Genomic DNA, 72089 nt, shown 5'->3' on the forward strand with positions numbered 1-72089 from the left:
TTTCACAAAACTCACTACCACTACAATATACGGTACATAAAATGTTTATTCACAAGTACACACATAGGTATAATAATTACTATATTTCAAACAGTTACATACACATAGTCATTCAAATATTTTTTTTATCCATCAGTCGGTTCATTATAAAAAAAACTCACTCTCACAATACAAATGAATACAATCTCAAAAACAATCATTGAAACACTCAGTCTTGCATAAATGTACTCCAATTAAACAACCTCACGGATTGTCATAAACCACTCTTACTCAGACAAGCAATCAGGAATAAAATGAACACACCCATATATCCCTTTTCTCACGCTGGTGCGCACATACATTCTCAGGGACACATTCACCGTCTACACACTGCTGTGCACCACTGCACACAGTTACCCATCACCTTTACCCTGGAAAGTACACACTAACATGGACCACACTCACCCAAACACAACACAGTAAACACATTCACACCTTTTAGAAAAATAACACTGCTCACTTCCCTCACAAACACACGCCCCTCCCTCACACACACACTCCCAGTCATACCGCCACATCTGCTTTCACCCTTAGAAACTAGCTACCACTCTAATCACAGCTAGGATGCTTTTGCCCTTGATCCTGCACAGCACATGCTGCCTTTTGGCTAGCATGTGCTATATAAATATCGCAAGTATACATATATACATTCATTTACTCGCTCCACGTGACTACGTACACTTACGAATGTTGAACAGAGTAGTATTGTCTCGCGTTTCACAGTACAATATTCATGTTTATAACAGACAGCACACAAATAACACACTTTGAACAAAATCTTGCATGTGTTTTTGAAAATTATCCAAATGATACAAAGTCAGAGATGCGACAGAAATGCGATTGACCACACAAACAGATGAATCACAACAGAAACAAATCAGAAGTGATGAGAAGCAACTCTCAGAGAATTGTGCTGCTGAGGGCTCAGGCTGGAAGTTTGTGCCCATTGGATGCGACTCTAATAGCAGTAGCGATGAAGATACGCCAAATGAACAAGAGCACATGTATGATATGTCTCCGGAGAGCCAGTCTGTGTTCATCACATCTTGCAACGTGTTCAGTGGGTCCGAGGAATACACAGAATTGTAAGCTTTGTTCCATGATAGCCAGGCTTTGCCCCAGGACATCCACCCTAAGTCTTTTTCATCTTGCAATATGACTGCCTGTCCTCACATCCTCCCAGAGCATTAGAGGGCTACTCCAAACATTTATAAGCCCATCGTTCCACTGTTCACTGCAGCTACTAGACTAGTGTTCCAGATACACCATTTCTCACCAATCCATTGAAGTAGATTTCATTGACACTGTTGTTGAGCAGAGTAACCCAGACAAATCTAAATGTATTACAGTGTTTTCCAAAATCGTCTGGATTTGTCTTTCTGTGCAATGTCACAGTCATGAGTGCCCACTAATATTGTTGAAACAAAAACCAAAGTAGCCCTCACACAAGTGACAGGACTTGTCAGAAAACCCAACCCTGAGTCACCCTTGGACAAGGCATCCTGTCTTTTCACTTCTTTGTTTCCTTCTTTAATGACTGGGAATCACAATTAAATTGTCCCCCGATTTAATTTCAGTGACAACAAGAGCATATGCAACATGACAGGCTACACAAAATGAGGTGTCTACTTGTCCACCTTCCACTCGCTTCCCTACCAAGAACATCTCAGTGGAAGAGGCTCTCGTGCGCTACAAGGATAGGCTTCTGTTCAAGCAATCTATTTCCCTAAACACTCCTTGTATGGCATGAAGAAATATAAACTATGTGAAAGCTCAACTGGTTACAAGCAATACTTTAGACTATAGGACAGCCTGTTGGTCCCTACATAATGCCCACCATCATTGAATGTGCTGGAGAAAATTGTACTTTGCTTGGTGCAGTCAATAGTACATTGTGGCTACCAATTATATGTAGATAATTTTTATACTCGACTGTCATTGTTCAAAACCCTATATACAAAAAGCACTCTGACATGAGGCACAACATGCCTTATTAGAAAGGGCTTTCCAGTTCAGTTGTCAGCAGGAAAACAAGACACTATGGACGTCTACATGTTGAAACTATATAGTTGTGGTATGTTTCCTTACAGCACTGGGATTGTTTTCCAAACAAACAGGAGCAGGATCCTACAAGGCTTCCAAGAGGCCACTGGGGTCGAGGATCCATTTCTGTGTAAGTGAGACCATAACTTATATGCACAACTACGCAGTTAAGGTATGCTGACAGTTGGGAGACTCAGTGGAAAGAAGATGTGCAGACACTAGATCAACATACATTTTCTAGGGAGAAGCAGACCATAGAGAAAAGCTTGCTTTATTTAAGTTCTTAGAACAGGAATGCCCCCCCTGCATGATGTACGCTTGTGCCCCTTGCCCTGCATGCTCGAACTGCATGTGCCTATGATCCTGGTTTTTAATTTCTGGTCATGCCACACACTACTCCCATGTATGCATGTTGGCCTAGGCCTGGTTTTAATGGTGATAGATTCTGGACCTTGCCCTGACCCAGGATGGGTACAGCAGGTGCACCCTCATAGTAGCAGAAGACTACTATCCCAGTCCTAGAATACACGTCCTCCATCTGCAAAATCAATATAAAGATGAGAACCCAAGAGCCATTGGTGCTTATTGTTGTGGTCTCTTCTACAGAGAAGGGGTTACACCACAGAGTACGCGGGGAATACTAAGCTGCAACAGGATGGTGTTGCACTGACAGCCAACTCACCAGAGGCAAGGAAACACTGTGTGGAGCCCAATCTGAATGGGGATCACTGGACTGTCCTGGATGCCAAGACATCCTGCCTGTGAGAGAAGCAAGGAAGCGTCAACCCTGCAACAGTAGCTGATCGTGAAAGGAAGAATGGTATTTGACCTTGGCGTAGGGTCAGTCTGACAAGAGATTCTGTAAGCAGCTGCCCTGGAGGGATCGCAGTACAACTGGACCAGGCAGTGCATTCTTTGTCATTTATCTCCGTCGTAGCTACCACAACACTTGGAGCTGTCTGCCCAAGTGGTAGGATTTAAACTGGGGTAAGCGGCTGTTGGTGGCCTGTTTACCAACAAGTGGACTGAGTGATCACAGCGCTGTCAAAGTTTGCCATTGGGTCGGGACCAGTCCTGAAGACCAAGTGATCTGAGAGGTGCACCTGGGATTACTTGAGAAGAATACAGGTCATCGTCTCAAGGCAGTGCATGCCAAACGAACAATCACCTGTACTCACCGGTGTGGGGGAGTAAGCCTCACAGTAAGCAGAGATCTACCACCCGCGCTCAGAAGAGGACTGCTGGCTTTCCTGCAGCGAACCTTGGAGCACAGCGTATACAGCTGCCTGCAGTGTAACTCCATTGAAAGCTACCATGTGCCGCTTGGAAGCTCCTAACTACTGATGAGGTCCAGCTAATGTGGGATGGCCAAATGCAGTCCGGTGTTGCTATGCTGAACTGAATGAGATACTAAACGGGCCTAAGAGATTGAGTGCTATAAACAAAATTGGGGGGAGCATGAACTGCACCCATAGGCATTACCTTCAACTCTAGACCTGGTGGAAGGGACCAATAGAAAGGGAGAGACCCACAAAGGACAGTTGAAGGGGTAGTTAGGCTAGCCACAAAAGGCCCCTGCATAATTGTATATGTAGTGGAATGTTATGTTTTCTGTGTAATAAAGTAATTGTCTTTTATACAAAGAGAAGCCCTGTGCTTGGCATTTATCTTTTTATGCTGCTGGGGGTGGTGTTGATTTCGGAGCTTGGGTTTCCCCACACTAACTTCCCTGAGAGGCCCATGACTATTTGCCCTCACTACCATTGACAGTCAAGTGTGGAAACAGTTGTACCTGGCCCAGTTTGCAGAGCCATAGTAAGGCAGGCCCCAGGACAGCAGTGGTAAAAGGCATCAACCCCGCAGTTGTGGCCCAGCAGCCTGTGGCTGAGCAAATTGTGTATGAGTGGATTAAGAAAACTCTGATTAGGTCTGGGCTGAAGCCAGCTCATTCCTGCAGAAGTTAAAAAACAGCAGTGGATGGTGTTCCATTTGGAACTTGGAATCAAAGAGTGTTGTGTGACTGAAATGAGTGGGTGACAGGAGTGGAGGCTACAGTTTTGATGCCCTGAACCAGATGGAGGTTAGAGTGTGACTCTTGGAGGAGGAGTCAACACACTTGGAGAAAACCTGTCAAATCTGACAGAGAAGGATCCAGGGACATATGCAGTCTTGGATAACAAAGGGCTATCCAACAGGATTAACAAAGGCTATAGCAGCATGTCTCTAAGTGTCAGAGACTCTGGCAAGGACTGGTAGCGCTGAGGGCAAATTAAAAGACTATTGGGTAAAAAGTTGCCCAAGATCACACAGGGAGTCAGCAGAGGAAAAAAGATCCGATAGGGAAGCCCTGCACAAGGAAACAAGAAGTGAAATCTCAGAACGAACAGGCACTCAAGAGGCTATCCAGCCTTTAGAATAACCAGCAACCAGAACCCGAGTGACATTCATATAATAACATTAACAATAAAGGAACGTGGTGTGAAGCACTCTGGGGCTCCACATGGTAAGACTGAAGCTCAATAAGTTCCTCACCCACAATTGCTGTTGGAGGCTGACTGCAAATACCTATATATAGAATAGATATGCAAAGGCAGGGTCTGTGGAGCCAATAACTTTGCTGATGTTATAAAAGTGACATAAAGCTAATGCTCACAGTGGGCAGGAAGAACCACCTAGGTTCTCAGCTGTGCCCACGAATCTTGGCTATCTTACAGGAACACACAAGAAGGTAAAAGCAAGGGTGGAGGATTAAAAAATACCAGCAGGAAAGGCAATTAAAAAATACAGCCATGAAAGTCAAGGAGCTGAAGAGGAATAGCGCCTTTGTCAGAACACAAGTCTCCGGTGGCAATCACCTGTAGAGTTCGAACAACGCAGAAGCTATGATTAGACCTCAATGCCCAACTGCGCTCTGCGGTGGGAATAACGAAATGCCCAACACCAAGGAGACAAGGGTGACAGGGATATAAAGAGAGAGAACTGTCCGTCTGCTGACACCGCGTGACCACTGCCCACCTCTGCTTATGCACCTTACCAGTCTCCAACACGCGGCGCTTCCTTCAGGGTCCGCGGCGCTCTGCAACTGCGTAGTGTACAAAAATAGATACAATGCTTTTATGTATTTTGGAGAACATGAATAACTATCTCTTCACACAAGTTACTTGATCCTGTTTCTAATCTCTGTTATCACGTTACGTCTTGTGCCGTGTTCTTAGCTCGTGTGCCTGGGGCCCTATTCGTTCACCCAATATATCCTTTAGATTAGCAGGGGTTAGAATTTCAATTTAAGGCCTCACTTTCGCTCTTAACATGCATTGTGCTTTCTCTCACTTGAAGCCGAGGTTTGCGTAAACATTACATTCCTCACTTATCATTCTTTTCTCTTTCAGATTCGTTGGACCCGGACTGCCACGGTGGAGGAATTATGGGGATCGGACTTAGTTCTCCTCAGGGATCCAACAACCGAGGACTTCAGGTAAGTGTTTCTGGGACCAGCCGTCCTCTTTATCAGTGGCAGCTCAGTTGAGCAAGACGTGGCTTGAGTGTGGCCTGAACTGGCTGCAGAGATCTTCAGATCTTGTGCAGTCTGAAAAGAAGGTTCTACGCCTTCCAGCACTCGAGTTTTTTTTTTTAATGATCTCACTAATCCTATAATCCCTAAGGTTCACGATGTGTATATGATAGTTCTCATGACATTGATGCAGTTTAACGTGACTCATAATATATAATGAAGTATGTTAGTTACGTGCATTTTCTGCACTCTTCCCTACATGGTGACCTACCCACCTACCCTATGCTTCCTCCAAACTTGTACTGAGGAGACCCAGATGTCACCTGGACAGGAAGGGGGTGACGAGAACTTGATTGACTTGCTGAGGGTAGTTACAGTACCTTCCCCGAGATCTGCCGTCTTGGTGGTGGTTTTGTTTTTGTTGGGTGTACCCCATGTAAATGCCTGACTAACTGATGGGCATGGAGAAGATGTTCAGATGGGTCTCAAGGTCGGTCTTCTAGACCGTATACTTTCCAGTTTGTTAGGTAGAACAGTCGTTCGTGCTTTCTTTTGGAGTCTAGAATCTGTTCAACTTCACAGTCCTGTTCACTGTCGACTATCACTGGGGGTTGGAGGTGAATGTGTTCTTGTCCTTGGACTGCAGAATTTGAGTACGGATACATAGAACACCAGGTGTATGCAGTAGCAGCTGCTTCCTGTGTGAAGCAGTGGGACGATCAGGAATGTCCTTAGGCCCAACCCCAAGACTCTCAAACGTTGTCCATTTTAAACAGTGTTTATAACGGGTTCTGATTAAGAACTCTGGAGTTAGGGCTGAAGACAGTGCGAATTTCTCCCACTACCTGGCACAGTAAATTAAAAAAGAAAATGTACTTACCTACTCTGGTCCTCTCCTACTCTGGTCCTCTCCGTCCTGCAGTCTGGCAGCAAACTGGTCCCCTCTACCATTCCTGGTGCTGCATTTATGCTGCTCAGGGAGCATAAGAGAAGCACCAGGATGGAGCGTACTAGTTAGACACCCCTTTAGGTCCTGGGGCCGGTTTCTGCTCTCCACCTAGCCTTTTAAGTCAGCTCAAGTGGAGAGGTTCAAAATACGCATGTCAGGCTTGGTGTTGCAAGACTGCTGGCCAAAGTGACATGTGCTCTTTAAACTGAAGTGCCCACTACTCCTACTCCCCTGCTGCCGGTCAGCACTGCTGGCCCCATCCCCAAACATGGCTCGGGTTTGTTGGCTGCACTGAAAAATAAAACGCTACTAAAATGGTTTTATTACTGTTTTATTTTTCGTTTTTGCTGCACTGGCAGCATGGGGTGACACTCCCCTGCCCTAAAGGAGGTACTGCCACTGGGTGTATGTCCTTAGTGGAAGGAAATTTTAACTGTGATTGGATTTAGTACATCACAAACAAGGAAAGGTCTTAAGAAACAGGGTTTTGTCTTATGACTTCTGTGAATTTTTAGATGTTTGTTTGTCAACCACACTCGATCGTCTACTTGATACAGGGGTTCTTTAGATATTTTTTATATACATATTTCTTTTGATAAATGCAAGATATTAATTTCTTATGATGGTCCTACACTGCAGATACTGAGGATTTTTCTGGCAACTCAAAGGTAGAATGTTGCGATGGAACCCGCTCAGACAATAAAAGGTGTAATATTCCAGCATGGAATGTTCAGTTTTATTCCATACAATTTCGGCCATCCAAAGATTTGTTGACCAATCATGCCCATATTTTATTCTGAGGAATTGTAAATATTGTCCCAAGGTTTGATCGCTCCATCGTCCCATCAGTCTTTGGATGATAACTAGTGGAAAGTGTAGTGTCAGTCTGAAGGCTTTTGCATAGATGTTGCCAAAAATGTGAGTTGAATTGCGGGCGTGAGGCCTCCTCAGGGATCCAGCAACTGAGGAACTCAGGGAAGTATTTTCTCCAGGAGAAGCATACGTCATCATCTGTGGCGGTTCAGTTGCTGAGCAAGGCGTGGCCTTTGTGCTTTGTCAAACAAAATGCCCACCAAGATCTCCAGTTCTTGTGTGGTCTAAAGGAAAGATTCTAGGCCTTTTAAAGCACTCAAGTTTTGTTAATGGATCTTACTAATCCTACTGTTTCCAAGGTTCATGATGTGTATGTGATAATTCTTATAGTATTGGTGTAGTTTTACTTGACCTTTACATCTCCCTTGGGACAGTGCTAAGCCTGCTGAAGTATGTTTTTTATATATATTTGCTGCACTTTTCCCTATATGGTGTCCTACCCACCTACACTATGGTTCCTTCAAAAGCGTACTGAGGAGACCCAGATGTCACCTAGACAGGAGTGGGGCAAAGAGAGTTGTGACAGTACCTCCCTCATGATCCGCCTTCTCAGTGGTGGTTTTGTTGGGTGTACCCAGTGGAAATGCCTGACTAACTGAGGTGCATGGAGAAGATGTTTAGCTCATTCCCAAGACCAGTCTTCTAGACCGTATTCATTCCAATCCATTATGTTTCCTTTTCAAGTCTAGAATATTGTTTAACTTTGTATTCCTGTTCGCCCTTGACTATCTCTGGGGTTGGAGGTGAATGTATTCTTGTCTTTGGATAGCAGAATGTGAGTAAAGATACATAGAACACTGGGTATATGTACATAGTGGAAGGACGTTTTAGTTTAACTGTGACTGAATTTAGGATGTCACAGACAAGGAAGGGTCCTAAGAAACAGGATTTTAGCTTATAACTCCTGTGAATTTTTAGATATTTGGTTGTCAACCATACTGCATCTCCTACTTGATACACGAGTTCTTTAGATGTTTTTTAATGGCATACTTCTTTATAATCTTTTGGGCTTCTTACATGCATTCTTTTGTTAAACGCAAGATGTTAGTTAATTTCTTATGATATTCCTCCACTGAAGGTACTGAGGATTCTTCTGGCAACTCAAAGGGTAGAATGTTGAGATGGAACCCGTTCAGACAATAAAAAGGGGAATATCTAAGTATGGTATGTTCAGTATTATTGTATAACAATTCGACCATACAAAGATTTTGTTGACCAATCATGACCATATTTTAGTGCAAGGCATTGTAAATACTGCCCAAGTTCTGTCATCCCATCTGTGTCTAGGTGATAACTAGTGGAAAGCCTAGCATCAATCTGAAGGTTTTTGCATAGATGTTTCCTGAAATGTGAGGTGAATTGCAAACTTGGGTCCTCCTCGGGTATCCAGCAACTGAGGACTAGAGGTAGGTATTTTCTCCAGGATGTGCATGTGTCTTTATCAGTGGCTATTCATTTGCCAAGCAAGTTGTGGCTCATGCGTGGCCTTTTATGTTTCATCAAACAAAATGGCCGCTGAGGTCTCCAGATCTCACACAGTCTGAACAGAAGGTTCTAGGCCTTTGAAAGCACTCATGTTTGTTAAATGGATCTTACTAATCCTACAATTCCCAAGGCTCATAATGTGTATGCGATAATTCTCATGGTATTGGTGCAGTATACTTTGACCCATAATATCTTCCTTGGGACTGTGCTAAGCTTGCTGAGGTATGCTTGTTACATGTATTTGATGCACTCTTCCCTATATAATGTCCTACCTAACTACCCTTTGCTTCCTCCAAACTCGTACTGAAGGAGACTGAGATGTCACTTAGAAAGGAGGGGGGTAAAGAGAACTTGATTGACTTGCTGAGGGTCATAACATCTTTGCAGGAAAGAAGGGAAACAAAGGAAACACTTGGCAGAAAGCAAGTAAAAAACATACAATGACATTGGAAGCTAAGACACCAGGGATAGTAAGATAGCGAATTAGAAACTGGAACTAAGATAAAGAGAAAGAAACGCTGGAACTGGAACAGGGTACCCACAGGAGGAGTGAATTCACACACAGTTCAAGGATGCACTGAAGCAGTGGTAGCCTAGGAATCGGAAATCAAGGAAGGACTGCAGCCAGTGCTAGTTCAAGGGACAAGGGTAAGCTGAGTCTTAGGAATCTCCCAGAAACAAGAATAACAAAAACTCAGGAACTCGGGAAACAAAAGCTCGGTCAAACAGGAACAATGTCATAATGACCAATAATGGAATGAAGGAAACTGGGGCTTAAAAAGGCTCAATGTGATCACATGCCTCAAATGTGAGCAGACTAACACTTGCCAGCCAGAGGTATGCTGAATTCCTCCACCCATTATTGGCCTGCAGGGGTGGAGATAAAGCGGTAAGAAGGGAATTCTAGGTATTAGGTTTTTAGCAAAAAAACAGGCTCGCTTCCACAAAACTTGGCATTGACCAGGAATTAATTTAAATTTCAAAATAGTTTCCTAGTGGCTGCAGTAGGTATCTAGATATAGTGGAAGATCCAGACGCTTATTCAGACATTGGAAAACCCCATGGGTTGGCCCCCTTTCGGTGAGCACGAGAATGCAGGAAGTGAATCACAACACTAAGTCAAAGGTCCAGACACTGGTTTCAGTCTGAAGGGTAAGGGCCTGAGCAATTCCCAGTTTTCCAGCGTGGGAACTGAAGGAAAAATGTATTGAATTGGATTTTTAGTCAGGAACAAAGGAGGGAAAATAGGGGACAAGAAGGATATCTCAGGGCACAAGTGATAGCTTGCTTCAAGTGTCACAAGAAGGAGCATTTTAAGAGAGAGTGTCATGTAAAAGATCCTGTCCTACTAGTACTAGTACTAGGATGCTATCAATGGGAGAAGGGGCACACATGGTCCTTTTGCTGTTTACCTAGTTTCTATGGGCATTTGGGAAAGAGACCCTGATGCTCTGAAGCACATTCTCCCAAAGACCATGGGGTTATGTTGATGGCTGGTATCAAAGGAAGGTAGGTGTCTGCCCTAAGTGATATAGGAGCCCATAGAATTATGTTAGAAAGGGAGTATCTTAAACCTGAAAAGATTCTCCTCCTAGGTGCTAATGGCAGAGGCTTAGTAGCCAGTGGACAGGACATGGAGTATCCGATTGCCTGAGTTCAGTTGGAGCTCAATGATAGATACGCCATGGAAGAGAAGCAAGGTACTGGATGGTTCTTAGCCAATGATTTGATTGCCCCTGGTTTCGTACCAAGACCCAAAGCCTATATGGCTTGGACAACACCAAATTGCATGTCAGCTTCAGCAAGAGACTGGGACCAGTCCCGATTTGCTGAAACTGTAACAAGTAGACATCAGATTAGGGCAGACTTTGAGAGGTCAATGGCTCTGGCATTCACTTCCCTTACTTCAGATGGAAAGGAGATTCAGGTACCCAAATCGGACCTGGTGTGGAGTCTGGGTCATTGCCAGAGCTGCAGGGATTATTAGATGATGGAGGACCTACCCAGGAGGTAATCCGCAACTTAAATTCCATATGCTTGTGGGACTACCGAAGGAAGGCTGCAACAGGTTAGCAAAAGAGTGGTCAGAAGACTCTATGGCCCTGGATATGAGTTAGGCACAGTGGTATTTACTGCATATCAGTGTAAATGGCATATGAATTTACTTACTTCTCTGGTCACAAGTTAAAACCATGTGATATTTATCACATACTAATTTAAGCATGTCTGTCGTCTATGTGTGCTCTTTATAAACATGCTGCTTACCACAGGTTATATTTCCCATATGCAAAAAATAACACACATGGTAAACAACTCCCAATTACATGTATGAGAAGTCATTGAAAGCTAGTGGAATATACCACTTTAAAATACCTCTAATCAAAAGCGGATGATAAAAATTCCTGAAAATGTAGGGAATGAAAGAAAACTTCTAAACCAATACAACACAACTAATACAAATACAACAATGCAAAAACAAAACATAGTACATGCTCTGAAAAAATAAAACCACACTTACACCTGCACACAGGACCTAACCTACATATACAGACATTGACAGGGGAATTTCTCAAAGGCTGATTACATCAGTTCACCCTTCCATTTCGCAGGTCACCATAGTGGATGCTACCAATAACCATGTAGCATGAGGATGAAAACCAGGCCTCAATGACCTCAAATGGCACAGCAACACAGGATGAGACACAGAATTGACAGAGTAAGTTTGGAACCCATAACCAAGAGTCAGCCTTAAACCTAGAGGGTATGCAGGCTTGATATTGGCACTATACAAAACAAAATTTCATCATTATAAATATCATGGATCCCAACGCAAGAACCCGATTCCATCCCGCCTTCCTGAAAATGCTAGCAATGCTATAATTCTTTGCTCCAGGCACGACATAGCAGACAGGAGGATTGGTGCATGGCATTTCTCAGTTAACCTTTGCAAAATGCTCTGCTAAGTGGTGGATGCTTTACAAAGAGTGAGTGGGCAGAATATATAGTTCTCCTTTGAATCCCATGCAGCCAATGCCAGCAAAGCAAACATCTATGCTACAGCAGGATTTCCTGACATCCTATGGTCGGTTGATTGCACTCATGTACACCGGGTGGCCTCACATAGACAGGAAACAACTGTGTATCAGTTGTAAAATTAATCAGACTATTAAATTGCAAATGCTGTGTGATGTGGACCTGTGTATAATGATCTGCTATGATAGAAGCCCAGGATCAGATCACAATGCTGTGATCCTGTGGAAAAGCAACATTAGTCATAATGTGGCGGCACATTGCCCTCGATGTACTGGGCAGGTAAATCAGTCCTTCATCATCAAGATTACAATGCATTCTGATTGTTGTAGTCCAATCTCACTACATGTCAGCAGTACTAGAGAGTTGTTAGCCCCTAATGCATCAAATACATGAATCAATGTGAATATGTGTAACTGTTTACATAGGTCACGCTTCACAATAGTGATGATTCTCAAACAATTCAACTTTTTAACAAGTACATGTACTTCCATTACAACTTCCATGTCTCTTACCATGGATTCCTCTGCTCTTGTGACCTTCGTTCATGTCTTCCATTCCAGACGTTTTGAGGACGGTCATAAATATTTTTCCCACTGTTTGAGGTAGAGCTGAAGTGGAGAACGTAAGCTCTACCTCAAACAGTTGCTATGCGTTAGTGCTTGTGTTCGTTCATTCCCTTAAGTATCTAGCATCTCAAGGTGTGGAAACTGTTTTTAATGTTCATCTTGTGGATTTGTTGATGCAATACAGATTTTCTTTTGTTATCTCCTTCCACAGGCTTGTTTGTGTTTGATTTTGGTGGCATCTTCAGCATGAGATGGCATATTCGATCGACGTGGTGTTTTACCACCTCCTTGCCCAGGGCTTCCAGCCCAGTAGCCATAAACGGGTACTTCTTTTCACTGCTGGTTTCTAGGATGGAAGTGTTTGGCAGGTTTCTGCTTCTGATGACTTAGTGATATCAGGTGATAGCAATTAATTCTATTTGTCTTGTTTAAGGTGGTTTGTTCACACAAATTGAATGCCTGCAATCTCTCAGGAGGAGTTGTTGTTGCACTTAGTCGGTCTCCTAGTTTTTTTCTGTGTGTTGCACTGACTGTTCTAGCTCTTTAGGGATTATTTTCTCACTCCAGGAACTTTCAATGACTGAAAATGTGATGTTTTGCACATGTACTATTTTTCTTCAACACAAAGGCCCTCATTACAACCCTGGCGGTAAATCCCGCTGACCGTCGTGCCGACGGCTGCCAACATACCGTGTCTGCGAGAATTCCGCCACTATACAGACACCCACACAAGTCCGCCACAACAAAGGTCAGTGATAAACTGGCAATACCAAAACCCACACCGTTACACCAACAGAAATACGCCCACAGTATCACGACTCACAAATCAATGCAGCGGTCATTCAACCGCGGTAATCCATTGGCGGTACACACCGCTGTGCTGAAAATACACACCCACTTACAAAACACAACCACATTGGACAATTCAAATTACACACACCTGACACACATACACACATCACACCCACACACTCACACCACTATAAAACACACACCCACATTACCCACAGCCACTTACACTGAAAAATTTGGAAGAAGCAGAGAGACAGAAAAGCAAAGACCACACCAGCATCCAGAGGCACACAACACCATCATTCATACACCATCCACGCACATCACACCACACACCCCAACACATCACCCGACACATCACATCAACCATCACCTCACACATCACTCACACCACATCATTGCACCTCAAAGACACCCCAGGTTTTCTGAGGCGGAGCTCAGGGTCATGGTGGAGGAAATCATCCGGGTAGAGCCACAGCTATTCGGATCACAGGTGCAGCAGACATCCATTGCAAGGAAGATGGAGCTATGGTGGAGAATTGTCGACAGGGTCAAAGAAGTGGGACAGCATCCAAGAACAAGGGATGACGTCAGGAAGAGGTGGAACGACCTATGGGGGAAGGTGCGTTCTGTGGTATCCAGACACCAGATTGCTGTACAGAGGACTGGCGGTGGACCCCCCACCTCCTCCCCCACAACTAACAACATGGGAGGAGCAAGTCTTGGCAATAATGCATCCTGAGGGCCTCGTAGGAGTAGCAGGAGGACTGGACTCTGGTAAGTCAAATCTTTACTATTATATCCCCCCCACCCTACCTGCATGCCATCACATACTCCCACCCTCACTCTCACTTCCTTGACTCCACCATCTCCCACACACCGCACCATCACGCCCCACCACTCCCACAACCAAGCCCTGCATGCAACAACAATGCATGGACACCCATCACAGACATGCATGGACACCCATCACCAAAGCATGTCCAATAGAGAGACTCACCCAGGGCACACAATCACCACTCACACAAGGGCCAAGGCGATAGTGCAAGCACAGTAATAGAGGGAAACACACCCATTGCACAAGTTGGCACACACAGATAAAATAACAATGCATTTACACCCCAACAGGACCCCTACCCAACGTCACCAGGTAGGAGGTGCCAGCCATATCCACCCCCACAGTAGAGGCCCACAGTGACAACAGCATCTCTGCACGCCTGGATCAAGATGACCAGCCTGGCCTATCAGGGACCTCTGGACAGTCCGGTTCCCCTGCCACAGTCCCAAGCCACCACAGAACCTCGCCCCTCAGGAAACACCACCACAGCACCCACCCAGTGGGCCCATGCCACTGTCCCAAGGACACGTTAATCAGCAGTGTGTCCACCACTACAGGGACCCCAGGCAAACCTATTAAACCAGGACAATCAGGGACCTGGGGTCAATGGCAGTGGGCACACGGTTCAGGGAACGGAGGCACAGGACAACAGGGAAGCTGGGAGGACTGCTGTGCAACAGGGGGAGGACAGGCCCAGGGAACCGACCCTCTACAAGGCACTACCAAACATCATGGGAGCATACCACCATTCCCAGGAGACCATGGGCACGGTACTGGGCAAGTTTCAGAAGATCCAGTGGCTGCAGGAGGGACAATACATGGGGATCAGGCAGGACCTCACCAACCTCTACACTATCCTGGTCACCATAGCAGGGGTGCTGGCTGACATAGGCAAGACCATGAGGGAGGCAGTGGCACAACAAAGGGCCCCTGACACTAGCCAAATTGAGGAACAACCCTCCACCTCCGCCGGCACTAGTGGACAGGAGGCCCCGCCACAGGAACAACAGCCCACCAGCACCCCACCCCCTGCAGAAGGAGAACCATCCCGCAAATGGTCCCTGCGATCCAGGCAGAAGACAGAGAACATTGCCAAGAACCCCGCCAGGAAATAGGACCCTCCTGATTGTCACCCTTCTGTCCCACTATGTCACCTTGTTCACCTTGAACTGCCATTACTCCCCTTCCTATGCCCCATTGGTCAATGCACCTGTGATACCAAGAGAGTGGACTCTACTATGGACCTTCCTCCACTATCACCCCAGCCCCTTCCACATACCCCCATACACCTTAGCACCTAAATAAAAACCCTTGAATCACAAACCAATCTGGACTCAGTCTGATCTTTCACAAATGTATTATTACAACATCACCAGCAAATATCAATGTAAATGTTCATTTGCTCATACCAATGTATGACAGTTGTTGGGCAGCAGTACATATAGCAGAAGGCAGAATGAGGTACCCAGATCTGAAAAATTGAAAGCCAAAGTGAACAATGTCCTACAGTATTTAGAAATGTGAGGAGCAGTTACAGTCTCTTACCTGTGTGTCACTGGAAGTACTGCATGATGATGTTCGTTCGGTTGTCAATATCTTTTTCCTCTGCCTCCTCTTCCTCCTCTTCCTCACTGTCCACAGGCTCCACCGCTGCCACAAGACCATCATCAGGCCCATCCTCCTGCAGAAAAGGCACCTGGCGTCGCAATGCTAGGTTGTGCAACATGCAGCATGCCACAATTATCTGGCACACCTTCTTCGGTGAGTAGTATAGGGAGCCACCTGTTAGATGGAGGCACCGGAATCTGGCCTTCAGGAGGCCGAACGTCCTCTCAATAATACGCCTAGTTCACCCATGTGCCTCATTGTAGCGTATCTCTGCCCTTGTCCTGGCATTACTCACTGGGGTCAGTAGCCATGAGAGGTTGGGGTAACCAGAGTCACCTGCAAATGTCGAGGGATAACTGTTAGACACACACTAACCCTTAGGGACTACCCCATACCCAGACACCTACTCCTACTGTGTGGGGACCTTGGGCTCACCTATTAGCCACACCCGGTGCCTCTGGAGTTGGCCCATCACATAAGGGATACTGCTATTCCTCAAAATGTAAGCGTCATGCACAGAGCCAGGATACTTGGCACTCACATGTGAGATGTGCTGGTCCGCCAAACACACCATCTGCACATTCATTGAATGGTAGCCTTTTCTATTTCTATACACTTGTTCATTTCTACGAGGGGGGGCAAATGCCACATGTGTACTATCAATGGCACCAATGATGTTGGGGATATGTCCCAGGGCATAAAAGTCAGCTTTTACTGTGGGCAAATCCTCCACCTGGGGAAACATGATGTAGCATGTTTCAACAGGGCAGACAGCACTCTGCTCAACACGTTAGAAAACATTGGCTGAGACATCCCTGATGTAATGGCCATTGTTGTTTGAAAGGAGCCACTTGCCAGGAAATGGAGCACTGACAGGACCTGCACTAGAGGGAGGATTCCTGTGGGATGGCGGATAGCTGACTTCAGGTCTGGCTCCAATTGGGCACACAGGTCTTGGACTGTGGCACGATCAAGTCTGTAGGTGATAATGATGTGTGTGTCTTCCATTGTCGACAGGTCCACCAGGGGTCTGTACACCGGAGGATGACGCCATCTCATCATCTGCCCCAGCGGATGTGGCCTATGGAGGAGAATGGTGAGCAGAGGGTCATGTACCACATAGGTTGCACAAGTGTGTTTGCAGTAATGTGAGTAAATCTGTGTGTGGCATAGTTAGTCCGTATATGTGCCAAATTGTGCTGTGATGCAGTTAGGTGCCATGCCATGTGCCCCCCTGAAATGGCAGCTGCCTGACTTGTGAGGAGGGACAAGGGGAAATGAGGTAACTGCACTGGCGTTGTGCAGCGTCTCAGTAGGCGGTCGAAGACCGCAGCGCAATTCAGCATTGGTTATTATTGGGCCCTATGGGTTCCACGAGCCAGTGGCGATGTACACCGGCGGTGACAGTACGCACCGCCGCGGACGTGATCACCATTTTCTATCTGTTCACTCACTAGATACCTGACCTTCAACAGGAGAGGACCTACACTGCAAGTGCTGCTGTGATCTCAGTCTGGTAGCGACAATGGCTCGAGTTTCTGGGGAAAGGGCCCCTCCCTTCACCGCGGAGGAGTTGGACAAACTGGTGGATTGGGTCCTTCCCCAGTACACGTTACTCTACGGCCCTCCAGACAAACAGGTGAGTACACTGTGAGCATGATGTGTGGGCAATGCCTGTTTGGAGTGGTGTGGATGGGAGATACATGTGGGGGGGGGGCTGAGGGCTGCATGTGAGGATGGTGAGTGTATGTGTGTCAGGGCATGGGTGGGAACTGGTAGGCAATGAGTCTGACAGTCCAGACGGGTGAGTAATGTCCTTTCATCCTGTACCTTTCCTCTAGGTCAGCGCCGACCAGAAGAAGGGTATTTGGCGTGCCATCGCCAAGGAAGTGCGGACCCTGGGGATCTATCATAGACGGAGCACCCACTGCCACAAGAGATGGGAGGACCTGCGCCGCTGGAGCAAGAAGACGGCGGAGGCCCAGCTGGGGCTGGCCTCCCAATGAGGAAGAGGTGTCCTTCCCACCATGACCCCCCTGATGTTCCGGATCCTGGCGGTGGCATATCGGGAGTTGGATGGGCACTTGAGGGCATCACAGCAGCCACAAGATGGTGAGAACAGAGTCATTAAGATGACTCTGCACGCTTTACGAAGTGTCCGGGTGGGGGATGTGGGCTGTGGGTTCCCCTAGGCCAGGGCGAACTTGGCAGGGTAGGTCCCTTGTTGGGCAGGATCTGAGGCACTCGAATCCTAATATTTTTAGTGGGCATCTACAACTGGCCAGGCTCCTGAGGGTTCCAGGTGTGCAGCAAATGGTATTAGGCATTGTACCCCATGGCCTGGTGAATTTCCCTCTAACTGCTAGCGCATGGCCTAGTGCATAGGGCTGCTCCTTGTGTGTTATGTCCGTCAACGGTAGTGGTGTTTGCTGGCATTGACCATGTGTATTTTCTGTCTTCCCCCCTTCTTGTTTTGTCACCCTGTCTTTGTGTGCATTAGCATCATCTGGCGGAGGAGCAGAGGCACCGGTGATGGAGGGAGCTGCATCCCACCTGGCCCTGGAGAGTGAATCCACGGAGGGTGAAGGCACCAGTGGGACGGAGGGCGAGGGGGGCTCCACGACGGGGACAGAATGGGGATACCAGCAATAGCGACTATTCCTCTGATGGAAGCTCCCTGGCGGTGGCGACACCTCTGTGCCCACCCCCCCACCAGCACCACCCTCCCAGCAGCCCCTCAGCGTGTTTCCCGTGCCCGCTCACCCAAGATGGTGGGCTTCTCCTTCGCCCCAGGCACCTCAGGCCCTGCCCCAGTCAGCCCTTCTGCCCTCAGTGAGGAGGTTATTGACCTCCTGAGATCCCTCATAGTTGGGCAGTCAACCGTTCTGAATGCAATCCAGGGTGTTGAGAGGCATTTGCAGCAAACAAATGCATACCTGGAGAGTATTCATTCTGGCGTGGCGGCCCAACAGAAAGCATTTCAGGCTCTGGCCTCAGCACTGATGGCAGCCATTGTCCCTGTGTCCAGCCTCCCCCCTCCAACTTCCACTACCCAGACCCAGTCCCCTCTACCTCACCCTATCCCAAGCACACCATCAGACGAGCATGCACACACATCAACACACAAAAGTGGCTCAGGAAAACATAAGCACCACACATCCCACAGGCACTCACACGAGCACCATACCCATGCACACATACAACATCCACTTCCTCCACTTTGTCCCCCTCCTCCACGTCCTCCACCTCCCTCCCAGTCTCGTCTCCACTCACACATGCATGCACTACATCATCAGCCACTGCCTCCATCACCAGCACACCCATCACTACACACCGCTCACGTGCAATCACCACCCCCACTACCATTCACACGTCCCCTGTGTCCTCTCCCAGTGTGTCTGTAAGCCCAAAGTACACAAACGCAGGCACACACCCATTCAACAGCCATCCACCTCACAACAGCCTCCAACCCATGCACCTTCACCCAAACTAAGCAGACGTACACCTCCTACAACCACTACCTCTTCCTCCACTCCCACACCCCCTCCATCTTCCCGTCCCAGTGTGTCTAAAAAACTTTTCCTAGCTAACATTAACCTCTTCCCTACACCTCCCCCCCCATCCTTCCCCTAGGGCCAGGATGTCTAGATCCCAGCCCAACACCTCAGCCACCAAATCTGCATCCTCTGTGGTCCCTGCTAGTCCAGTACGGTCTAAGGGGGCACCCGTCAGAGCTGCCAGCGTGCCACCGACAGAAAAGAAGGACCACCCTATTCCACTACCTGCAAAGGTAAAAAAAGTGCCAGCTTCCAGCAGGCAACTGTCACACCACCCACCCAGCAAGGCCTCGCCCAAACACCGAGTAGACAGTGCCAAGGTCCCTGCAGCGACTGTCAAGATGGGGAAGGGCCACAAGCCAAAGGGCACGTCACCTCTGGGCATGATGTCTCCTGGTGAGGGGCTGGTGGGCACCATATCATCAGGGATAGCAGCCACATGCACCACAGTCACCACCGCTGCTCCGATCGCCACCTGCACCGCCGCTGCCACAATGTCAGTCTGCAGCATCCTTCCCGAGGATCAGCCATCTGAGGCTGCCAGGGATGGTATGGTGTCTCCATCCACCACAACAGTCACTTTCACCACGGCCAGCACTGGCAGCATCTCCGCCTCAGACACCGCCACCTGCACCACCATCGGCACCGCCACGTGAACAGCCGATGCCACTCTGTCGGATGTCAGCCCCATCCCCAGTGTGCAGTCTTCAGAGTCTGCAGGTGATGTCCTGGACCTTGGAAACGCCACTTGAGACACCATCTCCAGCACTGACATGAACCAGCAATTGGCAGCCTAAGTCGCCGCAGGATGGCGTGTGGCTCTGCCTCCATGGAGTATCATACTACCGTTCCAGGTACATCGCGTGGCTAAGACACTCAGGTGAGACTAAGTCAACTGCCACACCCCAGGTGCAGCATCACTGGGCACAAAGCCCCTTCCAGAACCAGTGGAGAAAGGCATCAACTCACCCAGTCATTGGCAGGATGAAGCACTCTGGGCACAAAGCCCCCTCCAGAACCAGTGGAAAAAGGCATCCACTCACCCAGTCCTTGGCAGGATGAAGCACTCTGAGCACAAAGCCCCCTCCAGAACCAGTGGAGAAAGGCATCCACTCACCCAGTCCTTGGCAGGATGAAGCACTCTGGTCACAAAGCCCCTTCCAGAACCAGTGGAGAAAGGCATCCATTTGAGAGACTGATGCTTTGCACTCCCCAGGACCAAGCAGTGTGCAGTGAACCCACTTGAGAGACTGGCTTTGCACTCCCTAGGACCAAGCAGTGAGCAAACCACCCACTTAAGAGACTTGAGAGACTGTGGCTTTGCACTCCCCAGGACCAAGCAGTGGGCAAACCACCCACTTGAGAGACTTGAGAGACTGTGGCTTTGCACTCCCCAGGACCAGGCAGTGGGCATGGAGCCCCCTCGAGGAGCAGTGGCGTCGTACCATCATCCGGCTGAGGTGCCCCTCCTCCCTTTCCCCCTGAGGTGCCTGTTTTTTTTCTCGACCTGATGCCCCTGCAGTGTTCTCTCCGTTTTGAGGCAGGTGTCATGTGTAGGCTTCGCCCATGCTTTTTGGGACCACTGGTCCACGGATATTTCATGGGACAGTGTACGGACTTGTGTACTTGCTGTAAATATTTGTGTGTACTGATTATTTGCTGTTCTCTTGATCTATCTGATTGTTCGAATATTACACTAGTTAAACTCATTTTGTTTTGTCCTTGCGTTCTTCCAGTGGGTGACGGGGTGCATCTGTGATGTTATTGGATATATGTGTTTGTATTTTGTTGTGGGTGGGGGTGGCGGTGTTGCATGCTGTGTGTGTGTCACTCTCTTTTCCCTCCTCTCCTCCCCTGTGTACTAGGTGCAGTACTCATTGTCGTAGCCGCCGCCGCCTTCTTTCCACTTCGTGGTGTATTAAAAGATACAGCAACATGGGTAGGATCTGCAAGTCGGGCTCCATGGTGTCCTAGTTCTTCCTTGTGTGTCGGGAGGTGAGTGGTTTCCCTTCTGTGTACTGTTTCCACCATGCTTTTGATGGTGTTGGTACCGCACCGGAAAAGCTGGCAGATTGGTGCCTTGTAATAATGTGGGCGGTACATTGTCTTCCGCCTCTCTGTTGGCGGTTACCGCCATGGTATTTGTTGCTACCGCCGTGGAAGTCAGAGTGTTAAAGTGGCTGTCTGTGTTGACGGTTTCCGCCATGGTCGTGATTCCATTTTTTTTACCGCCGGCCTGTTGACGGTATTTCCGCCACTTTAACATCGACCGCCAGGGTTGTAATGAGAGCCAAAATGTTCACTTGTGAGGTGTCCCAAAGTTCCTTCCTCTCATCATATACATATGTATACTAGAATAGTTATCTGCAGAACATCAGCAACAAATATATGTGCGTGAAAGGCTTCACACAGAGATGATTCTTGTAGGGCTGAGAGGAAAAGATAAGAAATACCTTACTATTTCAAAGGCCACATTTCCTAAGTTGGGCCACTTTCCAACTCAGAAAGCACAACCATAGAATCATTAATGGTTCAACAATTTTTATTGCTTGATGAATTGAAATCATTACTCTATAAAACAGAATGAGGATATATAAACACAACAGAGATAAACAAAGACATGCAACAACATATTCAAAACAAGTCCAAGATTAATTTGATCAGAATCATTGCCTAAACAACTTCAAGAATTAAGTTCTAGGGAGAGGATAATTTACAGGAAATCACAAATAGCAAATTGGCATTCACAATTTGTGAAACTCATAGAGTCTGTGAATGATGGCATTATTGATTCAGTAACTGTCTCTGTATCCGAGGACCAGATCTCGACAACTCTTCCAAAATACATTAAAGAGAAGAAAGTGTCCTCACTGGAGCAATAGGAAGAAGTTAGGAGAAAGAATAAGAAAACATTTAATGACAAGGAGTTAGAAATCCTTGATAAAGAGTGTGCTGGGAAGAACGAAAGGTTGTTTGGCAAGTTCTCCCTTACAGTGCCAAAGTCTACAAGAACAGATCTGGAGAAGAATCCACCCCAGGATAAATGCTGTTGGGGTGACAAATATAAGTGTAGAAGAGATTTGCAATAGGTGGTACGACTTAAGGTGAAAGAAGTAAAGAACAATAGGAGATAGGAGGTAACTGCAACAGGTGGAGGACTTAGCTCAGAGGAAACACCATAACCTTTGGAGAAATCAATCAAGACAACTCTCCAACCTGATCCAGTTTCAAGAGATTCCAACATTGACTTTTCTGCACCAAGGAAGAAAATATAAGGTAAGTACATTTGAGATACATAGTTATTTATTAAGATTATAGATTTAAATTGTGAAATTGTATACCTTTTTACAAAAACCTTTTTGCAAAAAACTCCAATCAAGAACACGTGTCAAGTTTTACAAAAGCCTTTAACACAGAATTATGGGTAATGCAGTCCACCAGAAACATCTGCCATAGAGGATCTTAAAAATACTGAACATGTGAATGTAGAACACCAGAGATGATGAACATCAGTAGGAGGAAATGGACACTTTGTTGCCAACGAATAGTGAACCGATAGCGAGTCTAATGTTGACCATGTACTATTGAAAATGCTACATTTACAAGCAGCATCAGGATTGGCTGGGAGCGCCCAGCCAGCGCGCTCCCAGGCAGACTGGAAGCCTGTGCAGACTCTCTCCAGCCCAGCAACCATGTTGCTGGGTTGGAGAGAGCCCTGTGCGCATGTGTGTTTGGCCGGCCCCAGACAGCCAGCCAAACATACTTGCACACTGAGGGGGAGTGCTGAGCACTCCCCCTCCGTTCACGTCACGCTAGTGGACCCACCCACTTTTACAGAAACAACATAATAAACTGAGGTTATTATGTTGTTTCTATAAAGGTTTTGCAGCTCCTGCTGCTGGCGGTGGGGGCAACACTCCTCCGCCCTAGTGGAGGAGCCGCCCCTGTCCATATCCTAAATATATATAGCAACCGGATTACCAAAAAAGTAGCATTCTGCATTCACAGAAGTACTCCATGAATAACTGCCAATGTGCTACGTTTTGGAACTCACAAACATTGGTAGCTGTAGGTTTGGAAAGCAGTGTCAGTTTTGAGTTTCCAGGCACTCTACTGGCAAACAAACACTCACAAGTTGGTGGAATGAATGCTTGCAAATAGTCTAACCAGTGGCATTCCAACTCATTGTTTTCCACCAACTTAGAAGGCACTCTTGACAGAGGGTCCTTCTAGTACAGATCAGTACTGACCCTGTTCCTTATGGAAACAGTCCAACCCAACCCATGGTCATCTCACCCTTCCACCCTGCAGCCCACTGCATTTTTAACTGGGATATTTACGAACCTCTCCACCTCCCAAATGTTACTAAGCTATGCCCCAGTGAAAAAGCACTCTGCGACATCCCCCCAGCAGCTGCTTTTGTGCACTGATAACTCTGAGATGCAAGTAGGTGAATGTAACAGAACCTGAATATGTGTAGGCATGGTACTCTGGATGAACTCTTAAAACAGGCTCTAAGTCAGAAAATAAACGTGAAATCACATCCTTGCCAAACCTGTACGTACTATAGACTGCCTCAACTGTTTGTTCAAAGTACGTCTGCACTTAAAAAACCTTCTCCTCCTCCGCTGTGCTCCTAGAATGCACGTCCCCCTCACCATAACATAAAGTGCAGCCAGTGCGAAAGATTGCAATGCATTTTGGCTCTCCTTTTATACCTGGTGCCGGTTATCACCTGTTTGAAGTTGCTGTTACTTTGTTCATGCAATTTGCTGTTTTGCAACAATTTCCAAGTTGTGACTGATTAGTACATACAATTTCTGAATGTAATTACGAATTGCAAATTAAGAAATGGAAAAGCAATCATAAAGTAAGAAATCAGTAAGTAATCGCTTTGTAATGCAATTTAAGCAAAACCCTGTTTTCCAACTCAGAAAGAATCAGAAAGGCAGCCTATATAACGGTTGCAAATCATTTTGTGAATGGTTTGATATGCGTTAAACGTTTGTACCTCATGCTCACAGGTGCTTGGACCCAAATCTTAAAAATATAGTTACTGTATTATGATGTAGTGTTCTTTAAAGAGGTTTGTCTTCAGCCCTTTCCTAAATTGGAGCAGGCCGGGGGCAGTCCTGATGGATAAGGGAATGTTGTTCCAGATCGTGGGTGCATAGATGGAGAAGGCCTGTTGCCTTGCTTTTTTCTTGCTTGCATTTAACTCTTCTTACCACAGCAGTGAAAGGTTGGGTGAGGCAAATCATTTCCCTTCCCAACCATCTTAAGACCGTAGAACCTGTAGAGGTAGCTGAAAACCTTTTTCTTTGTTTTTTTGTTAGTATAGACTGGATATATTTCTAGGATTTCATGGGCGTTCAAAGTATGGATGGCGTCCAATTAATTATTCTCATTAGAAGATGTGGATAAGTCAGTCTCCAGTCACATAATGTATTTTCCCTCCAGGGAATAAGTTCTTGATTGTGCCATAGTTTACTCAGATATTCTGCTAAGAGAACGCCCAAAGTAAGAAAGATTGTTTACTAGATGGTGACACCAAGGCTACTCTTATGATGCCTCTTGACATACCATTACCATATTAAAGCCTTCAGAGCTTCTCTTGGGGCAAATCTCAGTCACAACGCGTAATTTAGATATGCTGCTTTTAGAGCAACTGCTCCCGGCTCACAGTCACACTACAGTCAGATATCTGCTTGCAAAGCTGCATTTTAAGTGGGACATAAGTGGCGTAGTGAATGTAGCATAATATGCATGCTATATAGCTAGATATACACTACATAACTTAGGGCTGGGATATATCTTGTGAGAATTAGCATAAGCAGCGGCTCAATTGTGTGACATGTTAACGTAAATAAGAGGAGTACTGGATTTAGGTTTCAGAAGGTTCAGATGTCATTTATGACTGGCCATCCTGTGAATTCGAATTCACACAGATGTTTGTGCAGAGAAAACCTTAACTTTCTGTTGGCCTACGTACCCGCAATGGTGGCTGGATTTATGGAAAAATACTAAGGGTTTAGTTTTGTTAAGATTTATTTAATAATTTTTTGATAACTTATTCAACGAACACTGGAGGCCAATGGCTGTCCTATGCGAAAGAATGGTGTCATCTGCGTGAAGCGGGGTTTGGAGCAGTTTGGGCCCTAGCTTAGGAGGATTGGCTCTGACTTTACATTCTTAGCCCATGAGATGTAAAGAGGCATAAGGGAAAAAAGACCGGGTAACAGCCTCTTTTAAATCCCTATTTATAGCAACTATGTTAGACATCTTGTCCTTGGACCCAAGGTTATTCAAACCACAGTGTTGTTGTACAAAACCAACAATGACCTTCAAAAGTGGAGGAGATACACCCCATTTAGTGAGCTTCATCTACAGCACATCTGTATTCATGTCATTGAACACTGCGTAAAAACCATTGTCGATAACATACAGCATGGAGCACTGCTCGTGGACCGTCTTTCGAGCTAGTGGCAATGGGGTAAGAGAGTACCTGGATTTGCCAAGGTTCTGCAGACGTTTGTATGAAGTCATATTTGACGGAACTATCTCCCTAAAAGTACAGGTTTTCATGAACAACTTAAACATCACCTTAACTTGCACAACCAAATTCTTAGGGTTGTGGAGCTAGAATAGAATGGCTAGTTAAGTTGTGGTGAATCTTGCATTAAAGCTCTGGCACTGTCCAGGCCTGGCTACTGTCACACAGTTTACCCCGTGCCCAAAAAAGGAAAGAAAGAAACTCAAAATAATTCAAATCTAAGAAGTCACAATGTGTGTACCTGAGGAAAACCAGTGATGAACTGCACCAAATGCACTCCACTGGAACCCAGTGAATCAAGAGTAAAATCGGTATTCTGTGCTCATGCACAAAGGTTACAGACATAATGGATCAGGTCCTCTGCACAAACTTGTCTATCACTACACCGCACCCTGCAACCGTTCATTCAGCAACACTACCTCATTCAGCCATGCCAAATTCATAAGGAGCCACAAAACTGGTAAGCTGGAAGGTGACTGCATCCTGCACCCAGTTTTTAGAAACCTTGAAGGAGCCCTATTCGAGGGAATACCTCAGATCCTATTACTGTCTGAACTGAGCTCTTCACAGGGAACTATGGTCCAACCCCATGAACTTGTAAGGAAGCTCCCATAAGGAAGCATGAAGAGAGACACCTACGGAAGACCTCTTGGGAGAGATTTGCTTATGTCCACTCAGGTTCCTCTACATCTACTGCAACAACTGCAGAGAATCCAGAATTTGAACCTATGCCTGTGCGACCACATCTTCCTGCAAACCCTTCACAGTTGCCTTTCATCAGATGCATCTCACTCAACCGTCTACTTTGCTCACAGGGCTCTCCGCAATAGTGGACCTACCTTCCTCCATCTAAAATGATGGTGATACACCCAAAGATGGATGCTCTGTTCCAGACCGGACCCCCTACTCCTGATCACACATCCCTTCAGGAACGTCATTCTCTGTGCACACAGCTATGCTCTGGAACCGGCTACCATGGCCTGACTCTTACCAACAGTTGGTTCACTCACACTCAGGTTATTTCAGAGAAAACGTGCACCTTTGCCCTACTTTGGCCATCCTACATTCCTTTGATGCACTCAAGGCACAGGCAACGCTATCAAATCACATCACACTGGCACTCATCCGTGGAACTTCATGCTGAGACATCCACTTAATCCAGACTTCAAATGGGATAGCAACGTGTCTATCAGCTAGAAGACAGCGAGACAACTCTAGCTTAGCTCTCTGTGCATCACGCCATGTTTAAACACAGCCACGCGCTAACCACAACACATTTGGAGCAGCCTGCCAGGAGGTCAAACCTTTTTTCCACACAGACCACTTTAAAAACCCACACTCTCCCAACCACGTACTTTGAATGGGGGAATCTCTTACTTGAAGAAAGTCAGTATGTGCCAAGCGTGGCTGTAACTCCGTTACCTTTCTTTGCTGCACTGCAACTCTTAAATGTTGTGACAAATTTTCCAAAACATATTCGGCGTACCCTTCTGAACCTCACTTCCACCCCCCAGGCCTCCATTACGAGTTGGCTTATAAGTGGTGTGATGCTTAGTGCACCAGATACAATCCAACTCCGATAGGTCCTACTTTATCAGGTGTGATAAATTCCACCCAATTACGAGTTTTTTCCAGAAAACAGCGGACAACATGCAGATTTTGGTGTTTGCCGAACCCTTTTTCCTCGAAGAATATCTGCAGTGTTGTCCTGTTTTGATTTATCTGGGGATTAGATTTTTTTTTATTGTAATACTAAATTGTAATACTGAAATGGGAGAACAACAGTTAATGCGTACCTGTGCTTGGTGGTAAACCTATAACTATCGTGCTCAATATGTCACAGGCCTTAAATCCCCCAATAACTTGCCCTTCACCTCCCTCTGGTGGGCAAATATATTATAACACCCAGGAACTAGGAATTTGGATCGTGTATAAAATGGCGCTAAACATAATACTAATTAATAGTAATCATAAATTAGCGCCTCAAACTGCACTTATGACGTTGCTAAGCACCCTAAAAATAGGTGTTAGTGTTCCCAATGTGTGTTATTGGGCACTACATCTTTCATTACATTTCAAAAAGTTGTCCCCCGTGTGAAATATTTTATAATTTGCAATTGGATAAACGATTACGTTTATTTATGTATCCACCCCAATATAATTTGAAGGCTCTAGTTTCCTAATCCACAGTGCTATGTTTACAAACAAAAACTGAACTTAATCCGTAGCACTGATTGTATTACTACTTGTAAAGAGATCATGACCCCTTTCAACTCTGGATATAGGGATGGAAGGGGAGTGGACCACCCCCAGATTTGCTTGGGGTGTAGAAGGATAGCCTTTTTCCATGTGGAACAATTGCTTTTCCCCACGGAGGAAAAAAACATAAAGAATACTGTGCACTTGTTCAGGTGCTCCACTGCTCTAGTGTGGAATGCTTCGGTAATGTAGAATTCTGCACAGCGGTAACAATACGCCGGAAAACCTGTGTGCGATTCAGCTTTCTAGGTGAACTACCTGGAATTTTTGTGAATTCAATGTAAAAGTACGTTCAGGCAGAGATCTAAGTCACCACTTTAATTTTAAGTCTTTATTGAATTAATCAATCAATCAAATATTTGTAAAGCGCATTTTATCACCCTGGGGATCTCAAGGCGCTGAAGTGAGACACAGCTCATTCGAAGAGCCAGGTCTTGAGGACCTTCCTGAGCTGAGCCAGCAAGGGTGACTGCCTGAAGTGAACCGGCAGCATGTTCCAGGTCTGTGCGGCGAGGTAGGAGAAGGATCTTCCTCCAGCCGTGTTCCTCCAGATCCTAGGGATAGTAGAGAGGGCCAGTTGAGCAAAGCAGAGTTCCCGGGGGGTGCGTAGAAGGAGAGGCAGTGGTTGAGGTAGGCAGGTCCGGTGTTGTGAAGGGCCTTGTAAGCATGTGTCAGAGTTTGAAAATGATACGTTTGTTGACGGGAAGCCAGTGTAAGCCAAGAATTATGCCCTTAGAGAGAAAGAAAAGTAGCTCTTAAGCAGATAGCACATTAAGGGTATATTTATTCAAATGTAGCGCAATGAACTGCAGCAACCAAAGTTGCTGTGTTGCATTGTGTGTGAGGGAGAGAGCAGGACAGCACCACATCTAGATATATGACGCTATCCTGCCTCGTTCCAGCACTGGCTCACAATATGGCTGCCAGTACCATCCCCCCCGCCTTTTGCGCCTTATTGCAAGGCTGTCTGTGTAATGTCCAGCATAGATATTGTACAAAATACTATGCTTAAACTAACTTTTAAACCTTTTGTACTTTGTATGTGTGCTGTAAAGGGCATCACACATGCAAAGCCAGAAAAATAAAATAATAAATAATTTCTCCTCAATAACATCATTCTCAAAACGGTGTCATTTTAAATACAAAATCCTGTCTACTTTTTTGGAGCAGATAGGGTTTTGTGTCAAAAACCATGGGCGGTTGCATTGGAATGGCCATGTACCACCCATGGTACACCCCCCTGACACTAAGTAATTAAAAGCAGCAAAGGTGTTGTTTTGCATTACCTTTGGGCATCTTGCAAGTGCAAAACAAGTTTTGTGCTGGAAAGTATATTTCAAATAGACATTTTGGGCCAATCTTTGTTACTTTTGTGACACAAACCCAGCAAAAAATGCTAGCAAATATACCCTAAAAAATAGCTTAGCAACATGCTGTGACTTCTACTGACCTAAGGTGCACCTCTTTTATTCTGTCCGTATCAGCTAGATTTTTAACAGAGGTTTACGTAGTTCTGTGAGGATTATTTTGTCTTCGCACTGTAGGCTTGCTGAAAGAACCACTTCCAAAAAGAAAAGGCCCAACAAGAACAAAGACACTTACATGTTTTTTTATGTTGATGTCCCGTGAAGGAGCACTTGAGAACAGGTGACGTCAGCGGTCTTATTATGTGATAAATATTGTTGGCTGCAAATCACTCCTAAGCCTGGTGGTAATTTTGGCAGTCCTGTAGTTATTAGAAAATGCACCAACAGCAACATACATTTCCATGAATATCCAGCAACTAAAAAACATACCGGTGCAAGGTTGCTGTTGCAGTCATTAAAAAAAAACACACAAGACATTTTCATTTTTTTTTATTTTAGTCACTATTGGTAGGAGCTCTCGTGAGCAATTAATTCCTATATCATCATCAAATTGTTTAGTGACCACGAAAACCCACTTGCAGCAAGTAAGCTCACCCATCATCAACTCAACAGACAAAAAATAAGTGAAGAAATCTGCTGCTGATCAATGGAGGATTTTTAATTTGCTTCACCACTACAGGTCCCAACAAGCTATGTTCAACTGTTTCTTAACATCTCACAGTGACAATCAGACATGGGATGATTAATAAAGTCCACCCCAGCAGATTTCTTAACCATTTCTCCTTTTAACCTAAACCATCTCAGGACCATCAACTTTAAACAACATATTTTATAATGGACAACCGAGTGCAGTAATCAGGTAAGTGGACAATGAACATAAGACACACCACAAAGGGACTTTCAGAGCGGCTAAAAGCTGCCAGCTTACTGAAAACCATAAACTGGACTGTCACATATGCCTGATCACCCATCACAATACTAAGCGTTGCGTCCCATAACTGCACTTCGGTGGCCGTCAAGCAAGACATGGAAACACTTCTCACACAGGATTAAATATAACAAACACACTTCCAACCACACACTCTACATAGTACAGGATGCTACTGATGTAGGCAATCACATTAGTCCCACATAGGGGTAGTAAGCGCTACATAAGTGTTGCAATGCAATACAATGCCTTTTTATCTGTTTTGAAGTGTGCCCTAACTGTATAAGTCTAGAAATACAATCAACAGTTACAATATAAAATCTTTCTAAGTGTTATGGCCAGTAATACATTATATCCCAGCAACTGAGCTCGAACTGCCACCTATGAGCCACCACCAACTACCACCACCTCCATTCTTCAGCCACCACCACCTGCGCTCCAGCTGGCATGCACCATGCATTAGATCCCACCGAAGCCCTCATTACTGGCAGAGTGAATTGTCTCGAGGAATGCTGCTTTGACAGATCATGAGTGGCCCAGCATTCCTGCACCCCAAATAAGTGGCTATACAAGCACTGGCCCAGAGGCTAATCCAATTCCCCATGATGGGGGGCCATCTAACTCTCTTCATCACAACAGGGGGTGTATGCAACACTCTCCAGGCATGCAAGCACCTGCCCTGCCCCCGATGTATTCTGAACCCCCGTCAGCGTATATTTATCAAGGAGACAGCCAGGTTCACTGCCACAGGGTGCCCTGATATCTGTTCTCTACAGAGACATGTGTTACTTTCACTGTAGCCCGCAAGATGTCCGTCATGGATTGCACTCTTTTAATAAATATGTGGAATGAAGATGAATGTGTGGCAAAAAGGCATGTATTTCTGAGTCTTCCTTGAGCAGTAGGGAGTAAGTCTCTAGAGCCAGACATTCTAGCGGAGGTATATACAGAGCGACCAAGAGGAGTCCTCACATATGGGCACTGATGCTTTTTTCTAAGGGAACCCTCCATGTGTCCTATGGGGTCAGGATACCTGTAATACATTTTTACACTGTTTTTTTCCCACCACGCAGGCATTGCGAGAAACAAAATGGCGAGCTAAACTTTTCTGTCAAGTTGTGGCCAGCAAATCAGGGCGTTGCTTTTCCTCTGAATCTGCGTCCGTAGATATACACATTTGGTTTTCATTTAAAAACGAGAAAACTACAGAACATATTTACACCAAATCACAAAAGGGTGCTTTCTGGACCAATAGCTGTCTTTCTGCCAAATTTGGTGTAAATCTGTCCAGCGGTTTGGACTGTAGCCATGTTCAAAATCCCCAAGGAAATGAAAATGGGGAAAACACATTTTGGACCCCCCCCCACTTTTGATCTACTCCTGTTTGACCGATCACCCCCAACGTTTCCAGGCAGCAGCTGAAGTGAGCAGCAACATTTTTTTGAAAAGTTTGTGAAGATTCATCAGCCAGTGCCAAAAATATAGGCAATTCAAAAAACCCTTTGTTAATGGAAACTAGGGCCTAACTATAACTACCTTCTGGTGACCGCCAGTAGTTAACATGTGTGTGTGTGTGTGTATATATATATCTGTATATATATATATAAATACAGATATATATAGGTATATATATATATATATATATATATATATATATATATATATATATATACACAGAAAAAACATTGAAATTCACTGAAAAAAACTAAGGTTCCCAGGACTTTATAGTTAGGAAATAGAATTAAAAAAACCATAGAGATTCACTCAAAAAAACTAAAGGTTACAGGGACATTATAGTTAGGCTCACATTTTAAACGTACAAAACAATAGAAATATACCTGTTATATTTAGAGTTATCTAAAGTAATAATAACTCATGTCCTAAGGTAACTATAACTTGCGCCCTCGTCATGCACTGCTAATTACCCCACAAATTACGGCACTCATGACATCTTTGATAACATCATTGATATTATCAATGTAATATTTACAGTACAATTTTTGATGAAAAAAATGTGCATGGCGGGAGCGCGAGTTATAGTTAAAATGGGAGCCTAACTATAATGTCCTTGTAACCTTTGTTTTTTCTGTAAAAAAAAAAATATACACACACACACACACACACACACACACACACACATATATATATATCAAAACAAATCCCTTTCAGGGTTAGAGTGACGCATACATTATGCAAAAAAGAATAGAGAACTCTGGGTAGTTCCCAAGTTTAGGTGGAGCGCAGCTCTAGTAAGGAGCACTCTGCAACACCAGCAACACTCTAGATTTGCTCACCTCAAATGTCTGTTTATTTAGCAACGTTTTTAAGCATTGGATCAGCACAGTGCTATCCACGCCGAGCTAGCTAGTGACAAAGGGGGTGATTCTGAGACTGGCGGGCGGCGGAGGCCGCCCGCCAGTCTTCCCCCGACAAAATACCGCTCCGCGGTAGCAAGACCGCTGAGGGTATTTTGAGATTTGCCCTGGGCTGGCGGGCGGCCGCCAAAAGGCCGCCCGCCAGCCCAGGGCAAATCTACCTTCCCACGAGGACGCCGGCTCCGAATGGAGCCGGCGTAGTGGGAAGGTGCGACGGGTGCAGTTGCACCCGTCGCGTATTTCAGTGTCTGCTTTGCAGACACTGAAATACTTTGTGGGGCCCTCTTACGGGGGCCCCTGCAGTGCCCATGCCATTGGCATGGGCACTGCTGGGGCCCCCAGGGGCCCCGCGGCACCCCCTACCGCCATCCTGTTCCTGGCGGGAGACCCGCCAGGAACAGGATGGCGGTAGGGGGTGTCAGAATCCCCATGGCGGCGGAGCGCGCTCCGCCGCCATGGAGGATTCTCCCGAGCAGCGGAAAGTCAGCGGGAGACCGCCGACTTTCCGTTTCTGACCGCGGCTGAACCGCCGCGGTCAGAATGCTCGACGGAGCACCGCCAGCCTGTTGGCGGTGCTCCCGTGGTCGGTGACCCTGGCGGTCACCGACCGCCAGGGTCAGAATGACCCCCAAAGTCTTTTGCCATCTATACAGAAAAGTCTTTAAGCATAGGTTTGACACAGTGTCAACCTTGCCGAGCTGTAAAATGACAAAAGCCATTTACCACTCCAGGCACAGTATTACAGCTTTGGACTGGTAAAATACCATCCAAGCCAACCTGGAATGAGTAAAAGCAACCCCTGACACATGTTTCGCTCTCATTAGAGCCCATCAGAGAGGTTTAGCTTCGTCTAGACACAAGGGAGCACCCAGTATGAGTCAAAACAAATCCCTTTCAGGGTTAGAGTGATGCATAAATTATGCAAAAAAGAATAGAGAACTCTGGGCAGTTCCCAAGTTTAGGTGGAGAGCAGCTCTAGTAAGGATCACTCTGCAACACCAGCGACACTCTAGATTTGCTCATCTCAACTGTCTGTTTATCTAGCAAAGTTTTTAAGCATTGGATCAGCACAGTGCTATCCACGCCAAGCTAAATTGTGACATAGGTGGTCATTACAACCCTGGCGGTCGGTGTTAAAGCGGCGGTAAAGCCGCCAACAGGCCGGCGGAAAGAAAAATTGAATTACGACCGTGGCGGAAACCGCCAACATAGACAGCCACTTTAACACTCTGACGCCACGGAGGTACAAACAAACACCGCGGCAGTAACTGCCAACAGACAGGCGGAAGACAACGTTCCGCCCACTGTATTCCAACAGTCCAATCCGCCACCTTTTCCGGGGCGGATCCACCGCGAACAAAAACACGGCAGAAACAGGACTTGGAAGGGAAAACGCTCACCTCTACACACCCCACGAAGAAACAGGACGCCATGGAACCCGAGCTCCAGATACTCCCAGCCTTTGTCTTCCTGCTCCTCTACCAGGAACATCAAAGACAGCGGCGAAGACCACGGTAAGTACTGCACCTATGACACAGGGGAGGGAAAAAAGAGTGACACACACACGCAACACTCCCACCCCCACCCTCACCCACTACAACACACACAAGTACATGCTGATACATCACATTTACAACCCCCAACCCCCCCTGGAAGAATGCAAGGACAAAAGGAAATGAGTTGAACGTTTGTAATCTATTAAAATACAGTAATCAAAAATATATATATATATATATTTACACTATAAACAAATATATACACCAAGAATATAAGTCCAAGGTATTCCACCATTAAAGTCCGTGGACCACTGGGCCCAAAATGCATGGTCGAGGCCCACACTCAATACCCGATCAAAATGGAGAGAACACTGCAGGGGCATCAGACAGAAATACAATAGGCACCTCAGGGGGAAGGGAAGGGGGGCACCTCAGCCGGATGAGTGCACGACGCCAGATCCACGAGGGGGCTCCATGCCCATTGATGTATCCTGGGGAGTGCAAAGCCACAGTCTCCCAAGTCTTTACAGTGGGTGGTTTGCCCACTGCTGCATCCTGGGGAGTGCAAAGCCACAGTCTCACAAGTCTTTACAGTGGGTGGTTTGCCCACTGCTGCATCCTGGGGAGTGCAAAGCCGCAGACTCACAAGTGGATAACAGTCTCCACTGGTTCTGGAGGGGGCTTGGTGCCCAGAGTGCTTCATCCTGCCAAAGACTGAGGTAGTGGATGCCTTTCTCCACTGGTTCTGGAGGGGGCTTGGTGCCCAGAGTGTTCATCCTGCCAAGGACTGAGGTAGTGGATGTGAATCTCCACTGGTTCTGGAGGGGGCTTGGTGCCCAGAGTGCTTCATCCTGCCAAGGACTGAGGTAGTGGATGCCTTTCTCCACTGGTTCTGGAGGGGGCTTGGTGCCCAGAGTGCTTCATCCTGCCAAGGACTGAGGTAGTGGATAACAGTCTCCACTGGTTCTGGAGGGGGCTTGGTGCCCAGAGTGCTTGATCCTGCTCGTGGCGGCCTCAGTAGCGTTGGAGCTTTTGGCGCTTATTGGCCTGCAGTGCTGGTGGCGGCAGTGTCCTTGGCAGCGGTGCTTGTGGCGGCGGTGTCCTTGGCAGCGGTGCTTGTGGCGGTGGTGTCCTTGGCAGCGGTGCTTGTGGCGGCGGTGTACTGTTCAGCGGTGCTGGTGGCGGCGGCGTCCTTGGCAGCGGTGCTGGTGGCGGCGGTGTCCTTGGCAGCGGTGCTTGTGGCGGCGGTGTCCTGTTCAGCGGTACTGGTGGCGGCGGCGACCTTGGCAGCGGTGCTGGTGGCGGTGGTGTCCTTGGCAGCGGTGCTGGTGTGGTGGTGTCCTTGGCAGCAGTGCTTGTGGCGGCGGTGTCCTGTTCAGCGGTGCTGGTGGCGGTCTTGTCCACCGTGCAGGTTTTCGGCTACTTGCCTGTTTTTCTGTGCCCCTTCCCCACCTTGGATGGTGGCGCAGCTGTCTTCCCACTCCCAACTGTACTCCTGGGAGAGGCTTTGGTGGTAGATGTTTTGCCTCTCTCCCGCCAGGCAGTGGCCAATGTTTTGTGCTTTTGAGGTGGGGGACTGTCCATGGTCTGGCTCCTTGGCACACTGGCTGCCCTGCTGCCTGGCACACTCCAGAAGCCGGTTACTACTGGCACCACTGTTCCCGCAGATGTTGTGGCTGAGGTGCTGAGTAGGGACCTGGAAAGGCGGCCCCTAGGGGACTGAAGGGGTGGGGGAGGTGAGGGGAAGAGGTCAAGGTTGGACAGGAAAAGATTTTTGGACACACTGGGATGGGTAGATGGAGGGGGTTTGGGAGTGGAGTAAGAGGTAGTGGTTGTAGGAGGTGTACGTTTGCTGACTTTGGGTGAAGGTGCATGGGCTGGAGGCTGTCGTGAGGTGGATGGCTGTTGGGTGGGTGGGTGTCTGCGTTTGTGTACCTTGGGAGGTGGGCTCACAGACACACTGGGAGAGGACATAGGGGATGTGTGAATGGTAGTGGGGGTGGTGAGTGCAAGTGAGCGGGGTGTGGTGGTGGGTGTGCTGGTGATGGAGATAGTGGCTGAAGATGTAGTGCGTACAGGTGTGAGTGGAGACGAGACTGGGAGGGAGGAGGGAGACGAGGAGGAGGGGGACACAGTGGAGGCAGTGGATGTTGCTATGTCTGCATGGATATCATGCTTATGTGAGTGCCTGTGGGATGTGTGGTGCTTATGTTTGCCTGAGCTTCCCTTGTGTGTTGAGGTGTGTGCATGCTGGTCTGATGGTGTGCTTGGGATAGGCTGAGGTACAGGTGTTTGGGTCTGGGTGGAGGAAGTTGGAGGGAGGAGGCTGGACACAGGGACAATGGCTGCCATCAGTGCTAAGGCCAGAGTCTGAAAAGCTCGCTGTTGGGCTGCCTGACCAGAATGAATGCCCTCCAGGTATGCATTGGTCTGTTGCAACTGCCTCTCTACACCCTGGTTGGCATTCAAAATGGTAGACTGGCCAACATTGAGGGACCTGAGGAGGACAATGGCCTCCTCACTGAGGGCAGCAGGGCTGACTGGGGCAGTGGCTGAGGTGCCTAGGGCGAAGGAGATGCCCACCCTCCTGGGTGAGCGGCCACGGGGCACACGCTGAGGGGCTGCTGGGAGGGCTGTGCTGGTAGGGGGGTGGCAGCTGTACCTATATATGCGGGGGGCACATAGGGGCCCATCACCGCAAGGGAGCTCCCATCAGAGGAGGAGTCTGTGTCGCTGGTTTCAGCTCCTGTCCCTGCCGTGGAGCTCGCCTCACCCTCTGTCCCACTGGTGGCTTCTGACTCCGTTGTGTCACCCTCCAGGGCCATGTGGGATGCAGCTCCCTCCTGCTCCGGTGCCACTGCTCCTCTGCCTGATGATGCTAATGCACACAAGAACAGGGAGACCACAAAAAGGGGAGGAGGAGACGGAAGAAAGACATGTTCAGTGCATGCAATACCGCTACCGTTGGCGGACACTACATCGTGCACTTTGAGTTCCCTAATTAATCACAGGGACATGGGGTACAAGGCCTATGCCCGATTGCTGCACACATGGAAGTCACAGGAGTCTGACTAGGTGTAGTTGCCTCTGAACACGGATGGGGTGCCACATGGCCTGCCTTAAGAAGGGACCTTGCCTACTAAACTCGCCCTGGCCTAGGGGAACCCACAGCCCAACTCCCCCACCCAGAGACCTACAATGCGCGCTGAACCAGCAGAATGAGAGTGTACTCACCCCCTTGTGGCTGCTGTGATGCCCTCAAGTGCCCATCCAAATCTGGATAAGCCACTACCAGGATCTGGAACATCAGGGGGGTCATGGTGCAACGGGCACCCCTCCCACGTTGGGAGGCCATCCCCAGCTGGGCCTCCACCGTATTCTTGCTCCAGCGGCGAATGTCCTCCCATCTTTTACGGCAGTGGGTGCTCCATCTGTGGTGGATCCCCAGGGTCCGGACTTCCTTGGCGATGGCACGCCAAATATCCTTCTTCTGGTGGGCGCTGACCTACACGAATAGTACAGGGGAAAAGGAGAAGATATAACCGTCCGCACCGTCACAGTCATTGGCCCGCATCCCTACCCGTCGTTTCATACATGCCTCATTCTCCCCCCCTATCATTCATCCACACCACTCCACACAGGCATTGCCCATTCGGCATGTTCACAGTGTACTTACCTGTTTGTCTGGAGGACCGTAGAGTAGCGTGTACTGGGTGAGGACCCCATCCACTAGTTTGTCCAACTCCTCCGTGCTGAAGGCCCTTTCCCCAGACACATGACCCATTGTCTCTTCCAGACTGAGGTCACAGAAGCACTTGCAGTGTAGGTTCTCTCCTGTCGAAGATCAGGTATCAAGTGAGTGAACAGAGAGAAAATGGCGGTGACATCCGCGGCGGTGCATACCGTCACTGCCGGCGTACATCGTCATTGGCTCCTGGAACCCATAGGGTCCAATGTTAACCAATGCAGGATTGAGCCGCGGTCTTCGACCGCCTACCGCAACGGTGTACAATGCCAGCGCAGTTACATCATATCCCCTTGACCCACCTTACAGGTCAGGCAGCTGCCATTTCAGGGGGCCACATGGCATTGATTTTGACTGCGTCACACATATCTAGGCCTTGCATAAACACTAATACAGGCATGTATCGATTTACAAAAGTTATGAAATAAAGTTGTGTTTACGTATCTCAGTGTTGGTTGACTCTCTCCTCCACAGGGCACGTCCGCTGGGGCAGGTGAGGAGATGGCGGCATCCTCTGGTTTACAGACCGCTGGTGGACCTGTCGACAATGGAGGAGCAACATGTAATTGTCACATACAGACTTGATCGTACCACAAACCTGGAACTGTGTGCCCAGTTGGAGCCAGACCTGATGTCAGCTATCCGCCGTCCCACAGGAATCCCCCCTCTAGTGCAGGTCCTGTCAGTACTCCATTTCCTGGCAAGTGGTTCCTTTCAAACAACAGTGGCCATTGCATCAGGGATGTCCCAGCCTATGTTCTCCAACGTGTTGTCCAGAGTGTTGTCTGCCCTGCTGAAACACATGCGCAGCTACATCGTGTTCACTCAGGTGGAGGATTTGCCTACAGTGAAAGGTGGCTTCTATGCCCTGGGACATATCCCCAACATCATAGGTGCCATTGATGGGACACATGTGGCATTGGTTCCCCCCCGCAGGAGTGAACAGGTGTACAGAAACCGGAAGAGTTACCATTCCTTGAATGTGCAGATGGTGTGTTTGGCCGACCAGTACATCTCCCATGTGAACGCCAAGTTTCCTGGTTCAGTGCATGACGCTTACATTCTGCGGAATAGCAGCATCCCTTTTGTGATGGGGCAACTCCAGAGGCACCGTGTGTGGCTATTAGGTGAGGACATGGACCCAATACAGTGTGACTAGGTGTCTGGGGATGTCTCTAAGAGTTAGTGTGTGTCTAACAGTTGTCCCTCGACATTTGCAGGTGACTCTGGCTACCCCAACCTGTCATGGCTACTGACCCCAGTGAGGAATCCCAGGACAAGGGCAGAGGAACGCTACAATGAGGCCCATGGGCGAACTAGGAGGATTATAGAAAGGACCTTCGGCCTCCTGAAGGCCAGATTCAGGTGCCTCCATATGACAGGTGGTTCCCTATTCTACTCACCAAAGAAGGTGTGCCAGATCATCGTGGCCTGCTGCATGCTTCACAACTTGGCTTTGTGACAACAGGTGCCTTTTCTGCAGGAGGATGGTCCAGATGGAGGTGTTGTGGCAGCTGTGGAGCCTGTGGACAGTGAAGACGAGGAAGCAGAAGAAGAGGACATAGACAACAGGAACACGGTGATTCATCAATACTTCCAGTGAGGCACAGGTAAGAAGACAACACTGCCTGCTACATCTGATTTAATTATTTTACCTCTCATCTGTCTGTCCCTTTCACCCAGTGTATGGACCCTGATTTGTCACTTTTCCTTTCAGTTTCACAGATGTTGGTCCCACTGTGTGACATCTGCTTTGTTTCCGCATGGACTAGAGCTGTGTGACATAGGTATGTTGACAATACATTGGATATGGCATTTTTCCACAGTTTTTGCAAATACACATTTTCGAAAGCACAGACTGACTCCAGATTGTTATGTGATTCAAGGGTGTTTATTTAAGTGCAAAATAGTGGAGGGGGTTGTAAATTGGTCAGGGGTGATGGTGGAGGAATGTCCATGGCAGAGTCCAGTCTATTAGTCCCACAGATGCATTGTCCAAAGGGGCATAGGAAGTGGAGCTAGGGTAGTTTGAGTATGGACAGGTGACAAAGTGGGACAGAAGGATGACATTCAGGGTGGTCTCATTTCTTGGCAGGGGTCCTGGCATTGTTCTCTGTCTTTGTCCTGGATCTCAGGGACCGTTTGCGGGGTGGTTCTCCATCTGCAGGGGGTGGGGTGCTGGTGTCGTGGTCCTGTGGCAGTGCCTCCTGTCCACTAGCGCCGGCGGAGGTGGTGGGCAGTTCAACGTCCAGGCTAGTGTCAGGGGCCCCTTGTTGTGCCATAGTGTCCCTCCTGGTATTCACGAGTTCTTTCAGCACCCTTACAATGGTGCCCAGGGTGTTGTTGATGGATTTGAGTTCCTTCCGAAACCCCAAATACTGTTCCTCCTGCAGCCACTGGGTCTCCTGAAACTTGGCCAATACCGTAGCCATCATCTCCTGGGAATGGTGGTAGGCTCCCATGATGTTGGAGCGGGCCTCATGGAGAGTGGGTTCCCTGGGCCTGTCCTCCCCCTGTCGCACAGCAGCCCACCCAGTTCCCCTGTGTTCCTGGGCCTCTGAACCGTGTGCCCACTACCACTGCCCCCAGGTCCCTGGTGTTGTTGGGGTGGTGGGTTAGCCTGGGTTCCCTGTAGTGGTGGACACACTGCTGCTTGACGTGTCCTGGGGACAGAGGTATGGCCCCGCTGGGTGGGTGCTGTGCTGGAGCTTCCAGAGGGGGGAAGCTCTGTAGTGGCCTGTACCAGTGTGAGGGGAACCGACTGTCCCGAGGTCCCAGATGGGCTGGGCTGGTCATCTAGATCCAGATGGACAGAGCTGCTGTCATCACTGTGGGCCTCTTCTGTGGGTGGAGTGGACTTGTCTGGACATTGTCATTTTACAGCTCGGCAAGGTTGACACTGTGTCAAACCTATGCTTAAAGACTTTGCTGTATAGATGGCAAAAGACTTTGTCACTATCTAGCTCGGCGTGGATAGCACTGTGCTGATCCAATGCTTAAAAACTTTGCTAGATAAACAGACATTTGAGGTGAGCAAATCTAGAGTGTCGCTGGTGTTGCAGAGTGCTCCTTACTAGAGCTGCTCTCCACCTAAACTTGGGAACTACCCAGAGTTCTCTATTCTTTTTTGCATATATATATATATATATATAAATATATATGTGGGACGTGGCCAAGATGGTGAACCGGACGGATGCATCTCACTGAGCTCTGGGTTGGCCAGCCTAAAATCCTGTAAAATGTATGAGGACCTGCACCATCGCACCCCTGGGAGTGCCGCTTGACGTTTGCTGAAGCAACGGGGATTATGTTAATGACCCCATGCGCGCCAATCGCCTGAGCAGCCTCGGAGCATCAGCGAGACTGGGAAGCTCCCTGAGGCCTGGGACAAAGTTGGTGTGTTACAACTGCTGCCCCAGAGACAAATCGCAGGAGAACACTGCCTACTTGGTTTGCGGCAGTGCTGCCGATCCAGGTGTTGCGCTGGAGAGTTGCAGGCTACTGGAGCTGCACGGTGAACCACATGGCGGCCCACCGCAGGATGAGGCCTAGCTGACAGACTGTGTGCAGTCTGTGTGCAGTCCAGGGAGCAATCCGGGGCACGCTCTTACTGGCGTGCCGGAGCAGAGGGACTGTTGAACGTCGAGAACTGTGGCCCAGATTGGGGCCTGGGGGCGTCAGTCTGCCTGATTAACCAAAGCCTCCAACAGCGACCATACACCGGGTGAGTGCGCGCTGGGAGCGAGCACTGGAGCACTGAGTGAGGGCCCCGGTGAGGGTCAGAAACTACGGACTCAACATTGTCTCCTACGCTCAGGACACCCAACTCGTCCTCTCCCTATCCAATGACCCAACACAGCCAGACATAACTTCCGCGAAGGATTGGGAGGATGAAAAGCAGCTGCCTAGAACTCAACGCAGACAAAACTGAAGTACTCATCATGGGTCCTCAACCTGATGCGTGGAACAACTCCTGGTGGCCCCCCACCCAGCCTCACGGCCGCAACCTCGGAATCATCCTGGACTCCAAACTCAACATGGACCGCCAAATCAACAGTCGCATCCACCTGCTTTCGCACCCTCCGCCTCCTATGCAAAACATTCAAATGGATCCCCCTCGAACACAGAAAGACCGTCACACACGCCCTCGTTATCAGCAAACTGGACTATGGCAATGCGCTCTACACCAGAATCAACAAGAAACGTACCTACAAACTAGAGAACATCCAGAACGCCTCTGCCAGACTGGTCCCCAACCTACCTCAACACTGTCACATCTCCCAGCACCTGCGCACACTACACTGGCTCCCCATAGAGAAAAGAATCACCTTCAAGATCCTCACCCATGGACCCAAAGCCCTCCATGTCACCAGAGCAGCCTACCTAAACAGGCAACTCAATTTCCACGTACCCCACAGGAGCCTGCGCTCCGTCCAGCTCTCTTTCGCCGAAGTACCCCGTATCAAAAAACAAGAACAGGGGGACCCTCATTCTCCTACCTCGCCATCACAGCCTGGAATGCCCTACCGCTCCACCTCATAAAGACTACACCCCTCCTCAACTTCACGAAAGAGCTGAAGACATGGCTATTTGAAGAACCACCGCACTGATAGATGCTCCATGCCCCCCCCCCCAGCGCCTTGAGACCCTCACGGGTGAGTTGTTGCGCTTAACAAACACTGATTGATTGATTGATTGAGGGTGTGGGGGCCCCAGGTTAGAATGATAGGAAGGACTCGGGGCGAGTGATGGTGGTGCCGAAAGAGAGGAGAAATTCAGTGACGTGCTGGGCTCTTCCTAACTATAGGTGGATTGAGGCAGCTAGCCCCTGGACCAGACTATTGCAATAGCGACTATGAATAACTTTACAGACATAGTTATCCTATCTCAGGAAAGAGACCCTTAACTAGAGGTGGGCGGTGAGCTCTGCTCTGCTGGCGGAGCTAACAGTGTTTTTGGCACTCCACGCTCCAAGCTACCAAAAACTCTGCCAGCGGAGGGGGCCATACAGCGCAAGCGCATACAGTCTGGACTATAATGCGCACTCTCGGCCCAACGTTAGCACAGAGCTGCTGCCAGTGTCAGCTCAGGATCCAGGCCTCCCTCTGCAGGCAGCCCAGCCCAGGCTGGAAGCAGGGGACAGAGGGAGGCAGAGAGCCAGGCCACTAGCAAGTGGCAACGGGGATCCTGGAGTCGACCTGGACCCAGGTAAGACCCTTGTTTCCCTTTCTCTTCTGTGTGCACACGGTGGGGCAGGCCAGTGCACAAAAGGCCTTAAATGGCAGCTTTCACTCCTATAACCCTGGCCTGTATTCAGGCCAGGGCCGTAGGCAGCGAAAGCTGCAGTTTTCACACCTCTTGTGCACCGGCATGCCATGGCCGCTTTGGCACTGGCACAAGGGGCCTGAAACAGTAGCTTTTGCTGCCTATGGCCCTGTCCTGAATGCACCCGCTGCTTAGTACTTCAGAGATCAGGCACATTCGGGACATGGTGCCACTAGGGCAGGCGGCAGTGGCACTCCGCCACTCACAGAACTCCGACTCCACGGAATTCCACAGAGATTTAAATCAACTCCATGGAATTCCATGGAGTTGTACTCTGTGAGTTCCGCCCACTCCTACCCTTAGTGACACTTGTCACTATACCTGTTTTGCCCACTGGGCCATCTACACAATATTGCTTCCACAGTGGGTAGGTGGAGGACCCCTTAGGACAAAACCTAATGCACAATAGACTTTTGGACTGTAGGCGTCAATAGCGGCGCCGGGGAGCACACAACAGGGATGACAATGCACACTGGTCACCTGCTGACAGAAAGTCTCCAGGCTGACTAACAGGCACCGGGGCTACAGAGCCTGGAATGCTGCCCAGAGACCATCTTAGCCATGAACCAGTAGAGGCTGGTCATACAGTAGCAAGCAGGATCGAGGGTGCCCAAGCTAAGACATTGGACCGACCCTCAGTACTGAGAGCCTCCAGACAGGCTGCGCATTGACCAGGAGTCCCCACATAAATCGCTGGCTGCTGCTGGATAAAACGGCTGACTAGCAGCCATGATGGTGTGACCCAAGGCCCCCAAAGCCACGGAGCAAGATGCTTCTGGTACCGCAAATCGGCTGTTTCACACGGACTCACCAGACAACCCTATGACCAAAGTGGACACCACCCTCCATGTAGGAAAGTCCCCTCTTTCTGGCATGGTTACCCCCACTTTTTGCCTGATGTCAGTGTGCTTAGGCTGTTTTCACTGGGCTCTTGCTAATCAGGACCTCAATGATTGTGCTCTCTCCTCCAAATATGGTTGTTGTGGTACTTCATACACCGCACAATTGGCATACTAATGTACCCCTTTAAGTCTCTGGTAAAAGGTACATAGATACCCAGGGCATTGGTATACCAGGTGTCTCCCATGGGCTGCAGAATGTATTATGCCAACCAGCGGAGCCCATGCAAACTGTGTCTCCAAGCCTGCCATTGCAGCCTGTGTGAAATGGTACATGCACCCTTTCACTGCCGGTCAGTACACCAGGTCACTATTAGTCACCCCTATAGTTGGTCCTTTCAGCCCAAAGGGCAGGGTGCAGGTCCCTGTGTGTGTGGAGGCATCCCTGCATGAGCAGAGGTGCCTCTACGAACTCCAGTTCGAATTCCGTACACTTTCTAAGTGTGGGGAAGCCATTTTATCTATGTACTGGCCACTGGTCACTACCTGTGGACCAGCTACATAATGGTAACTCAGAACCTGGGCATGTTTGGTATCAAGCATGTCAGAATCATATCCCAATACTGATTCCAGTATTGGGGGCATGATTCCATGCACCCTGGGGGATGCACCCTGGGGGATCCTTAGAGGATCCCCCAGTTCTGCTCGTACCAGTATTTCAGGATCCTCGTGCAGCCCATACTACTGCAGCCCCCCAGACACAAGTATGCCCTCCTGCTGCTTGACCAGCTTGAGCAGTTGACAGCAGAACAAAGGATTTCCTGTAGGAGAGGGGTGTAACCTCCTCTCCCTTGGAAATAGGTGTGACTGGGCTGGGGAGGGGAAGCCTCCCCGCGTCACCGGACTGCTTTGAAGGGCACATTTGGTGCCCTCCTTCCATAATCTGGTTTGCAGCAGTCTAGGGACCACTAACCCTGCACTTGTATGAAACACTCAAACGAAAGGGGAGTGGCCACTCCCCTGTCCATCTCCACCCCTAAAGTGGTGGCCAGAGCTGCTCCAGGTGGCCACTTGGTTCTGCCATCTTGGAACCAAGATTTGCAGAGGCCTCTGGGAGCATCTGACTGGGTAGGCAGGTAGCTGACGTCAGTGACCCCTCCTGATAGGTGGTCACCCCAGAGAGTGACCAAACCCCCTTTTTGGCCTATTTAGGGACTCCTTTGCGGGTGGGTCTCCAGACCTCTGGTACCACTGCTGGGCTACACAGGAACTGAACAAGACTGCACCGCCTGAGAAGACTTCTCTTTGCAACATTGTTTTCGGTTCTCCTATCAGCATTCTGCAACATCTCCAAGGCTGTGCATCCTCTGGGTTTGGCAAGACTGCACCAAGAAGCAAGAAGGAATCTCTCTTGGAGTGAAGGAGTCACTCCTCTGCACCTGCAGGCACCTACGTCAACGACGTTCGGCTGGTGGGATCTTCTGTCTGTTGGATCTGTGAAGATTCTCCAACACAGGTGGTGGTTCTGAGGGATCCCCTAGGTCCTCTCTGCCTTCTTTCCAATATGGGAGATGGTGAGCCCTTGTCTTTGCCACTTGCACAGAACCCCTGTGCACTGCAACTGTTGCACAAAACAAGGCTTGTTGACTTTTGCTCCAAGGGATCTTCAGGTTCCAAGTAGCCCCGGCCCCCATCACTCTACCTCTGCAAGGCAGTCTCCTCTCTCCAGCGACATGGGACTCCTCTTCAGGTGTGCTGACTGGGCCTCACTGCAACTTACTGTGCCTGCTGCCAGTGGGTTGCTTGTGGGGACTCCGGACTGCTTCTTCTGGTTCTCTTGTATCCTGAGGGTCATCTGGACTCCCCTCTAAGGGTCGAGTCGCCAGGACCTTGCTAGTCCACCACAGCTCTGCAAAACCTCCAACAGCTCTTTTGCATTTGCCTGTGATTTTTGGTGGTCCTCCAGATGACTGACCTGCCTGCAAACCTGCAATCAGTGAGTGTCAGTTCTTATGTGACTTGAGTGACTCCTCTGCAGCTCCTGAGCCCTACAGTTGGGATTCATCCATCACTGTTGAGCTGGATCTTCAGTGACAGAAGGGGGGGGGCCTTGCCTCCTGCTTTACCTGGACACTCTTGCGTGGACTGGCCTCTGTCCCTTGCTTTTGAAGGTCCTCCTCGCCCGGATTCTGCCCTTGGGTTCCACCGGCCTGGTCCTGTTTCTGCATTTCTCCAACCACAATGTCCCCATGTTAGTTTATGGGATGACTGGGTAACTTACCTTTCTGCACCCAGCCGCTGGGGATCTTCTAGTTACTTACCTTTTGGGGTTCCACTCTTCCCCAGCCCGTGGCTAACTACTCTATACACTCTGGTGGGGGACACCCATTCACATTCTATTTTTTTAGTATATGGTTTGCCCCCACCCATAGGACCCTTGCTAATTTATTCTTTCCTAAGTACTTACTAGTTTATATTCTGTGTGTTCATTCCTCAATAAGGAGGTATACCAATGGTAGTCTAGTTAGGTGTTCCTATGATAAAGTACCTTTATATTCGCAACACTGTGTGGTTCCTTTCATGTGTGATAAGTTACTGTGTGACTACTGTGGTATTGCAAGTTCTTCACATGCCTTCTAGATAAGTCTTGGCTGTTCATCACAGCTACCCTAGAGAGCCCTGGGTGTCTAGACACTGTAACTCTATCTAATCAGGGTTGCCTGGACTCAGTATAAGGTGTAACACCATATGTGTCCACCACACACTGGGCCAGATTCCTACAGTCCGCAGTCACTCTGCGCAATTTGACAAAATCCTGCAGGCTATAACTAACTCGAGGACCACACTAGAGGCCAAGATCGACATGGTCTCTGCAGAAATCAACAGACCATCGAAAACTAATGGAGAGGGTCGATAAATCAGAATCAGTGCTTGCCAGTATGAGACCTGCCCCCCAGTGCCTTCAGAAACAGGTGCAAGACCTGCAGACGAGGGTCGAGGCCCTTCATCGGAGAGCGCAGGATGTGGAGGGCCGCTCCCGCTGCAATAATATCCAGTTCCTTGGCCTCCTGGAACGTGCGGAGGGCCCCAACAAAGAACTGTTTTTGGAGAACTGGTTGATGTCTACGGTACTGAAAGACAAGATACCGAAATCCTTTTCGGTGCAGCAGGCACACTGTACACCCAGCAGGCCACTCCCACCTGGGAATAGACCGCACCCAGTGATCGCTGGATTTCTGATCTCCAGGAACTGTGATTTGACCTTACAGCTGTTCCACTCGAAGGGCCCCTGGCACTACGAGGAAGTCAACATCATGGCATTTCCAGACTTCGCTGCTGAGGTGCAACAACGCCATAATACCTATAATGCTGTGAAACAAAAACTTTGGTAGATCTCCCTGAAATATGCCTTACTATTCCCAGTCAAATTGAAAGTTATCCACAAAGAAGTTGCCTACTTTTTCTCTTCCCCGGAGGACACCTGGACTTGGCTCCACACCAAGAGAATGGCGAAGGTGGCGGACCTGGATCAGCCAACAGGAGAGTGGTTGATGCCTCAGCCTCGCCGTAAGTGTTGTAAGAAGTTGATACACCCCTCTGACCGGTAGTGGGTGGCAAGAGAACAGGTACCGGCAGTGGATGAGGCGGTGCTCCTTAGCGCAAACTCATTTGCTGCACTGGACCATTGACCATTCGGATGCCAGCTCGGTGGCTGGCAACTCGGAGTTGATGCATAGGCTGGCGGACAACCTACTGTACCGGCAAAACTCTTTCCTCTGTGCTGATGGGCTTTCTTTGTTCTGCTTCTGGCCCAATGGCTGGCAAGCCCATCAAGGTAGTGACCGGGAAGACTGGGCTTATGGGTCCGGCCTACCCATCATGATCACCCATGGGTGAACAAGCAGAACCTGTGCTCCTACAAGAGTGTCAAACCTATGGAGGATGACTGAATTGGAAGAAGTTCATGCTAGAGAACTATCAGTTTAATTCTATTGTTGATAATGTTGGGGGTATTAGGCCTGGGACTCTTGGTCTCACCGGCGAGGGTGGGAGTTATTTTTATTATGTTTGTTTCCTTTAACCTTCTTTTTACTCTCACTTTTTTCTCTAAACGCACTATGACATGTGAGCCTGGTGAAGCATGTTAGGAATAACAATAGGGGTACAGGATATAAGGCTGAGAAGTGGAACGTCTGCGGTATGCCCAAAACCCCAAAGCACTGCAAAATACAATAATATCTTCAGCTTCACTATATACATGATGCTATTCTACAAGAGAAGGACATCACACGCTCAACACTTAACGAGATGAGAACTAGATGGAGAGGGCAGATATATGGCACCACTTCATTTGCCTTTGCCAAAAGAGTGTTGTAGGAAGTTGGCTCTGTATGTGCTATTTCAAAGTAAGGAATAGCATGCACAGAGTCCAAGGGTTCCCCTTAGAGGTAAAATAGTGGTAAAAATAGATAATACTAATGCTCTATTTTGTGGTAGTGTGGTCGAGCAATAGGCTTATCCAAGGAGTAGTGTTAAGCATTTGTTGTACATACACATAGACAATAAATGAGGTACACACACTCAGAGACAAATCCAGCCAATAGGTTTTTATATAGAAAAATATCTTTTCTTAGTTTATTTTAAGAACCACAGGTTCAAATTCTACATGTAATATCTCATTCGAAAGGTATTGCAGGTAAGTACTTTAGGAACTTCAAATCATCAAAATTGCATGTATACTTTTCAAGTTATTCACAAATAGCTGTTTTAAAAGTGGACACTTAGTGCAATTTTCACAGTTCCTAGGGGAGGTAAGTATTTGTTAGGTTAACCAGGTAAGTAAGACACTTACAGGGCTTAGTTCTTGGTCCAAGGTAGCCCACCGTTGGGGGTTCAGAGCAACCCCAAAGTCACCACACCAGCAGCTCAGGGCCGGTCAGGTGCAGAGTTCAAAGTGGTGCCCAAAACACATAGGCTAGAATGGAGAGAAGGGGGTGCCCCGGTTCCGGTCTGCCTGCAGGTAAGTACCCGCGTCTTCGGAGGGCAGACCAGGGGGGTTTTGTAGGGCACCGGGGGGGACACAGATCCACACAGAAATTTCACCCTCAGCGGCGCGGGGGCGGCCGGGTGCAGTGTAGAAACAAGCGTCGGGTTCGCAATGTTAGTCTATGAGAGATCTCGGGATCTCTTCAGCGCTGCAGGCAGGCAAGGGGGGAATTCCTCGGGGAAACCTCCACTTGGGCAAGGGAGAGGGACTCCTGGGGGTCACTTCTCCAGTGAAAGTCCGGTCCTTCAGGTCCTGGGGGCTGCGGGTGCAGGGTCTCTCCCAGGCGTCGGGACTTTAGGTTCAAAGAGTCGCGGTCAGGGGAAGCCTCGGGATTCCCTCTGCAGGCGGCGCTGTGGGGGCTCAGGGGGGACAGGTTTTGGTACTCACAGTATCAGAGTAGTCCTGGGGTCCCTCCTGAGGTGTTGGATCGCCACCAGCTGAGTCGGGGTCGCCGGGTGCAGTGTTGCAAGTCTCACGCTTCTTGCGGGGAGCTTGCAGGGTTCTTTAAAGCTGCTGGAAACAAAGTTGTAGCTTTTCTTGGAGCAGGTCCGCTGTCCTCGGGAGTTTCTTGTCTTTTCGAAGCAGGGGCAGTCCTCAGAGGATGTCGAGGTCGCTGGTCCCTTTGGAAGGCGTCGCTGGAGCAGGATCTTTGGAAGGCAGGAGACAGGCCGGTGAGTTTCTGGAGCCAAGGCAGTTGTCGTCTTCTGGTCTTCCGCTGCAGGGGTTTTCAGCTAGGCAGTCCTTCTTCTTGTAGTTGCAGGAATCTAATTTTCTAGGGTTCAGGGTAGCCCTTAAATACTAAATTTAAGGGCGTGTTTAGGTCTGGGGGGTTAGTAGCCAATGGCTACTAGCCCTGAGGGTGGGTACACCCTCTTTGTGCCTCCTCCCAAGGGGAGGGGGTCACAATCCTAACCCTATTGGGGGAATCCTCCATTTGCAAGATGGAGGATTTCTAAAAGTTAGAGTCACTTCAGCTCAGGACACCTTAGGGGCTGTCCTGACTGGCCAGTGACTCCTCCTTGTTATTCTCATTATTTTCTCCGGCCTTGCCGCCAAAAGTGGGGGCCGGGCCGGAGGGGGCGGGCAACTCCACTAGCTGGAGTGTCCTGCTGGGTTGGCACAAAGGAGGTGAGCCTTTGAGGCTCACCGCCAGGTGTGACAATTCCTGCCTGGGAGAGGTGTTAGCATCTCCACCCAGTGCAGGCTTTGTTACTGGCCTCAGAGTGACAAAGGCACTCTCCCCATGGGGCCAGCAACATGTCTCGGTTTGTGGCAGGCTGCTAAAACTAGTCCGCCTACACAGATAGTCGGTTAGGTTTCAGGGGGCACCTCTAAGGTGCCCTCTGTGGTGTGTTTTACAATAAAATGTACACTGGCATCAGTGTGCATTTATTGTGCTGAGAAGTTTGATACCAAACTTCCCAGTTTTCAGTGTAGCCATTATGGTGCTGTGGAGTTCGTGTTTGACAAACTCCCAGACCATATACTCTTATGGCTACCCTGCACTTACAATGTCTAAGGTTTTGTTTAGACACTGTAGGGGCACAGTGCTCATGCACTGGTACCCTCACCTATGGTATAGTGCACCCTGCCTTAGGGCTGTAAGGCCTGCTAGAGGGGTGTCTTACCTATACTGCATAGGCAGTGAGAGGCTGGCATGGCACCCTGAGGGGAGTGCCATGTCGACTTACTCATTTTGTTCCCACTAGCACACACAGGCTTGTAAGCAGTGTGTCTGTGCTGAGTGAGGGGTCTCTAGGGTGGCATAAGACATGCTGCAGCCCTTAGAGACCTTCCTTGGTATCAGGGCCCTTGGTACTAGAAGTACCAGTTACAAGGGACTTATCTGAATGCCAGGGTGTGCCAATTGTGGATACAATGGTACATTTTAGGTGAAGGAACACTGGTGCTGGGGCCTGGTTAGCAGGGTCCCAGCACACTTCTCAGTCAAGTCAGCATCAGTATCAGGCAAAAAGTGGGGGGTAACTGCAACAGGGAGCCATTTCTTTACACAAGCCCCCCCCAGCCTACAGGCCAGGAGACTCAGCCCAAGCTGGGAGAGTCTTCCTAGTCTGTCAGGCGAGGAAGAGTAGGAGAAATAGGCTGGTTAGTTGCAGGGCCTACTCTGCCTTACATCCTTCTGTTCAGGTCATTCCCTTTGGGGAACTGACCCACTTCCACAGTGATAGGACCTAGTCTGAATTGCCTCTTGTCTGCCTCTTCAATGTCTCCACCCATTCTTTTTATTTTGGGTTTAGAGGTATCCACCTCTGCTAATCTTATCTTGGCCAGGGTTACCCCTAGCTTACCCATAGAGGTTACCCAGAGCTGGAGTAACCCCACCATGACCAATAGGGTCAGGGGGCCTAACTTGCTATTTGGCATGGGGTCAGACCACCATGCTAAGGATAGTGCAGCCATAAAGGCTAACACCCAGCAGAGGCCACTGACAGCTGTCAGTGCCCAGAACCACACCTTTAGCTCTTCACCTAAAAGGGAAGGGGCTAAGTTACAGGCTTCTTTGGGGTCAGGTTGCCTGTCTGCTGTATTGGAGTGGGGGGTCACCACATCTTGTAGTAAACACCCTTCTTCCACTCTTTCTTCTGTTAGCTGAGGAGCCACCCACTCAGGTTTAACAGTTGCCTGACTAGCCAGGACTTCTTGTGGGTCAGGTTGGACTTTATCAGGGCCATTTTTGGAGTTCTCCCCTACTGGAGCAGAATCTCCTTGGCTTGCTGTAACCTTGGCTAAAGGTTGTCCACCCCTCCTACTCTGTTTTCTTTTCTTCTTTTTCTGGGGCCTGCTTGCATTTACTGCAGAGGCAGGACTTCCAGAATCCTTGGGAGAGGACTGGCACTGGACCAGTTCCTCTCTTGGGCTCTGACTAACCTCTGGGTAGTCATTTCCAAGGAGACAATCAAGGGGGAGGTCTGTACTGACTACTACCCTTCTCCAGCTAAGAGTGCCACCCACTTCTATGGGCACTAAAGCCACAGGCCTCTTAGTGACCCTGTCTAGGCTAACTCTTACCCTGGCAGTCTCACCTGGGATGTACTGGTTTGAGAGCACCAGCCTGTCATGCACAATAGTGTGACTGGCACAAGTGTCTCTCAGGGCAGTGGTTGGGATTCCATTCACCAGTAGGTGGTGGAAGTGTCTACTTCCCTCTGGAATCTCCAACTCACCTGTTGGGCCCTGTTTCCAGTTGAAGGCTATGAAGACCTCCTCATCTGAGGAGTCATCTCCCATGGCTACACTGGTTACCCCTGGAATTTTGTTCTGGGGTTTGTTTTTGGGACAAGAAGTGTCCTTGGTGTGGTGCCCAGACTGTTTACAGTTGTGGCACCATGCCTTAGTGGCATCCCAGTTCTTACCCTGGTACCCACCTTTGTTTTGGGTTGTGTCTTGGGGCCCACCCACCTGTTCTGGTTTTTGGGTGCCTACAGAGGACTCTTTTTCTTTGTTTCTAGTGTCACCCACTTTCTCCTGGGGAGTTTTTGTAACCCCTTTCTTTTGGTCACCCCCAGTGGAAGTTTTGGTTACCCTAGTCTTGACCCAGTGGTCTGCCTTCTTTCCCAATTCTTGGGGAGAAATTGGACCTAGGTCTACCAGATACTGATGCAACTTTTCATTGAAGCAGTTACTTAAAATGTGTTCTTTCATAAACAAATTATAAAGCCCAACATAGTCACACACTTCATTTCCAGTTAACCAACCATCTAGTGTTTTTACTGAGTAGTCTACAAAATCAACCCAGGTCTGGCTCGAGGATTTTTGAGCCCCCCTGAATCTAATTCTATACTCCTCAGTGGAGAATCCAAAGCCCTCAATCAGGGTACCCTTCATGAGGTCATAAGATTCTGCATCTTTTCCAGAGAGTGTGAGGAGTCTATCCCTACACTTTCCAGTGAACATTTCCCAAAGGAGAGCACCCCAGTGAGATCTGTTTACCTTTCTGGTTACACAAGCCCTCTCAAAAGCTGTGAACCATTTGGTGATGTCATCACCATCTTCATATTTTGTTACAATCCCTTTGGGGATTTTTAGGATGTCAGGAGAATCTCTGACCCTATTTAAGTTGCTGCCACCATCGATGGGACCTAGGCCCATCTCTTTTCTTTCCCTTTCTATGGCTAGGAGCTGCTTTTCCAAAGCCAATCTTTTGACCATCCTGGCTAACAGGGGGTCATCTTCACTGGAGTTATCCTCAGTGATTTCAGAGGTGTTGGTCTCTCCTGTGAGGGAACCAGCATCTCTGACTATTATTTTTGGAGTCAGGGTTTGAGGGACCCTGTTCTCCCTAGATAGGACTGGTAGGGGGGAATTGTCCTCCAAGTCACTATCCTCTTCCTCTGAGTTGCCACCCTCAGAGGGGTTGGCCTTTTCAAACTCTGCCAAAAGCTCCTGGAGCTGTATTTTGGTAGGTTTGGGGCCCATTGTTATTTTCTTTATTTTACAGAGTGACCTTAGCTCCCTCATCTTAAGATGGAGGTAAGGTGTGGTGTCGAGTTCCACCACAGTCACATCTGTGCTAGACATTTTGCTTCTAAAAGTTGGAATACTTTTTAAGAATCTACAACTGGTTCTAGAATCTAATTCAAACTTTTACAAACTTTTAAACTCTAAAAGAAATGCTAAACAGGATCTAACACAAGGCCCTAGCAGGTCTTTTAAGAATTTAGAAAACTTTTCAAATTGCAAAAATCTATTTCTAATGACAATTTTGGAATTTGTCGTGTGATCAGGTATTGGCTGAGTAGTCCAGCAAATGCAAAGTCTTGTACCCCACCGCTGATCCACCAAAGTAGGAAGTTGGCTCTGTATGTGCTATTTCAAAGTAAGGAATAGCATGCACAGAGTCCAAGGGTTCCCCTTAGAGGTAAAATAGTGGTAAAAATAGATAATACTAATGCTCTATTTTGTGGTAGTGTGGTCGAGCAATAGGCTTATCCAAGGAGTAGTGTTAAGCATTTGTTGTACATACACATAGACAATAAATGAGGTACACACACTCAGAGACAAATCCAGCCAATAGGTTTTTATATAGAAAAATATCTTTTCTTAGTTTATTTTAAGAACCACAGGTTCAAATTCTACATGTAATATCTCATTCGAAAGGTATTGCAGGTAAGTACTTTAGGAACTTCAAATCATCAAAATTGCATGTATACTTTTCAAGTTATTCACAAATAGCTGTTTTAAAAGTGGACACTTAGTGCAATTTTCACAGTTCCTAGGGGAGGTAAGTATTTGTTAGGTTAACCAGGTAAGTAAGACACTTACAGGGCTTAGTTCTTGGTCCAAGGTAGCCCACCGTTGGGGGTTCAGAGCAACCCCAAAGTCACCACACCAGCAGCTCAGGGCCGGTCAGGTGCAGAGTTCAAAGTGGTGCCCAAAACACATAGGCTAGAATGGAGAGAAGGGGGTGCCCCGGTTCCGGTCTGCCTGCAGGTAAGTACCCGCGTCTTCGGAGGGCAGACCAGGGGGGTTTTGTAGGGCACCGGGGGGGACACAGGTCCACACAGAAATTTCACCCTCAGCGGCGCGGGGGCGGCCGGGTGCAGTGTAGAAACAAGCGTCGGGTTCGCAATGTTAGTCTATGAGAGATCTCGGGATCTCTTCAGCGCTGCAGGCAGGCAAGGGGGGAATTCCTCGGGGAAACCTCCACTTGGGCAAGGGAGAGGGACTCCTGGGGGTCACTTCTCCAGTGAAAGTCCGGTCCTTCAGGTCCTGGGGGCTGCGGGTGCAGGGTCTCTCCCAGGCGTCGGGACTTTAGGTTCAAAGAGTCGCGGTCAGGGGAAGCCTCGGGATTCCCTCTGCAGGCGGCGCTGTGGGGGCTCAGGGGGGACAGGTTTTGGTACTCACAGTATCAGAGTAGTCCTGGGGTCCCTCCTGAGGTGTTGGATCGCCACCAGCCGAGTCGGGGTCGCCGGGTGCAGTGTTGCAAGTCTCACGCTTCTTGCGGGGAGCTTGCAGGGTTCTTTAAAGCTGCTGGAAACAAAGTTGTAGCTTTTCTTGGAGCAGGTCCGCTGTCCTCGGGAGTTTCTTGTCTTTTCGAAGCAGGGGCAGTCCTCAGAGGATGTCGAGGTCGCTGGTCCCTTTGGAAGGCGTCGCTGGAGCAGGATCTTTGGAAGGCAGGAGACAGGCCGGTGAGTTTCTGGAGCCAAGGCAGTTGTCGTCTTCTGGTCTTCCGCTGCAGGGGTTTTCAGCTAGGCAGTCCTTCTTCTTGTAGTTGCAGGAATCTAATTTTCTAGGGTTCAGGGTAGCCCTTAAATACTAAATTTAAGGGCGTGTTTAGGTCTGGGGGGTTAGTAGCCAATGGCTACTAGCCCTGAGGGTGGGTACACCCTCTTTGTGCCTCCTCCCAAGGGGAGGGGGTCACAATCCTAACCCTATTGGGGGAATCCTCCATCTGCAAGATGGAGGATTTCTAAAAGTTAGAGTCACTTCAGCTCAGGACACCTTAGGGGCTGTCCTGACTGGCCAGTGACTCCTCCTTGTTATTCTCATTATTTTCTCCGGCCTTGCCGCCAAAAGTGGGGGCCGGGCCGGAGGGGGCGGGCAACTCCACTAGCTGGAGTGTCCTGCTGGGTTGGCACAAAGGAGGTGAGCCTTTGAGGCTCACCGCCAGGTGTGACAATTCCTGCCTGGGAGAGGTGTTAGCATCTCCACCCAGTGCAGGCTTTGTTACTGGCCTCAGAGTGACAAAGGCACTCTCCCCATGGGGCCAGCAACATGTCTCGGTTTGTGGCAGGCTGCTAAAACTAGTCAGCCTACACAGATAGTCGGTTAGGTTTCAGGGGGGCACCTCTAAGGTGCCCTCTGTGGTGTGTTTTACAATAAAATGTACACTGGCATCAGTGTGCATTTATTGTGCTGAGAAGTTTGATACCAAACTTCCCAGTTTTCAGTGTAGCCATTATGGTGCTGTGGAGTTCGTGTTTGACAAACTCCCAGACCATATACTCTTATGGCTACCCTGCACTTACAATGTCTAAGGTTTTGTTTAGACACTGTAGGGGCACAGTGCTCATGCACTGGTACCCTCACCTATGGTATAGTGCACCCTGCCTTAGGGCTGTAAGGCCTGCTAGAGGGGTGTCTTACCTATACTGCATAGGCAGTGAGAGGCTGGCATGGCACCCTGAGGGGAGTGCCATGTCGACTTACTCATTTTGTTCCCACTAGCACACACAGGCTTGTAAGCAGTGTGTCTGTGCTGAGTGAGGGGTCTCTAGGGTGGCATAAGACATGCTGCAGCCCTTAGAGACCTTCCTTGGTATCAGGGCCCTTGGTACTAGAAGTACCAGTTACAAGGGACTTATCTGAATGCCAGGGTGTGCCAATTGTGGATACAATGGTACATTTTAGGTGAAGGAACACTGGTGCTGGGGCCTGGTTAGCAGGGTCCCAGCACACTTCTCAGTCAAGTCAGCATCAGTATCAGGCAAAAAGTGGGGGGTAACTGCAACAGGGAGCCATTTCTTTACAAGTGTTGATATGGATTGCTCTGGGCGTCCCATAAGTAGTGGAGTTGCACAAGATTGTCATAGAGGGCTGATATGTGATGGATGTCCTCCCGTTGGTTATAGCAGGGATATATACCCCAAATGTTGGTCAACCCGCATTTTTTGACAAAGATAGATCGGTCCCCACACTACAGGGCACGGCTGGCATCAGGGTGACGCGCTGCCTTCAGAAGTGGATAATCCATCATCGCCTGTGCTGTCTGGCACTTACACAACACGGAACACTCTTACTGTTCACCAGTCCACGATATCCACACTAGGCTGAATCTGTTTCTATGCAGCAAGTCGGGCAGGCCAGACGGATAGAATACCTGGCGAGCACACTCTCTGATCACTTACCATTACTGTTCACACTAACATGGGGTAGAGAACGGTTGGTGATACCTACTTGGCGGCTCCAGTCGGAGGCTCTATTAAATCCTCTATATAGAGAAGGCCTCTCTAACCTTATCATTACCTATTTTAAACAAAATCCAAGATGGGACATTCCTGGGCACTAGTATGGGAGGCTCATAAAGTAGTGGTGTGGTGCCACTGTATGGGGGTGTCTTGGGGGGGGGTTCGAAGAGTCCTGACAGCCGAGCTTTCTCGAATGGAGAAGGAGATGAGCAACCTAGAAAGGGAGGTGGTACCCTTGCCCCCCCACGTGGAGCAACTGCACACCTTGAGAGGGGAATATAGAGATACGGAATCACAACTAGGGAGACATGACTACAGGCAATGGTTGGTCACGATACATGTGAGTGGGACCAATCAGGCAGACTGCTAGCATGGCTAGTTAAGGAAGACTCACAAAGGCAACCAATAGGAGCTATACGACTGCCAGACGGTAGGGTTGTGAAAACACAAGCAGCCACAAATACGCGACACCTTCATTAATATTTGGCTATTGTTCCAGCTCATTGATATCGTCCCTGACCATGACAGAGGGTTGTGTGGAGCTCATTGCATGTAGAAAAGTCCTTTGATATCCTGGGATGGGAATTCCTCCTGGCCACATTCACACAGATGGATTTTGGCCCTGTTTTTGTGAGTTGAATCAAAATGCTATATGGAATCCCGGTGGCGAGAGTGCATACAGGCATTACCATCATGGACACCTTTCAATCAATCAATCAGGAATTTGTAAAGCGCACTACTCACCTGTGAGGGTCTCAAGGAGCTTTGCGATTCATAGAGGTACTGGGCAGGGGTGTCCATTACACCTCTATTATTTACCCTGGCTATGTAGCCCTTGGCATGTGAACTGCGACTTCTGGCGAGACAATGGGGCATACCGGTTCACTGGAAGCGCTAAGCAGTCTCACTGTACGCAGATGATGTGTTGATGTTCCTGTATGACACCCCCTCCACACTCCCAAACTTAAGGGACCTGATGGATAACTTTGGGGAAATATCTAGCTTGCGAGTGAACTGGGATAAATCATGTATATACCCGTTTGCACCGGTGCCTGTGCCAGAAAGGGGCCTCCTACATGGTTGCCGATTGAAGTGGTGCCACAATATCTTTAAATATTTAGGAATACAGATAAATCACAACCCAGATGACCACAGAGATGGCAAACTGAGCAGGGCTCTGAAGGAGATCTGCAGGTTTGTTCCTTTTTGGACATTCCTCCCGCTGTCGCCAGTGGGATGAGTTGCGATAGCTAAGATGCTGGTGTTGCCTCGGCTATTATACTACTTTGCTGTTCTTTGGTTTTACCTCCCTAAGGCTTTCTTTAAAGAAGTACACAGTCTATTGACAGAATGTATCTGGGGTGGAAGTAGACGACAGGTCACCTTACAGGTGCTACAGAAACCGCAATTGGAGGGGGGGCTGGGTGCACCCAATTACGAATGGTACTATGCTGCAGTACAACTTCAATGGCCAACGTGGTGACTGGGCACTGGCGACTGCCCCATCAGACTGCAGATTCTGAGGACGCTCAATGGGGTCCCATTATACACATGGTTAACATCACCAAGACTTCGGCACATAGTGGAGAGCAGACAGATGAAAGTGGCCCATCTGTGCTGGGAGAGAAATATGACAGGACATGAGGGAGGGCTACCTTACTCTCTCCTTGCCCCACTATGGCACCAAAGAGCTCACATAAGCTCGGGTGACGTGGGATATGTTGTTATCTTACCCACTGACTGATAGACAATGGACACAGGCATTACAACAGGTCAAAGAAGTATCCCATAACCCACGATTTTGGTTTACAAAGTTTAATTACAGACACCAGACTTACCTGTCCTCACATAAGATACTAAGAATGTATCCAGTGGAAGATGGCTGCTGGGACGCAATTGTAGAGTGCTTGCGGCCCTGTGTCCAAGATCCTGCAACATCCTGCCTGCCCGAGGCTCTGCAGACCCCGCAAACTAACCACAGGGTTTGGTGAATGGGGGTACGGCTCGAGAGGAGGGGATCGTGTTGGTGTTGGGCCGTGCTGCGGGGCCCGCCGGGATTGCCTGATCAGAACATGGCGGCCGCCAGGCGGGTTGGCTGATAACCCGATGCTGGAGAATCGAGGAGCGCCACCCTGCGATTTTGGAGGTAGAGGGTCCGCCCCGGCGTTGGTAATCTAACCTGCAGCAGTTGGTCTGAGTGGGGAGCGGATCCCTCCCTCTCTTTTTTGCCCAGCCCTTCCACAGGGAGTGGACTGGGCCTGCAGCTGGGTTGGGTCTGGTGGGCCCCCTTAAAAGTGTGCGGCTCCACTCGAGGTGGTGCTCCTGCAGCGCGGATCGGTCGCCAACAAGGAGGAGGTGGCGCTCGGAGGTGTTACGGCGCTGGGAGCTAGGTGGTGTGCTGACCGCTCCCCAGTTGGCCGGACTTTAGGTTACTGCCTGACCTTAACTTGCGGCCGCCGTGTTGGCCGGCCATTAATCTCAAGGTGGTAGACGTCGAGAGGTGCCACCCAGGGGGCTCAGTGAGAGGGTCAACCGCAGAGCGACAACTTGGCCTCACCAGGTCGGCGCCAGTGGGGTATGGATCCGCCCCCCTCTACTGGGTATATGCACGTGTCGCAGACGGAGCTGATGTTGGGGCGTTTGACCCAGTGCCCCCCCCCGGAGCAGTGTAACACTGGATATTGCGGTCTTTCTGCGCAGCGGGTCAACTGTCTGTGGCGTGGACTTAGCGCACAGTGGTGATTACTGCCAGGGCCTATGCAAGAGGCTGGCTTATGAGGACTAGATGATACTGAGCCTTTCTCTGCGGGCTTCTGTGGCCGGTCGGAGCGTGGGGTTGTAAATTGGCCCTGTTCTGCTCGCTGCGACCCTCGGTGCGCAAGTGTGCAGTGGAAGCAAATCTGAGGTGCAGTTACACCATAGGCAAGGACAAAACGGGGAAGGGAAAACTATATAGCGCGGACTATGGGCAGGACTCACCCACAAGAACCCCTGGGTCCCTTGAACAAAGGAAGTGAACCCACAAGGGCACAAATCCTGGCCACCATTGAGGCCTCGGTCAGGTGGTAAAGTTGCAAATTGCCGCCATGGCGGTTGATGTGAACTTGCTGAGAGCTGATTTGAGGGTGGTTTCCGAGCGTTTGGTGGCAAATGAACAACAAGTGACTTCCATGCAGAGGGACATTGACACCCTAAAGACCTCAGTGACTGCCCTGGAGGTTAAAACGCACAAATTGGAATTGAGAGTTGCGGAAGCGGAGGGAAGAGCGCATAGGTCCAATCTCCGTGTGGTGGGTTTCCCCGAGGGTGCAGAGGACACGAACCCAGAGGCCTTCTTGGAGGACTGGATTAAAAAAGCATTGCCTAACACCACCTTGTCAGCCGTGTTTGTGGTGGAACGTGCACACAGGGCACTGGCCCCTCCGCCGCCGCCGGGTGCGCCTCCTCGAGCGCTCATCGCCAAGATCCTCAACTACAGAGAACGGGACGCAATCCTTCAGGAAGTGCGCAAGCATGGGGACCCCTCTTACGAGAATCACATAATCCACTTTTTTCCAGATTACACTCCGGAGGTGCAGCTCCAACAGTCCTTCATGGGTGTTAAATGCAAATTGAAAGAACTTGGGTATACCTATATGTTACTCTTCCCCGCTAAACAGAAGATTCATCATGAAGGCCGCTCTCATTTTTTTCAGTCACCCGAGGCGGTATGGAATTGGTTGGAACTTGGTGGTGGCGGCAGAGCGCCGGGGTCCCAGAGTGGAGTAACTTGTGAGAGGTCTACGAAAATGGGCAGCTTGCATTCCACCTTGCGCCAAACCAGTAGGGGACACCGTGCTACCCGCAACACAAGGGTGATAGTGCGCTCAGATGTCACCTTGAGCATGGACAGGAGGCATCGGGAACGGGAGGAGGTGAGAGAGTTGGTGCAATCCGTCACTGCAGAAGTATCCTCTCGATCTGGTTCCCCCCACCGGGATGGTGGATTAACACAGGACTCTGACAGCACCAACAGCTGAAGAACTGTTAGAATGTATACTTGAACTGGCTGTGAGTAGTGCCTTTTGCCAGACTGGAGACATGCCCCCGCTGTCTGCTGCCCCGCCCCGCCCCACCTCCTTTTTGCCCGCAGCCCCCATCTCTTCTCCCCTCCCCCTTTCCTCCTCCTTACTGTTAGGCTCTTCTATTGCAGGGTGTCAGAGACTTGGGAGGCTACAAGTCACGGGGCGGAGCTAATGGGGTGTTGTGTGCTACCTCTCCCCCCTCTCCAGTTCCCCCCCTTAGCTTGACCAAGGCTAATATTATTTTATTCCTCCCCCCCCTTTTGTAGCAGGAGTGTCACCTGTTGTGGCTTATACTAATTACTTGCAGAGAAGTACTGTTGAGTTTCGGTACAGTGTGTGCATGGTCTGAGTAGTCGGGTGAGAGGAGTGAGAGTGTAACCTGACTTTGTCCTGGCCAGTTCCTCCCAGTAGTACAGTTTAGTGCTGCCTCTACCTTCTGGACTCTATGGTAGATTGCGGGGCGCATGCACGGTGTGGGCAGACACTAGTTGTGGGTGGTGTTTACCCGGGGTGGGTTGGGGTTGTTGGTTATGGATTCTAATTTTAGTTGTTACAGGAGTTTTGTTTCATGCACTGATTGCACTGTATTTCCTGTGCTGATAGGGCGATCTGCACCGTTCTTGTTGACAATGCGACTGATTGTGGAGCCGGACCAGTGGGATGGTGAGTCTTGGGGGCAGTTTGGAGAGGGGGTGCTGAGAGTGGCGATGGCAGCTTGGCATATAGCATGGCAGGTACATTGATTAGAATGGTCACATGGAATGTGTGGGGGCTGAACTCCTTTGTAAAACATTATAGGGTGCACACGTATCTTAGGAGATTGGGAGTTGTGAGGAAATGCCTCCTTCGCATGGTTACCCCCTAACGTTTTGCCTTTGCTGATGCTAAGTTATGATTTGAAAGTGTGCTGGGACCCTGCTAACCAGGCCCCAGCACCAGTGTTCTTTCCCTAAACTGTACCTTTGTCTCCACAATTGGCACAACCCTGGCACTCAGGTCAGTCTCTTGTAACTGATACCCCTGGTACCGAGGGCCCTGATGCCAGGGAAGGTCTCTAAGGGCTGCAGCATGTCTTATGCCACCCTGGGGACCCCTCACTCAGCACATACACACTGCCTCACAGCTTGTGGTTGCTGGTGGGGAGAAAATGACTAAGTCGACATGGCACTCCCCTCAGAGTGCCATGCCAACCTCACACTGCCTGTGGCATAGGTAAGTCACCCCTCTAGCAGCCCTTACAGCCCTAAGGCAGGGTGCACTATACCACAGGTTAGGGCATATGTGCATGAGCACTCTGCCCCTACAGTGTCTAAGCAAAACCTTAGACATTGTAAGTGCCATAAGAGTATAGGGTCTGGGAGTTTGTCAAACACGAACCCCACAGCTCCATAATGGCTACACTGAAAACTGGGAAGTTTGGTATCAAACTTCTCAGCACAATAAATGCACACTGATGCCAGTGTGCAATTTATTGTAACATACACCCAGAGGGCATCTTAGAGATGCCCCCTGAATACCTACCCGACTTCCAGTGTAGGCTGGCCAGTTTCTGCCAGCCTGCCACACACCAGACATGTTGCTGGCCACATTGGGAGAGTGCCTTTGTCACTCTGTGGCCAGGAACAAAGCCTGTACTGGGTGGAGGTGCTTCTCACCTCCCTCTGCAGGAACTGTAACACCTGGTGGTGAGCCTCAAAGGCTCACCCCTTTTGATACAGTGCCCCAGGGCATGCCAGCTAATGGAGATGCCCGCCCCTCCGGCCACTGCCCCCACTTTTGGCAGCAAGGCTGGAGGAGATAATGAGAAAAACAAGGAGGAGTCACCCACCAGTCAGGACAGCCCCTAAGGTGTCCTGAGCTGAGGTGACTCCTGATTTGAGAAATCCTCCATCTTGAGTTTGAAGGATTCCCCCACTAGGATTAGGGATGTGCTCCCCTCCCCACAGGGAGGAGGCACAAAGAGGGTGTAGCCACCCTCAAGGACAGTAGACATTGGCTACTGCCCTCCCAGACCTAAACACCCCCTAAATACAGTATTTAGGGGCTCCCCAGATCCCAAGAAAGCAGATTCCTGCAACCTGAAGAAAGAAGAAGGACTGCTGACCTACAAGCATGCAGAGAAGGAGGAAGGCGACAACTGTTTTGGCCCAATCCCCCTACTGGCCTGTCTCCAACTTCGAAAACCTGCTCCAGCGACGCACCTGACAGGGACCAGCGACCTCTGAAGCCTCAGAGGTCTGCCCTGGACTACAGGACCAAGAAACTCCTGTGAACAGCGGCCCTGTTCAAAACCAGCTACTTCTTTGCAACAAAGAAGCAACTTCCAAAGACTTCACATTTCCCGTCGGAAGTGTGAGACACTACACTCTGCACCCGACACCCCCGGCTCGACCTTCAGAAAACCAACACCTCAGGGGGGACTCCCCGGCGACTGCGAGCCCGTGAGTAACCAGAGATGACCCCCCTGAGCCCCCACAGCGACGCCTGCAGAGAGAATCCAGAGGCTCCCTCTGACCGCGACTGCCTATAACAAGGGACCCGAGGCCTGGAACCCACACTGCACCCGCAGCCCCCAGGACCTGAAGGAACCGAACTTTGACGCAGGAGTGACCCCCAGGCGACCCTCTGCCTTGCCCAGGTGGAGGCTGTCCCGAAAAGCCCCCCCCGTGCCTGGCTGCACCGCTAGAGTGACCCCCGGGTCCCTCCTTTGAAACCTATACAAAACCCCATGCCTGCTTTTCACACTTCACCCGGCCGCCCCTGTGCCGCTGAGGGTGTGTTTTGTGTGCCTACTCATGTCCCCCTAGTGCTCTACAAAACCTCCCTGGTCTGCCCCCCGAGGACGCAGGTACTTACCTGCTGGCAGACTGGAACCGGAGCACCCCTGTTCTCCATGTGTTTTGGGCACCTATTTGACCTCTGCACCTGACCAGCCCTGAGCTGCTGGTGTTGTAAATTTGGGGTTGCCTTGAACCCCCAATGGTGGGCTGCCTATGCCCCAGAACTGAGACTTGTAAGTGTTTTACTTACCTCCTAACCTAACCTTTACTTGCCTCCCCCAGGAACTGTTGATTTTTGCACTGTGTCCACTTTGAAAATAGCTTATTGCCATTTTTACAAAGACTGTACATGATATTGTTTTCATTCAAAGTTCCTAAAGTATCTAAGTGAAGTACCTTACATTTAAAGTATTAACTGTAAATCTTGAACCTGTGGTTCTTCAAATAAAGTAAGAAACAATATTTTTCAATATAAAAACCTATTGGCCTGGAGTAAGTCTTTGAGTGTGTGTTCCTCATTTATTGCCTGTGTGTATACAACAAATACTTAACACTACCCTCTGATAAGCCTACTGTTCGACCACACTACCACAAAATAGAGCATTGGAATTATCTGCTTTTGCCACTATCTTACCTCTAAGGGGAACCCTTGGACTCTGTGCACACTATTTCTTACTTTGAAATAGTATATACAGAGCCAACTTCCTACAGGGGTTCATGTTGCTCTCTTGCAGGAGACACACTTGCTAGAAAATGAAGCGCCAAAATTACAGAGTAAGTGGCGGGTCAGTTATAGTCAGCAACATACTCATCTTATGCCACCCGTGTGTAATTTTGGGTGGCCCCTGGAACCCCTTTTCAGTTAAGGAGCTATACTGCTGATTTACAAGGCCGCTATGTCTTTCTGCATGGGGAGTTGGATGGCCGTGAACTCTGCATCCTAAATATCTATGCCCCCAACTCTGAGGATGCAGAGTTCTTCCACAAGCTCCAGTGTGACTTGGTGCCCTACGCGGGGATGCCCATCATTTGGGCGGGTGACTTTAATTGTGTTTTGGATAGGACCTTGGATAGAAGTCCCCCCGAGGTGGGCACTAAGCCTCATATGACCGCCATTCTCCGCAGTGTAATGAATAATCTACATTTGGTGGATATATGGAGGCAGATGCATCCCACTTCCACAACCTTTTCCTGGGACACCCCCACTCATGGAGCATATAGCCGTTTAGACAGATTTCTGCTTGCGAACGACGGGACGCTGGATATTCGTCGGACTGATTATTAGGTCAGATTTCTGTCAGATCATGCCCTCTTCTGTTAGAATGCGGTACCCACATGCCTAGACCGGTGATCCCCCTCTGGCGCATGAGGCCAAAATTACTGGGTGACCTTGAGTATAGACGTGACATTCAAGAGACATTGGCTGGTTATTTTGGAGGAAATTGGACCACGGCCCAGAGTCGCGGCATAGAATGGAAGGCCCTTAAAGTTGTTATACAGGGCAAAAGCCTCTCTAAGACATACGGCATTCGGAAGAAACTAGATCAGGAATTAGCGCAGCAGGAGGACGCCTGGGTGTTCTGCAGCATCAAATTGACAATGGTGATGCTCTGGAGGCCGAAAGTCAAGTGGTGCTTGGTCGCATAGGTGCCCTGTGGAGTAGACTAGATAGCTATGTCCGTAAAGATTTCAGACAGCGATTGCACCGTGAGGGTGATCGGTCTGGCCGTTTGCTCGCCTGGCTGCTCCGTCGTGAACACCCCATTCCCATGATCCTATCTCTCAGGGGTCCCACTGGTGGTAGGATTCTGGGTCAAAAACGTGTTAACGCACATTTACGAGAGCACCTCTAGGCCATATATTCTTCTCCGCGGTGTGACCTGAGCTCCTGAATACGAGAATACCTGGATAGCCTTTGGTTGCACCCAGGCTCACAGACGCTCGGGCGACGGAACTGGAAGCTGAGCTGTCCCTGGAGGACCTTCAGGGGGCCCTGTGTGGCATGGCCTCTGGGAGGGTGCTGGGAGCCAACGGCCTCCCAGTCGAGTTTTACCACACATACTCCGCAACACTGCTTCCTAAACTACTGAAAATGCTTCAAGAGTCGCGCGAGAGGGGGGCCTGCTGCCACAGCAGATGAGAAAAGCATTGATCGTTATGCTACCTAAGGCTGGGAGAGATCCCGCTGACCCAAGCTCCTATAGACCGCTGTCTATGTTAAATGTTGATGTGAAACTCCTCGCTAAGGTCCTTGCAATGCAATTAGGCCGTGTGGTGACCTCGTTGGTGGGGAAGGATCAGTGTGGGTTCATCCCTGGAAGAGGGACCCACATGAACCTGCGGAGACTATCACATGTTATGCACAAGACGTGTGGGCTCCCCGACCGCGCCGCACTGGTTGCCTTGGACATAGAAAAGGCATTTGATACTCTGTCCTGGAATACCTATGGGCAGTCCTATATAGGATGGGCTTGGGGCCTGACTTTTTGTCATGGGTACATCTGCTCTACTCGTCACCGTGCGCCCAGGTTCGCACTGGGGCGATTGTGTCAAAGACATTCGTCATAAAGCGAGGCACTCGACAGGGCTGCCCCGTATCCCCGCTACTGTTTGCTCTAACCATGGAGCCCCTATCTATACAGTTGCAAACACGCCTAAGAAATTGGGGCATGCAGGTTGGGGCAACGACACACACTATATCACTGTATGCTGATGATGCCCTGGTGTATGTGACAGACCCGGAGAGCTCAATCCCTCTCTTATTGACGCTGATGGACGATTTCTTTAGGGTATCGGGACTCCAAATAAACCGACGGAAGACGGTATTGTTCCCTATGGCGGGGCTATCTGCAGTGGCTGCTTCGGAGTTGCCACAGATGGATTTGGAGTGGGAGACAGAGTCATTTCAGTATCTAGGCATGTGGGTGGCACACTCTCCCCAACTGCAATTTGACTTAAATATAGGCAGCGTGATAAATGGCCTCCGTGCCTCGGTCCAATTTTGGACCTCCCTCCCACTGTCTGTTATGGGCAGAGTTGCACTCTGCAAGATGATTCTCCTCCCGAGATGCCTGTACATGTTACAGAACTCATTCTGTGTAACGCTATCACCTCTTTTTCGTCAGCTTGATAAGTTGCTTCTGTCCCTAGTGTGGGCGAGTAAGCGGCCTGGAGTTCGTATGGATGTGCTGAAGCTGGATCTGGTTGACGGAGGACTGGGTCTGCCCGATTTGTACTTATATTATGCAGCATGCAATATGTGGCCATGTGGTGTGATGACGGCTCTAACTGGGAGAAAGAACTGTTGGATGGCTCTGTTTGTCTGTCACGATTACTGTGCTTGTTGATGAGTGGATCTCGGTTGCCACCGGGGATCCCCTTACTGGTTGTGCAGGTGTCGCGGAACTGGGAGCAGGTCATTGTGAAGGTGTTGCATAAAGCACCATATGCGCGCTTGCTTCGGCTGTGGTGGCTGCGCTCCTTCGCCAGTGCTGCAGCAACACTAGACTTCGGGAAGTGGCGGGACGGCAGTTGTGATACTGTTGGTGATCTTTACCAAAATAATGTGTTTATTACTTGGCAAGAAGCGCAGTCCCTTTTTGGAATTGACCATGGTCAGTTTATGCAATACACTAGCCTCTCGCAGACGGCATGTGAGATTTGGACCTCTTTCCCTACTGAACCGACTGAATCCTGCCATGCAGCGACTCTCGTTGACCCTGGTTGTGTCCGTGGTCTCATTTCCCGGCTCTACAGGGCTCTCAAACAAGACAGACAGATAAGCCTAACGGGAGCCAGAGACAGTTGGGATGCTGATATGGATGGTCCGCTTACAGACAGTGAATGGTCTAGAACTTGTTCCTTGGTGCGGGAGGCCACTAGTAATGCAACACACTTTTATTACATTCACCGGGCTTACCTGACACCACACAGCCTCCATAGAATATTTCCAACATGCCCAGACAGGTGTGCTCGCTGTGGTGGGGCTTCGGCTAATTTTGACCATATGACATGGGTATGTGGTGTGATTAAACCCCTTTGGCTCCAAATAGTGCGGACACTGAGAGAAGTATCAGCGATTAATATAGAGGTGTCTAGGAAACACTGCCTACTTGGTTTAATTCCTCGCCCCCAAAAAGGTCGTAAAATGAGTTACAGATTTGCACAATTGGGACTCATCCTCACCAAGCAGCGCATTGCGATACATTGGGCGAGCCCGTCCCCTCCTCTACATGATGCTTGGTTGGCGGATCTTATTGAGTGGGCGACTGCGGAGGAGTGTCAGCTTAAAAAAGTACGTATGGATGAGCATGCTGAGCAAGACCTGGAGAGTTGGAGGGGTATGACTGATACCCTATTGAGGCAGGGATGTGGAATTCCTATCGCCCAACGCCCGGGACATCTTGTTTGGGGTCAAGGGCAACAAGTTTTTATGTTTACTTTGTCCTTGGGACAAGTAGGCCCAACCCTCTGCAGCACAAAGCCTTTGGTTGCATGTTTACAGAGAGTGGAACTCTCTGCAGTTGAGGTAATGTGTTTCCAATAGATAATGCTGTTCGAACTTGTATTTATGGTTCATTATTTGAAAGCCTTCATTATTAGGGTGAGTGCTGTAAATAAATGTTTTAAGGTCACACTTCACCACTGACGTTGGTTCCAGTACAAAAAAAAAAACGTGTATACACATGTTTGAAAAGTTTAGGCTAAGAGGCTAAGTATAATGCTCCCAGAATGCTCTCTGATTAGATGCAAATGAAGTGTCATTTAGTAAAATGTTTTGATGCATGCTAGTATTTCCCAAAAATATTTCTAATGGAAAATCAGTGTAACCATTTTCAACTCGATTATGGGAAGCATGAAAATAAACAAACACTGACAAAGCCAACTGATCTGACATATTTTTATAAGTCTTTTAGTTTCATCAATGCGTGTCTTGTTTTGACATGGCTTTTGTAACACTTTATTGTTGTGGGAGCTACCAGGCCCTCAACATTGTAACAAACACTTCCAAAAAAACCCCAAAACGTTTTTGAACTCTAAAAGCACACGTTGTCACCAGTGGCATAACAAAGGCCCTGCAGCCGCCCTCCAGGGGGCCCCTTCAGCACAGCACCTGCCCTGAGAGAGTCTGGATAGGGGCCTCCTCCATGTTCTTTGCAAAGGGGCACCCTCCAGTTTCGTTACGTCACTGATTGCCACTGTAGTTCCTGACACTGAACAAAACTACTTTGTGTGCCAATATGCTGCTTGTGGAAGAGCAGAATGCAATCACTCACAGTAAAGCCAGCCAAAAGAGAGAGAAATAGAAGTTTAATAAAAACAAAATGTCTTTGTTAACACCAGACCTAATTAGGGACCAAGACCCACATGTAAGTAGCTTTTTGCATGTTGCAAACAGCGACTTTCGCTGTGTGCGACGTGCAAAAAGCACATTGCGATGCGCAAACCCGTTTTTGCGATTCGGTAACCTCGTTACCGAATCGCAAAACGGGTTTGCGACTCGCAATTAGGAAGGGGTGTTCCCTTCCTAATTGCGACTTGCAGTGCAATGTAGGATTGTTCTGCGAACGCGGGCGCAAACCAATCGCAGTTTGCACCCATTTCAAATGGGTGCTAACACTTTCACAAAAGGGAAGGGGTCCCCATGGGACCCCTTCCCCATTGTGAATGTCACTGTAAACATTTTTTCAGAGCAGGCAGTGGTCCTAAGGACCACTGCCTGCTCTGAAAAAATGAAACGAAAACGTTTCTTTTTTCGTTTTTGTAATGCATCTCGTTTTCCTTTAAGGAAAACGGGCTGCATTACAAAAAAAAAAAAACCTGCTTTATTGAAAAGCAGTCACAGACATGGTGGTCTGATGTCTCCAGCAGGCCACCATCCCTGTGAGGGCCGCCATTCGCAAGGGGGTCGCAAATTGCGACCCACCTCATGATTATTCATGAGGTGGGCATTTGCGAAGCCCTTGCGAATGTAGGATGGTGTCAGGGACACCATCCTACATTCGGATTTGCGACTCGCAAATTGCGACTCGCTCTGACTCACAATTTGCGGGTCGCAAATCTGAACCTACCTACATGTGGCCCCAGATTCTTAAAGAAAGTCACAAAAGTGCACCCATGGTATATGTCGTACCCCTATAAAATATTTGTGAACTGTATTTTAGCATGGGTAAATACGCATGTGTAGATTTGCTCATGTGAAAATCTATTGAGCATTTGCAAGTTCATTTTCCCTCCAGCCACTTTCTTCCCAACCCTGGAAGAAGTTCTAATTCTGCCATTGTCAGGAGTAAATGTCCAACCTTTCTTATTATGGGAAAATATTAGAGAGAAGCTGGTGAAAATCTTTAAAACATGCAGGTTAGTAGGTTTGCAGACTCAAGGGCATTCCAGCCCTGGAACTATTGCTTACTGTTTCCTCCAGCCCCAGTATGCAGATCTGCAGAAAGGTAGCAAAATAAGGAAATTGCTACAGTAGGGATTGAAACTGCAAGTATTCAAGCCCTACTATGGTAGTAGCCCTGGCATAATCAGAGAGGTTATCATCAGAGCTCTTATATAATGAGATTGCTGCCGTAATTTGGCGCCACACTACATGGCACCAAAGGGACAAGTAGATCATTTTACAGGACAAGTAGATTTGAGACGCAACCTGTCCCCTGGACAAGTAGATATTTTAATAAATTCCACACCCCTGTTGAGGGTTACAGTGGAGATTACTGGGGACTCCTCGGATGGGGCTGCTATTTGCTGAGACGGGATGATGCCAATCAAGGCTGGCAACGTGTGTGTGGAGTGTTTGAATGTTCAGCGATAATTGGTGAGTGGAGTCTTCCCCCCACTGGCTGCTCCCCTCCCGCTAAAGGATCGTCATTAAGGAGTGGATGTTCATCTCTCCTTCTGCCTGTATGGTAGGCTTGCCTGTGGGGTGCGGAGATATTGCGGTACTAAGTGGTTCCCCCCATGGTATGTTCTGTTGGCAGGGCCGGTCTGGCTCATATCTATAGTTTCCCTCCTGATTCGGATGTAATACGTGAGCTCAATTACAGTTTTGCACACTGGTTTGTCCGTAATGTGCTCCAAATTGTTGCGCATATGGTGCATGAGATATATTGTTCCGTAGCCCTTGTATTGCTTATGTAGCAGCAATTCTTCTCGCAGCCATATTGGTTAGTTCAATTTATCATTTTCTGTATGGGTTGCACTTCTGTATTTCCGGTGACTCTGCCGAGGATGTGATGCAAACTTATGATTGCTGATTTGGAATGTAAAGCTGCAGTGCTGCGATCTATCCTATGAACAGTGCAGTTTTATTCTATAATTCATAAATAAAGTCTTTAAAAAAAAGAATGTATCCAGTGGCTGCCCCAGTGTGCCTCCGCTGCAGAACTCAGGAGTGAGTTTTTACCATATGACGTGGGACTGCCAGCCGCTCCAGCATACTTAGGAAAGGGTCGTAAAGATCACTAGCGAGATAGTTGATTATACACTTCCAATCGCCCCGGAGTCCTGCAAGCTGGAGGCACACACATGAACGTCGACAGACAAACACACGCACAAAGTCATCATCTTAGCATTTGTCCTCTTCAAGCGTCAAGTGAAAGCACTGGCTGCCCCTGACACAGGAGAAGGGCTGAGGAAACTTTTGGTTTGGATGTGAGCTGAAGCTATTAAAAAATGAGCCCTAACACACCCCTAAATTTAGTATTTACGGGCGACCCTGAACCTAGAAAATCAGATTCACTATATTACCACCTTTATCTGCTTGTTTTATAATCAATTCATCATCCTGCAACAGAGTTCTTAATGCTTGTTTTTCCTTAAATTGCAAATTGTATGTCACCATTTTTCTCTTTTTGAACTCAAATTTTTCCAAGTCATTCCATACCAATTTAAAAAATACATCAATATTACTGTCCATAACTTGTTTTGGTGTCCAAGTGGATTTGAGTCTAAGCCCACTAGTAACGTGCAAGTCCGGTATCACATTAAGGGCCAGATGTAGGAAAAAAACTAATTGCGACTTGCAATTTGCGAGTCCGTGCGACTCGCAAATTGCAAGTCGCAATTTGGTATGCAGAAAGATGTC

This window comes from Pleurodeles waltl, chromosome 2_2 (assembly GCF_031143425.1).
Source record: "Pleurodeles waltl isolate 20211129_DDA chromosome 2_2, aPleWal1.hap1.20221129, whole genome shotgun sequence".
Classification (NCBI taxonomy): Eukaryota; Metazoa; Chordata; class Amphibia; order Caudata; family Salamandridae; genus Pleurodeles; species Pleurodeles waltl.